General features: G+C 36.0%; 5 protein-coding genes and 2 long non-coding RNA genes across 9 annotated transcripts in view; 3 read left to right on the top strand and 4 right to left on the bottom strand.

The window, feature by feature from the left end:
- The first annotated feature begins 2,746 nt into the window (after positions 1-2,746).
- On the top strand, positions 2,747-5,132 carry LOC140890217 (uncharacterized). The gene is made up of 3 exons (XM_073297976.1): positions 2,747-3,203; positions 3,300-3,757; positions 4,878-5,132. The coding sequence occupies exons 1-3, from the start codon at positions 2,747-2,749 to the stop codon at positions 5,130-5,132; spliced, it is 1,170 nt and encodes a 389-aa protein (XP_073154077.1).
- An 11,753-nt stretch (positions 5,133-16,885) lies between these two features.
- Positions 16,886-24,577, top strand: LOC140891117 (uncharacterized). 2 transcript variants are annotated; one of them, XM_073299428.1, is made up of 8 exons: positions 16,886-17,036; positions 19,119-20,837; positions 20,938-21,057; positions 21,150-21,204; positions 21,702-21,850; positions 22,200-22,286; positions 23,024-23,152; positions 24,213-24,577. In XM_073299428.1, exons 1-8 carry the CDS (start codon positions 16,965-16,967, stop codon positions 24,324-24,326), a joined length of 2,445 nt encoding a protein of 814 aa, XP_073155529.1. In that variant the 5' UTR covers positions 16,886-16,964; the 3' UTR covers positions 24,327-24,577. The 2 variants fall into 2 exon arrangements, with proteins under 2 accessions (XP_073155529.1, XP_073155530.1); XM_073299429.1 differs by having other exon boundaries at positions 16,994-17,089.
- Positions 24,578-24,710: 133 nt separating this feature from the next.
- On the bottom strand, positions 24,711-27,882 carry LOC140891118 (uncharacterized). 2 transcript variants are annotated; one of them, XR_012152437.1, is made up of 10 exons: positions 27,761-27,882; positions 27,531-27,648; positions 26,401-26,668; positions 26,220-26,322; positions 26,034-26,158; positions 25,855-25,936; positions 25,664-25,781; positions 25,411-25,568; positions 25,212-25,332; positions 24,711-25,099 (listed from the first exon to the last, which is right to left on the bottom strand). It is a non-coding gene; the product is annotated as an uncharacterized lncRNA (long non-coding RNA). The 2 variants fall into 2 exon arrangements; XR_012152436.1 differs by having other exon boundaries at positions 26,034-26,322.
- Positions 27,883-54,797: 26,915 nt separating this feature from the next.
- Positions 54,798-56,227, bottom strand: LOC140886376 (uncharacterized). Its single transcript, XR_012151534.1, has 3 exons — positions 56,154-56,227; positions 55,638-55,751; positions 54,798-54,996 (listed from the first exon to the last, which is right to left on the bottom strand). It is a non-coding gene; the product is annotated as an uncharacterized lncRNA (long non-coding RNA).
- A 5,418-nt stretch (positions 56,228-61,645) lies between these two features.
- On the top strand, positions 61,646-62,200 carry LOC140890218 (uncharacterized). The gene has a single exon (XM_073297977.1). It carries the CDS (start codon positions 61,646-61,648, stop codon positions 62,198-62,200), a length of 555 nt encoding a protein of 184 aa, XP_073154078.1.
- Positions 62,201-67,298: 5,098 nt separating this feature from the next.
- Positions 67,299-68,367, bottom strand: LOC140890219 (uncharacterized). Its single transcript, XM_073297978.1, has 2 exons — positions 68,073-68,367; positions 67,299-67,642 (listed from the first exon to the last, which is right to left on the bottom strand). The coding sequence occupies exons 1-2, from the start codon at positions 68,365-68,367 to the stop codon at positions 67,299-67,301; spliced, it is 639 nt and encodes a 212-aa protein (XP_073154079.1).
- Positions 68,368-71,908: 3,541 nt separating this feature from the next.
- The window catches only part of LOC140890220 (uncharacterized), a 1,953-nt gene continuing 1,772 nt past the window's right edge, over positions 71,909-72,089 (bottom strand). Inside the window, exon 2 of the mRNA XM_073297979.1 lies at positions 71,909-72,089. This exon is cut by the window's right edge and continues 817 nt beyond it. Coding sequence (XP_073154080.1) covers positions 71,909-72,089 — 181 coding nt within the window.

Raw genomic sequence — 72,089 nt, forward strand, 5'->3', positions numbered from 1 at the left:
ATTTTGGTTTTAATATATTTAATTTGGACAATTTGTGTGAATTTTATGATTTTATTAATATTTCGGGAAAAATTATTGGAAATAATAGCATTAATGGTGGAAATATTATTGCCACGATTTTGCGAACCGATATATTGCCACGGTTGATATATTGAGACGGTTTAATTCAACCGTGGCAATATATTGCCATGGTTCGCAAAACCATGGCCAACATTGCCACGGTGTAATAAAAGCCGTGAGAATAATTTGTCACGGTATATATATAAACCGTGACAATAATTTGTAACGGTATATTTTAAACCGTGGCAATATTTTCCACGGAAAAATTAACCGTGACAAACGTTTGCCACAAAGCCTTTCTAGACGGTTTCCGAAAACCGTGGCAAAACCGTGGCAAATTCAATTTTGCCACGATTTTATTCACGATATAACCGTGGCAAATGCCGTTTTTTTTTTTTTTTGTAGTGTAAGTGATGTGTTTGAGTAGGGCTAATAGCATTTTGACCCCCTGTGAAACATCAAAAGAGCATAAAACCCCCTATAAAACATTAATAAGCTAAAAACACCTTGTGTTCTTAATTCAATGGCTCACGTGCCCCATGTTAACTTTTTAGAGTTTATAATAATATTTAATTTGTGAAGACTTTTTTGCCCTTAATTAAAATATAACCAAATAAACTATTATTTCTCACTCATCGTTCTAGACACCTTTGATCGTGAAGCTTGACCAAAAAATGAAAGAAAACCTAATCCCCAATCAATGTGACTGCAATCGCTATATTTTGGCGTTATTACTTCCAAATCGGTACATTTTCGTGTTCTATTTCTCTTACACTGCATGGATCTTTCCATTAATTTCGATGTATGGTATGGAGGTGAGTTTCGGGTTAATCGAAAGAACATGTATCCAAAAATAATTTATGTTGGAGGGGTTAAGAACGAGTTTAAAAAAGTAAACTTCGATGAGTTTAATTTTATGGATTTACATGCTCTGTACAAGTTGTGTGGTGGAAATAGGCTGAATGTTAAGTTTTTTTTTATAGAATTCCTGGTGTAGTGATCGAACACGGTTTGGTACGTATTTATGGAGATTTGGAAGTGACAAATATGTATTCATTGTATAAGGATTCAGACTTAGTAACCATATGGATTGAAGAAACAATGGCAGAACCTGAAATGGTGTTAGATCCATTGGGAAATATTGTACCAGCTGAGGAATTTGTTAAATCTGGTCCCGTGGGTTATATTGAATATAAAAATGATGTTCACAACAAAGAAGCTTCACATGCTCATTTAGAGTTTGAGAATCCAGAGTTGGAGAATGATTATGTACCCCAAGATCCTAAAACTCCAGCTTCTGCCAAAATTCCAACCTCTAAACAAGTACCTGAGAATGAAAGTGACCAAAATAATTTTGAACATCATGTTTCTGAACCAATACATGAGCATCAAACTGATACAAACACTTTTTGAAATATTTGATTGTTCTGGTCCTGTCTTTTCTGAAGTTGATCATTCTTACCAACATTTGAATCAAGACATTCCCTCATTTGATGATATTTTTGACAGTAATCATCATACTCTTCCTTTCCAAAATCCAAACCCTCGTGACCCTGATCCTACTAATGTTTTTAGTGGTTCAGATGATGGCATTTTAGATTCTAGTGAATTTGATGATTCATCAGATGAAAATTATTCAGTTGCATCATCTAAAGGAGGTTTGAAGGATGTTCAATCCAGCAATGATGAAGATATTTTTGTTGAGAGTTTGAATACTGGGGGTGATGAAATTTCAAAGAAGATCAAATTGAGAAATGAGAAAAGGAGAAAGAGTAAAGTAGGTGAAAAGAGAAAAAAAAGTAAAACCGAAGCTGACTTTGAATGGTGCAGTGAGGCAAAGGATGAAGATGATGATCTAAGTATGAAGGGATCTGATGAAGAGGGGCCTAGGCATCCCACTTTCAAAGATGGACAAGATATGAAGAATTTTTCACTTGTTGTAGGCATGAAATTCAAGAGTGCAAAAGAATTTAGGAAGGTTTTGAGAGATCATAGTGTTAGACATGGTTATGAATTAGTGTTGAAGAAAAATGAAAGGACTAGGATAACAGGTGAGTGCAAAAATAGTTGTAATTGGAGGATTCATGCATCTTTGGTCATGGATGGACCAACATTTCAAATCAAGACTATGTCAGGTGAACACAATTGTGCTAGAAGTAATGAGAACAAGCTTGAAAATTATAGATATTTGGGTAAAAGAATTGAGAAGATTATTAGAGATAATTGTGCCATAAAGATTGACCAGCTGAAAAACTTGATAAAGACGAAATGTGGAGTTGATGTGAGCAAATGGAAAGTGATAAGAGCTAAAAAGGCTGCTGTCCAGAAGATTCGAGGGGTCGAAAGTTTACAGTACCGTCATCTATGGGATTATTGTGAGACAGTGAGAAACTATAACCCAGGAAGTTCTATTTTTCTCAAGAAGAAAGAGGATTTTGAGCCCCCAACGTTTGATAAGCTTTATTTTAGCTTGAATGCAATGAAATATTCATTTTTAGCAGGTTGTAGGCCAATTATTGGTCTACATGGTTGTTTTTTGAAAACAACACACGGTGGACAGCTATTGGCAGCTGTGGGTAGGGATGAGAATGATAATATGGTGCTCATAGCCTTCGCAGTAGTACAAGTTTAGAACATAGAGAATTGGACATGGTTTTTTCATATTCTTTTGGAAGATATTGGAGGAATGGGAGAAGATAAATGGATTTTCATCTCAGATAGACAGAAGGGACTAATAGAAGCATTGAAAGAACTTGTACCTGATTGTGAGCATAGATATTGCTTGAGGCATATGTATCAAAACTTCAAAAAAAAATTCAAAAGCTTAGAGTTAAAAGACTTATTTTGGAAGGCTGCTACAACAGGAAACAAAAATCAGTTTGAGGAGCATTTGAAGAAAATTGCACAAGTGGATCCTAAGTTGAATGAAAGCCAAGAGACAGCATGTGAATGGCTGAAGAAAATTCCTCCAGTTCATTGGGCTAGAAGCCATTTCTCTTCACAATGTTTGTCTGACTATGTGGTCAATAATTTGTCAGAATCATTCAATAGTTATATCATAGATGCAAGGGACAAGCCTATCATAACAATGCTGGAGTGTTTGAGAAACAAGTTGATGAAGAGAATTCAAGAGAAGAAGGCTGGTATGAAAAAATACATTGGTCAAATATGTCCTAACATATTGAAAAAGATTAACAAGAATCAAAAGTTTTTCAGAAACTTTTTTGCCATATATTCAGGTGAACATGAGTATCAAATTCAGTGTTTGTCAGTCCATGGAGTTTTAACACAACATGTGGTTGATTTGGTGAAAAAGACTTGTACATGTGGGATGTTTCAGTTATGTGGCTATCTGTGTTCACATGCATGCACTGCTATTGGTCATAATAGGCTGAAGTTAGAAGATTTTGTACACAACTGTTATAGCAAGGATGCATATTTAAAGGTGTACTCGCACATGATACATGCTGTTCCAGGAGAAAGTGATTATTGCAAAACACCTTATCAACAACTGAATGCACCAATTTACAAGAGCAAAAAGGGCAGACCGCAAAGAATGAGAAGGAGACAAGCTGATGAGGAAACTAGTGTTTCTACAAGAAGGGGTCTAACTCATACATGTTCAAGGTGTTTGGAACAATCTCATAACAAGGCAACTTGTAAAAATCCAATACATCCAAGATTCAAATATTTTAAGGTAGGTTCATATATATATTTCAATCGCATTTTTATAAAATTGAATTATTTTGATAGTAACTTTATTGCAGGGTACTAATGAAGAAGCTGTTGGACAATGTGGGAATCTTGAACAAATGCACAAGTTGTGCATGCTATGTCCCAATACAGAGCAACAACTGCTAGGCCTCCAAACAAAGCACCCAAAAAAATTTCAAAAAAAGCTCCTAGGACAGAGGTGAGCCTAAATATTTTAAGGAGCTTCATATATACATTTCAATCACATATTTATAATCGGATTATTTTGATAATAACTTCAATATAGGGGATTAATCAAGAAGCACACACACAAGGTGGTGGGCCACAAAACAAAGCAACAACTGATGCTACTGTCAGGGTGAGACTTATAATCTATTATAAACCGTTGGGGTTTTTGGTATTATTATAATTATTATAAATAAATACATCAACTATAGAATGATTAGAATTTAGACCCCTGGCTTGTATTATTATATTGGATGAACCTATATTCATTGAACAAACACTCTATTTTCTGTCCACTTTCTATTTCTGCCAGCCTACTTATAAATTTTCCCATTTATTTTCCTAATTATTATTATATATTTCTCAAGTCATTAATCCTCGGTTGTTAATTATTCATTTCTGTTTTCAACATATAACATTTATTTTCACTTAGTATATCTGTTCAAGAACATGAGACATCAGTAATATATATATATATATATATATATATACTTGAGAGACATCCAACTAACTAATTATTGAATAACTATGATTGTTTGATTAAATAAGCTATTAATGAGTGGACTTGGGTATATATAATTATAAAAAAAATTAATATTGATTTTTTTTTGAATTGTGGAGTAAGGAATTGGTGGTGGTGGTTGAGATTAACTTGAAAGAAGCAAGTATTATTGAAGAAATGATTGATGCAGCTGTTTGCTAGCTAGCTAGTTGGGAATATGGAGCTACCTTAAAATATGGAGCTGGAAATATGTGTGCTTTTAAAACCATTGTGCATAAGTAGAATTAAACTTAAATATTGGTATGCACTTTGGGTGCGATATTCTGTTATATATTTAGTTTTATGTCATGACATTAAAATGTTTGAATGGTGGTAGGACCTTGACAATGCTTCAAGAAAGGTTCAAATGAGCCATTTGAATAGAGCAACAACAAATGCATGTGAAAGCATAACTGCAAGTTCTAGTACAAGAGTGACTGGGGATGCAGCTGCCAAAGCTACAACCAGTGCAACTGAAAAGATCACTTCTTCAAGTCAAGGGACACGTTCAAGTGCATGTGTTGCAAAGACCACTTCTTCCAGTGCAGCTGCAAATACCACTTCTTTGACGTTGGAAAGATGGGGGTTGTAGGCTACAAGTGACTCCAATTTTGTATTTTGTGTCTGACCTCGATGTATTTTGTCAAGGACCTTTGATGTTTGTTAGGTCATTTAAACAAATTCTAGCCTAATTTTAATTTTGAAATATGAAACTCAAGATTCTAAAATTGTATAAAACACAGTATCTAGTATGTTTGTTTGAATGATTCCAACATCAGTTTAAGTGTTTCTTATTGTTGAATCATTTCATTAAGAGTATTTATTGTCTTGTGTTTAAAATTCAAATGAGTAAAATTTTTGAATCACTTAGGGCCCGTTTGGTTTCAAAAGCTAGGCCAAAAAAGCATTTTTTTAAGTACTTTTCATTTAATAAAGTGTTTGGTTGACCAAAAAAGTGCTTAAATAAGCACTTTTTAAAGTCAAAATTAGAGCTTTTTCAAAAGCAAAAAAATTATAGCTTAAAAAGTACTTTTTTTAAAAAATGTCTACCAAATCCAAACGGGGCCTTAGTCTAATACTAAAATCAAAGCATTCATATCCCAAAATGAGAGAAGTTGCAATTCATATTTCAACATTGAGTTACAACATAAGGAAACACACACTAACTCAAACTACATCAAAATGAAGCATATTCTTTTGCTTTTACAGTTTTACTTCAACAAGAGAACAAGAAGCACTAGGAAAAGAAAAACACAAGCAACCCACGAAACATGAACGTAACCAGCTTCAATTGCACCATTATTACTTCCTCGCACAGTGGACATAACCTCTTCTTCATGGGGTTTATCTCGACTGTTAACACCACCATGAAAGCTATAACTCGGACCTCTAAAATCACCATGAGATTCATCTTCTTCTCCATTTGGAAGCAAACTATAATCTTCCGGGTGACACCAACGAAAGAACCCACAGTGGTTCGTCGAGCAACAATAGTACAACAAGCCCTTAGTTTTCTTCTTCTCGGACAACACAACCCTAATGTCAGCCCTAATGTTGCTAGAACAAACTGGAGGAGTTGGATACCTTACATCTAAACGATCGGAAATGGCCGATTTTCTGCCCCTTTGAGAAGACTCCATTAAAGTACTTCAAAGAACCAAGCAATTGAAAATGGAAGAAATAAGAAAATATCCATGTTTTAATCTAAAAGTAAAGGGCATTTACGGTAACTCAGATTTATAACTCTTGAAAAGACCAAAAATACTCACATTCATGGCGCGTGAAGTTTATTTCCTCGACTTAGGGGGTAGTGAGCCATTGATTTAAGAACACAAGTTTGTTACCCCGATAAAATATTTCCACCCGAGCCCGTTTATAATGGGTTTACCTAGCATAGCCCAAGGTGGTAGGGTCCAGTCCAGTCCAAAGCTATGTTGGGCTTTGTCATGACCTGGGCTGGTCATAATGAGCCGAGCTAGGTTATGCTTCAATGGGCCGACCGGGGCTGGGCCCAGTATGCTGTACGCATCTTTTTTATAATTCGAGTGAGACTCTGATACATGTGGGATAAGTATGGATCTTCTCAAATATTCACAAGATAGAGATAAACTTAAGAAGAGTCCAATGGATGAAGAGTCCTAGTCCAGGATGTGTTATAATTCTACTAGGTAACTTATTCTATTTTCTCCTATAAATACAGGTACTGCTATGGTTTTATTCATTATTCATTACTCACTTTTACATTCACGTACTCATATCTCTCATTCTCGCATTAATCATACCCTCTGCCTTCAAGACACTGACTTAGGCATCGGAGGGGTCACGCCGAAAACACTTTCGGCGCCCCTTGACCTAGCTGTTGCTTGTGCAGTTCTGCCATACCCGACCCGACCTGCTCTATAAAGGAATTGGAGGATCCATTCTACCAGACCGAACCCGAGGTAAAATTCCGACATCATCAATTGGCGCCGTCTGTGGGAATTTGAAGAAAAAGAGTTTTGATGGCTGATCAGAATGGAAATCATCCTAATTTAGAGTTGTTAATAGCTCAGGCTGTTCAGAGCGCTTTGGCAGAGAGGGATGAGGCAAATATTCCGCACCCCGATCATAATGCCCACCTCGAGGAGATCAAAAAATTGAAGGAAGAAATGGAGCAGCTCAGGAAGAAGCAGGCCGGGTACCTAGCTACCACAATCAGAAACATTCCTTTTACTCAGGAGATATTGGACGCTGACCTTCCCAAACAATTTAAATTGCCCCACGTCGGTGAGTACGATGGTAAAGGCGATCCAGAGGAACATTTAGCACGCTTCGAGAATGCAGCTCTGCTGCATAAATATTCGGATCCGATCAAGTGTAGGGCTTTCCTTACTACTCTCATAGGACCAGCCCAGCAATGGTTCAATACGTTACGCGCTGGGGAGATCAAGGAATTCAAGGATTTTAGCAAATCCTTTTTGCATCACTTTGCTAGTAGCAAAAAGCATCCTACCACTACTTTCAGTCTCTTTGCAATCAAACAACGGGAACATGAAAATTTGAGGGCATACATTCGAAGGTTTAGTGCCTTGGCTCTCGAGGTACCCATGGCTACCCCAGACCTGCTCATCAGCGCATTCATGCAAGGGCTGTATACAAAAGATTTTCTTAAATCTTTAATAAAAAGGCCGCCGGAGACGTATGAGGAATTACTTGCCCGAGCTGAGAAATATGTCAACATGGAAGAGATTCAGGTCTCGCGAGCAGCTGTGAAGAGGGAGCAACCAAAAAGTCCAAAGGGCAATAGGGTTCCGAGCAATGGGACAGGAATGGGACAACCATTCCGACCTGCTCTGTTGGGAGAATTCAGCTCTTTCACTCCCTTGCGCATGAGTAAAGTCCGAGCCCTCCAAATTTGTGATGATCGGAAGCTCACACAAAGGCCTCCATGGACTGAGAAGGGACCTCGGAACAGGGAGTCAGATAAATATTGTCACTTTCATAATGAGTATGGGCATATTACTGAGAACTGTCGTCAATTAGATCAAGAGATTGAAAGAATAATACAACAACATGCTGAATTAAAAAATATATTGACCCGTCAAGAGGGATATCGCCCGAACAAGAGACAACAAGAAAGACCGAGGCAAAGAGCCAGGACTGCTCCTCCCCATGAAGATTTCAATCACCCGAATCAGGGCCAGCCCGACGATGACCGAGCTCATCAAAGACCAGCTCCGCCGGCTAGAGGAATTATAAACATGATTTCTGGAGGCCCTACTGACGGAGATTCCAATCGAGCTAGGAAAACTAGCAGTAGAAAATTAATAAATATGGAGATTGGGAATCAAATCTTCCATACTGGCCCGACCCTCGCCTTTGGTCCAGAAGATTTGAAAGGGGTTTCCAGCAACCATAACGATGCGCTGGTAATAAGGGCCACAGTCGCAAACTATGACGTAGCTCGGATATTCGTGGATTCAGGCAGTTCAGTCAATGTTTTATTCCAAGAAGCAATAAATCAAATGGATTTGGGACAGTACAAGATGGAGCCTGTGGTAACATCACTCTTTGGTTTCACGGGTCATGCCATCCGACCTGTGGGATTAGTCCATCTACCCTTAACTCTTGGAAAAAACAACACTCGCAAAACCCGAATTGTATGTTTCATTATAGTGGACGCCCCATCCGCTTATAATGCTATACTAGGCAGACCTGCCATGACCACTTTCATGGCTGTGGCATCAGCTCTGCATCAGAAAATGAAATTTTCAGTGGGTAATGAGGTTGGGGAGGTGCAAGGTGATCAAGTTATTTCGCGCAAGTGTTATGTGGAGGAGGTCAGAATAGAGCAAAAAGTAGCCAGGACTGATAACGTCGACCGACCTGGAATTTCTGGCATGGAAAAAATCAACTTGATAGAAGACACATCTGTCGCCACTGAAGAAGAAACTGAAGAAGTAATAATCTCCCCTCCTTTCGGGGTAGTAAAAATTGCTCGAACCCTGGAAACAGAGTTGAAGCGAACACTGCTTGAATGCTTGCAAAAAAATAAAGACGTCTTTGCATGGTCAGTTTCAGACCTGGTAGGGGTCCATCGGGAAATATCAGAACACAAGCTCAATGTGATAAAAGGTTATCGCCCTATTATTCAAAAGAAACGACACTTCGGTCCTGAAAAGGATGCAGTAATAAAGGAGCAGGTGGACGAGTTACTCAAGGCGGGGCACATTGAAGAAATCCACTTCCCGACCTGGTTGTCCAACATAGTCCTAGTTCCAAAGTCTACGGGAAAATGGCGCATGTGTGTAGATTTTCGAGATTTGAATAAAGCATGCCCTAAAGATTGTTACCCCCTACCTAGAATCGATCAGCTGGTTGATTCGACTGCAGGGCATGAATTACTCAATTTTTTGGATGCTTATCAGGGATATCACCAAATTCCCTTGGCAAAAGAGGACAAAGACAAAGTGAGTTTTGTCACATCAACTGGAACTTATTGCTATGTGGTCATGCCGTTTGGACTCAAAAATGCCGGGACAACATATCAGAGACTAATGGACAAAGTGTTCGAGCAACAAATTGGGAAAAACATTGAGGTATACGTTGATGATATACTGATCAAAACCCGAACTGCAGACCAGTTCATCACCGACCTGGCTCAAACATTCCAGACATTGAGAAATTATCAATTGAAGCTAAACCCTAGCAAGTGTACTTTTGGAGTCCGGGCTGGTAAATTCCTAGGTTATATGGTTACGAGAAGGGGAATTGAGGCAAATCCTGAAAAAGTCCAAGCTATCATTTCTATGAGCTCGCCCAGAAATGTACAGGAAGTACAAAGGCTAACAGGAAGAATTACCGCATTAGCCCGGTTTATAAGCAGATCAGCAGATAAAAGTTTATCCTTCTTCAAGGCATTGCGAAAGACCAAAAATTTCGAATGGAATGAGGAAAGTGAGAAGGCCTTCCAGGATTTGAAGACCTATTTAAAACAATTGTCCGTGTTGAATAAGCCTATTCCAGGGGAAGAGTTGTTCCTATATCTGACAGTCACACCCCGAGCAGCCAGTTCAGTCCTGGTCAAGAAGGACGGGGCAAATCATCAGCCTGTTTATTTTGTGAGTCATGTCTTGAAGGGAGCCGAGCTCAATTATTTAACCCAAGAAAAACTTGCCTTAGCTCTGGTAATCACCGCAAGAAAATTATGGCCTTACTTCCTGTCACATCCCATCACCGTGCTCACCAATAGCGTCCTGGGAAAAATTGCAACTAATCCAGATGCATCAGGTAGACTGGTCAGATGGATCACAGAATTGAGTGAGTACGATCTCAAGTTTGAACCTCGAACAGCTATAAAAGCTCAAGCCCTGGCTGACTTCTTGGCAGAGACAGTCCAGCTAGAACAAGAAGAGCTATGGAAGATTTTTGTAGATGGGTCATCATGTCAGTCAGGGAGCGGAGCTGGAATCGTGATCATCTCACCTTGGGGTGAAGAAACTAATATATCAATCAGATTGGACTTCAGAGCCTCTAACAATGAAGCAGAATATGAGGCATTGCTACTCGGACTTAAGGCAGCACGGAATTTGGGTATCTCCCGGGCTACTCTATATTCCGATTCCCAACTAGCTATTCAGCAGAGCAACGGAAAGTTTGAGATCAAAGATGATAAAATGAGGAAATATGCTAAGGCATTAGACACAACTAAGGAAGGATTCACCGAGCTGAATTTAGAGCTAATCTCCCGAGCTGAGAACATCAAGGCCGACCATTTGGCTCGCCTAGCTAGTGCATTGAATGATCGGCCTGATCCCATTGTTGCAGGTCGGGAACTTGTGTCTCAGTTGGAGACTCTTGATGATATGCTAACTCAAGTACCAGAAGGGGATTGGAGATATGACATACACACATATCTGACTAAGAAGGAATTACCAAATGATAACAAAAAGGCCAAGGAAGTAAAAAGAAGGGCTCTTCGCTTCGTCATGATCGATCAAATTTTGTTCAAGAGATCTTTCTCTCAGCCCTTGTTAAAGTGTTTAGGCCCTGACGAGGCAAATTACGTATTACGAGAAATTCATGAGGGATCTTGCGGAAGTCACCTGGGCAGTCTTGCCCTAGCTCGCAAAGCTCTTCTTGCTGGTTTCTTTTGGCCTACTATGCGAAAAGACTCCTCAGATCTGGTTCATTCGTGCTATAATTGCCAAAGACACGCTAACCTACAGTGGAGACCTGCAGAATACATGAAGGCAGTGGTGGCTGCTTGCCCTTTTGACCAATGGGGGATGGACATAGTAGGGCCATTCCCTGTTAGCACAGGACAAAGGAAATTCTTGTTGGTCGCAGTCGATTACTTTTCCAAATGGGTGGAGGCCGAACCCCTTGCGAAGATTACGGAGAACGAAGTGCTCAATTTTTTATGGAAAAATATAGTATGTCGCTTTGAGATCCCTCGCAGGCTAGTATCAGACAATGGGCGACAGTTCTGTGGATCTAAAGTCCGAGCATGGTGTCAAGAAATGAAGATTGAACAGGTTTTCACCTCTGTCGCGTATCCACAGGGGAATGGACAGGTCGAAGTTACCAATAGAACGATAGTCCAAGCTCTCAAGACACGACTGGATGCGGCTAAGGGCAAGTAGGCAGATGAGCTCCCTTCAGTATTGTGGTCCTACCGAACTACAACTCGGTCTGGTACAGGTGAAACCCCTTTCAGCATGGTATACGGGACTGAAGCTGTGCTCCCAGCAGAGATAGGGCAAGAGAGTGCAAGAATCATGGCGTATGGGGAAAATAATCAAGAATTACGAGCAATGGATCTAGATTTACTCGAAGAAAACAGGTCCCGAGCTGCAATTAGGCTAGCAGCCTATCGCAAACGAATGATCCAAGCATACAACAAAAAAGTATACCCCAAGGTTTTCCAAGAAGGAGACCTAGTTATGCGAAAAATACAACATCAAGGGGAACGAGGAAAGTTAGAAGCTAAGTATGAAGGCCCATTCAAAGTGATAGGAAAAGCCGGAGTAGCCGCATATTAGTTGGAAGATGCTCAAGGTAAAAAGGGAAAAAGGCCATGGAACGCGCAGCACTTGAAAAAATATTATCCCTAACAGCTCAGTTCGGGCCTCATCATGTTATCTATTTTTCGCTAAACTGGCACTTAACCAGTTATTTATATTTTTGAAGTTTTCTTGTTTACATTAGGATCATTCCTGTCTAGTGTCAATTTTATTTTGGAAATATGGCGCTGAAAAGTTTTGGTCTGTTTTTATAAAACAATTTTTTGAAACATACTTTGCAAAGCCTAGGCAGGTCTGGCACTCGAAATCCACATCAGTGGTCTCAAAGCCCAGGCAGGTCTGGCACTCAAAATCCACATCAGTGGTCTCAAAGCCCAGGCAGGTCTGGCACTCAAAATCCACATCAGTGGTCTCAAAGCCCAGGCAGGTCTGGCACTCAAAATCCACATCAGTGGTCTCAAAGCCCAGGCAGGTCTGGCACTCAAAATCCACATCAGTGGTCTCAAAGCCCAGGCAGGTCTGGCACTCAAAATCCACATCAGTGGTCTCAAAGCCCAGGCAGGTCTGGCACTCAAAATCCACATCAGTGGTCTCAAAGCCCAGGCAGGTCTGGCACTTAAAATCCACATCAGTGGTCTCAAAGCCCAGGAAGGTCTGGCACTTAAAACCCATATCAGTATTAGAGCCTAATAGCTGAGCAGGTCCAGCACATCAACTACTTCGGTAGTAAGCAGGTCTAGCATCAAAACAATTTCCATTAACGGTACTTAGAACTTAAAAGTTTAAATAGGGATCGATCTCAAGGGCTGAATTAAGGTTGAACAAATTCATTATCGCCCTGCCGTAATTAAGTCAGTTCGGGCATATATAGGCCGGGACTTCATAAACTTGCGTAAGTTTGCTCAGTTATTAAGTCCGTTCGGGCATATATAGGTCGGGACCTTATAAACTTGCATGATAAGTTTGGTTTCAGTTATTAAAACAGTCCGGGCACACGCAGATCGGGGCCTTAAAACAGTCGGACTTGGTAAAATTTCTCGCATTTTGTAAAGAAACCCGAACTAAAAAGAGAATAAGAAATAAACGTTCATTCATAGCAACAATGTATCAGCCCGACCTGGGCAATAACAAAAATTGATGACCACGCAGGGTATCATTCATATCATGTTTTTAGACAATTCAGAGCAAGAAGAAGAAATAATCAAGGGGTGGGGGCATCCTGTGGCCTCGAGCTCTGGCCGGGACTTGTTGTTCTCTCCGGCTCGGCCTCCTCGGAATCCTCATCAGGCATGTCATCTAGGGCCTTGGAACAGTCTAGGAAAAGGGCGGGGTGCTCGGTCTCTGAATACCCGTTAGCCTTGAACTGGGCTAAGCACCCCTTAAAACCCTCGTCAAAAAAAGTAGCTGCCTTCTCAGCTACGGCGTTAGCAAAATCAGCGGAATTCAAGCATTCTCTTTTCCCGACCTCCTTCACAGCCTCAAGTTCCCGAGTCAGGGCCCGTACTTGGTTCTTTAATTCAATCTTGTCCACTTCCAGCTCGGCAGTCTTTTTATGAGCAGCCTCCAGAGCATCCCGTATGGATTCAATCTCCACCCTCATCTCGGTCACCTTTTCATCATGATCAGCCTTCATTTCCCGGGTTTTTCGTGTGAGCTCAGAAATCCGAGCAACGAAGGCCTCCTGGTTCAGGTTGTGTTCCTCCCGGTCTTTTAAAGCTCGGCTGGTAATCTCCCCTCCCCAAGCTAGAGCCTGTGAAAACATGAAGGTTAAAACCCAGCTCGGTACATGACAGCTCCGTATACAAGGTAAGATCAAAAAATGCAATATACCTGCAGGGATGCAAGGGCGAAGTTCTGTTCAGCCTCCAAGGTAGGCACTCCTTGAAGGATTTTTAAATCAGAACGAGAAATCAGGTTCTGCATAATGCCGAGGCACCCTTGGGGGTCGGGCTTTGAGAAAAATGACATCTCTGGGACCCCGGGCTGATCTGGCATTCCTTGAGGTTCAGCGTCAGGTAAGGACCCGAACTCGATTATGGGTTCTTTGCCACGGGCTCTGGACGAGGAAACAATGGACGGCTGCTCAAGCTCGGGAAGATTGGCGCTGGGCTTTTCCTTGGTTTTGGAAGCTTTCTTTTTTGACTGTTCAGGGGGAGGAGGTTCGGGATGAGTTATGGCCTCACTGTCCTCTGTTTTCTTCCTCTTCAAGTTCTTCAGTGCAGCTCTGAAGTTGGCAGGCATAGCGGCAGATTTGATCCTGTCGTCTGAAAATAAAAAATGTATACATAGATAAAAATACGGTAAATCAAAGGCATAAGGGGAATCAGTCTAAGATAAGGATAGCACGGGTACAGGGGTACTACCTATATCCCCTTGGATCTCTACTCCCTTCCCACTGAAGCCATAATGATAGAGCAGATCCTCTTCATTCAGGCTCTCAATATCAAAAGTTTGCGCAGACATGGTATTGATAAAATTGGTAAAGTTGTGAGTAGGTAAAGCTGGCAGTTCAGGACTGGTAAAGTTCATAGCCCAGTTAGACCGGCATTCCCATGGCTGGTTGGGGTTGACAAAAAAGTATCTGTTTGTCCAGCCTTTGTGGGAGCTAGGCTTACCCTTCAAAAAGGGGTATTCGGGTCGCATGGAAATATAGAAGCGGCCCGGGGCGGTTTTCTTAATTTGCAAGAAGTAAGTGAAATTTCCTATGTCCAAGGGAATTCGGAAGAAACAGAAAAGTACACCTAATGATAGAATTGAACTAAAAGAGTTTGGGGATAATTGACTCGGGCACACACAAAAGTATTGACATAAGTAGGAAATGCAGTTCGGGACTGGAAATCTTAAACCCATCTTGATTTGATCTAGGCTGAAGCTCAAGAAATTAGGAGGGGGTCTGTGAGCCCGGTCTTTACGGCCCGGGATTATAAGATCATAGGTATCGGGCATTCCCGATTTCTTCCTAATGAGGGGACCCAGGTCTGGACTTAGATGGGAGGCCAGGACTTCATACCATTGTTTCCCTTTGGCAGATAATCGGGCCTCATCCGACCTGAGTTTGTGCAATCGCTTTAATTTTTCTATACGAGTCTCCGACAGATCCAGGTCTGAGCTTGGATTATCCGAGTCGGAGGACTCGGGGTTGTTAAGGGGAGAGCTGGGTGCGTCAACAAATTCTACTATTTTTCTAATAGAGGTCTCATCTGGGGAAGACATGTTAACTAACCTAGTGAAAGGAAGACTTACAGGTGGAACAGTTGAAGCTCGGTAAGTAAATAAGCAGGTCGGGAGCAAGTAGTCCGGGTCGGGGGAGCTCTTGAAATTTTGGCAGCGTGACAGTACAAAAGTGAAAAGTAAAAAACAAAATTTTTACTGACCTATTTATAGAGGAGGTGAGATGATCTAAGCCGTCGATTAGCTTCTTGATCTACGGTTCGGGACGGGACAGGTCAGAGCCACTAAGGCTTCGGGAGATGAACCATCCTAAGACATCTGAGTCGTCCATTAAAAGCACATCACGCGGATCTTGATCTGGACCGTTCAAAGAAACACATCTCGTGGATTCAATTCTGGGCTGTCTGCACAAAGCCTGTATAGAACGGGGTCAGGACTGAGTAATTGGTCTAAACTCATTCTTCTTTTAGACCAGTTAGGGAGGTACTATTGTTACCCCGATAAAATATTTCCACCCGAGCCCGTTTATAATGGGTTTACCTAGCATAGCCCAAGGTGGTAGGGTCCAGTCCAGTCCAAAGCTATGTTGGGCTTTGTCATGACCTGGGCTGGTCATAATGAGCCGAGCTAGGTTATGCTTCAATGGGCCGACCGGGGCTGGGCCCAGTATGCTGTACGCATCTTTTTTATAATTCGAGTGAGACTCTGATACATGTGGGATAAGTATGGATCTTCTCAAATATTCACAAGATAGAGATAAACTTAAGAAGAGCCCAATGGATGAAAAGTCCTAGTCCAGGATGTGTTATAATTCTACTAGGTAACTTATTCTATTTTCTCCTATAAATACAGGTACTGCTATGGTTTTATTCATTATTTATTACTCACTTTTACATTCACGTACTCATATATCTCATTCTCGCATTAATCATACCCTCTGCCTTCAAGACACTGACTTAGGCATCGGAGGGGTCACGCCGAAAACACTTTCGGCGCCCCTTGACCTAGCTGTTGCTTGTGCAGTTCTGCCATACCCGACCCGACCTGCTCTATAAAGGAATTGGAGGATCCATTCTACCAGACCGAACCCGAGGTAAAATTCCGACATCATCAAAGTTGTTTTTAGCTTATTAATGTTTTATAGGGGGTTTTATGCTCTTTTGATGTTTCATAGGGAGTCAAAATGCTATTAGCCCTGTTTGAGTATATATAAAAATTATTATAATAAAGATAAAATGTATTTTCGTACTATAGTTTTAATTTTAATAAAAAACTGTCTAATTAAGTGCAGGAACAACAAATATTCAAGGGGAAAATTGCTTTTTTTGTCCAATATGTTTGTCACTTTGCGATTTCAGTCCTTTATATTTTCAGATTTCAGTTATAGTCCGCTATATTTATTTTTTTGGCAATTTTAGTCCTTTTTTCGATGTGGCGCTGACGTGGCACCAATTCAGTGCTGATGTGGAGTTGACGTGTATAGTGCCACGAAAGCATTTTCGAATAAAAAAGATCAAAATTACCAAAAATCGAAACATACATGACTAAAACTGAAATATGAAAATATTAATAAACTGAGACATCTATTACATATTCCCAAAGTATATATATATTTTCAATATTTCAAGCGCTTGGCACTAAAAAAATCCTCTAAAAAAGAATACCCCAATATAGATATTAGATACCACGGTATAGGGAGCAGGCAACTCTTTTCTGTGTGATTAGGGTTTTATGGTCAGCTAATTTCGATGGCGAAAGCTCCTGCTATTGTGGTTCCGTGGATTCCCGAAGATGATCTCTTGTTGAAGAATGCAGTTGAGGTAAATGTAATTTATGGTGGTTTTCGTCCCCGTCCCTCTCATCGATGTCTCTGGTTCGTATCATCCTTTTTTTTTTTTTTTTTTTTTTTTAGTTTTTTTTTGGAAAAAAAAAAGTTTTTTGCAAGGAAAATCATAATCTCAGGTAATTTTTCTTGAATCAATTGAATCTAGTAGCTGTTGATACAACATTATGTTGCGAAAGCATAAGATTTTGGCGTGAAGTTGTCAATATTTGATATTTGTGGCTTTACAGCTTGATTTGTTGCTTTTTGTTTCTCGCGATTCATCTGCATATTTGTTGTCTAATTATTGAATCTTGAGAGTGCTTCTTTGCGATATTGTATTTCCTCCTCTCCCCCTCCCTAGCATCTTCGATGGCCAGGAATAGAATCACAGTGCTAGATAATGTTTACAAAAATGCAAAGATTCTCTCTTTTTTGTAGCACATATCGAAAGTAAGATAGGGATGATAAAATCTAAAATTTTATGTTATGTTCAGTCTTTTTAGTTGAGGACTAAACCTTGAGGTGAGCAGGGAGTATCTCTTTCATGTCAGCCAGTTTTGTCACTTGAAAATTTAAGAAAAACATATCAATCGTAGATGATGTTTGCTTATTGTTGTGATTTGGCCTGGGGAAATTAAAGTCATCAGTTTTAAAGATCTGCTTTTGATGAATTGTTTAAGAAAAAAGGAGAGCGACAGAAACTCCAAGCAACCTTCTGAAGCTAAATAGGGTTTGAATTGTCTATCTCAAGTATGACATCAGGAGTGCAATTACCTTATGGGAATGTAAATATCCTCTTGTGTATAATACGCGGTATACACCTCTATCATGATCTTGTTGACATTTTTCAGCAAAAAGTGTCATTTAGTAGCAGAACAGGCTTAGATTCATTTGCAAGCCTCAGGTTAGAATTCAGACCTTTCCAGCTCTGTCTGGTACTTGCCCTTCATAAATTAACACAAATTCTCTTAACTCTTACTCTCAATACTCTGCGGAAATCTCCCCTTTGACAGTTCAATCATATTGGTATCTTTTATGCTTTTATTGAAATCATCAGAAAATTAGATGGAAAGAGAGTATGAAGACTCATAAACATATTGTTGTGAATGCAAGTGTGTCGTAGATGATCTGAGAGTTGGTTTAGGAATGCTTGAATATGTATAGTTTGGTCTAATGACAACCATTGGTTAGAATTTGGTTTTTATTAACTCTTACACTCTTGATTCTAAATCTAATACTTCTCTTTGTCTTGGCCAGACTTCTGGCTTGCCGAGCCAGTTGGTGATTTCATGGGAGCCCAAATTTCTTGAGCTCATGTTTGATCCTATAAATTATTCACAACATTTGTGTTCCTCAAAGCTCTGGCATTCTTTTGTGTCCAGTCAATGGTCTATGACCTCCTTTGTTATGCATTTTCTAACATTGAAAACAACCAGAAAAAAATGAAAAGGAATGGAAAGATGAAAAATAAATTGCCTAGAATGCTATTACTATTTACTTTATGGCTGACTTGAATGTCCATGCTTGAATTTCTATTTTTCTGGTCCAACGATGATAATTTTTGCACCATTATTTTCCTGATTCCCTGCAGGCTTTTTATTCTGACATCGTGCTAAATCCAATACGTTTCATTCTCTTAGTTACACTTCCAACCTTGCCAGCCCTGCATGGTGCTTGCCAATAATCCCAATTGTTTGGAGCTCACGTCGACTAGTAGGAACTAAGAAAAATCCTATAAACTAGTCACAATAATCTCCCAACTACTTGATGAACTCCAGTTGTCAAAACTCTGGCATTTGCTCTTGTCCAACCCATTGTCTATGACCTCATAGTTCATATTTGTCTATCATATTGATGTTTCACTGTTTCTTATACTTTTCTGATTTATCAATGACAATAAAACGAAATGAATGGGTAGATAGAGATACTGAAAAATAAATTACTGTGAATGTCAGTGCTTAAGCCTATAATTTTCTGCCCTACTGATAATAAACTGTTGCAGCACGCTCTTGGCCAATTACTATTAGACCTTTGTTCTAGCAATGCAGTAATTCTGATACTTTCTGTCTCTTGTCAGGGTGGTGCATCCTTGGAAGCACTCGCTAAAGGTGCAGTCCAATTTTCTCGCAGATTTACTTTACGAGAACTGCGTGACAGATGGCATTCTCTTCTCTATGATCCAGATATTTCAGGTCAATCTTCTGTTCACATGTTTGGGCTTGAGATATCTGGCTTCAATCCTTCATCGAAGTTTATTAGATCAGAGAACAACTTGAAAGGAAATAAAGAGATCTCGCAGAAGAGGAAATTGGAGAATATCCGAAGGAAGTATTATGCCATGCGAAAAAAATTTCGTAGCGAATTTTTCAGTAACTCTGATTTAGGTTTATTCGAACCTGATCCTCTTGAATTCAGTGGGCATGGTGCTGAATTTCAGAAGCGGGTGACACTTGATGGTAATTCTATGGGTGAAAATTGTATTCTTGGAGATAGTATTTCAGATGATTTGCGGCTACAGGAAGAAGACCTGGATATTCTACGGCATGCCTTTCCAGAATCGGTAAGAGATATTGCTGCGGCTTCGGATACAACTAATGTATCTCAAACTCTATGTCCACATTCCATTGAAGAAAATTGCACGAACAGAATGCTCGGACGTTATGGATTTGATGACAATGTTTCTCCATCATTACCAGGTACCGGAAACAATATATTGAATGCAAATATCGAAAATAGAAATGGCTCTCTTAGTCTCAAACATTGTTCAAGAAATGAAAATACTCGAAATGTTTCGATTGAATTTGAGGGCTTACCATTTAAAACCACCAAATCAGATGACTATTCTTTTCAAGAAATTGCATTTGCATCTGAACAACCTCACTTACGTCACTTGAGAGTACAAGACATATCGGCTCCTCCTGTGCCTGGCATGTGCCTGCAAGATGTGGATCAGGTTTCTGATGATATGCTTCATGATAGTGCAGATGGTCTGGAAAATAGATCCGCTACGAACACAGTTGAATTTGCAGACCCTGATTCACTTTTGAACCTTTCAAATGAGAGTGAGATTCTCCTGATGGATGTGGAGGAAATGAATTCCGAGTATCAACATTGTTCTAATACTATAACACCAGTTATTCAAGATTCTCATATCGACAATCAGGACAATGATGTTGCAGTAGTTAATATTGAGGCTGTAATTGTTTCAGAATCTACTTTTAGGATTTCTCCAACTGCAAGTCCAATGGTATTGGAAGCCACTGCATCCTCTTCTCATGGAGAAGAACAAGTAACTCCGCACCCAGTGGTTAATGTTCCCTCGAAGTCTTCTGATATCACTGAACTCAGTGATGGCCAGATCTTCTGCACATTGAACTCTGAGGATACGGAAATTCCATGCAATGATGATATATTCTTGCTAATCCATCCTTCCACATCATTTGGTTCTTCTGTAACACAACCAGACCTCAGGGGTTCCATAGGTGCATCTGCCGCTGCTCACGGGAAGGATTACGAACAAGTTTTTAATTTTCCGACTAAATCAAATGATTGCATGAATGCTTTGGGAGGACCTCAGAAGGTTGGGATACACGGGTCGCTAGAATCACATTCCACTAACCAACTTGTTGGCTTCTCCGCGAAAACTCAAATGGCTGATTCTAGAACCAACACCTTACTTCCTGGGTTTGCCTACAAGGCCAATGGAGATCCCAGTAAAGGTGGATTGACGCACACAATTTCAAATACACCTAGCAATAGGTTGACTGAGAAAGAAGTTTCTGGAGTAGCTGTGAGGGTACTTTGCTTTCCCTTAGCTTTTAAGTATGTATCTTGCTTCCTGGAGGATGTGATTGCTTTAGCATCTATATCTTACTTAGTGTATTCATTGCGAACAGGTGAGAGACAGCCCATCAACGGTGGCATTTCCTGAATCAGTTGATAATTCCTCGGGGTCAGATCAGGAAGAATCACTGGTTGATGCTGAAGTGCCTTACTTTTCTGACATAGAAGCTATGGTATAGCATCTTGACATTGTTGGTTTTAAATTAAGTGTTGGCCCAGCAAAACTATTTTTCCTTGAGTTTGATCTTGTACCCTATGCTTACAGATACTTGAGATGGACTTAGATCCATATGAGCCAGACTCCGGTGTTACTAAGCAAGGTAATATATGCTGTGCTCAGTCAGTTGTAATGCATTCAAACTGTCTTATATGAGCCCAGACACCATCATTATCATATTGCAAATATCAACCTCCAATACCGAAGACTTTCACTTCATAATTTGAGTGTGAACTCATACCTTTATCGTTTTAACATGTTCATTTTCTTCATGTAATGTTAGGTTATTTTCATCCCAAATCAAAAGTATTCTCTGTATGACATTCATAAATAGCATATAACTTTTTATATTAATTTCCTTGCACCGTCTTTTGTTAAAAGTAGACTCATGTTTTATCGCATTTATGCATTTACAGAGTAATATGGGTCAAACCACATTTTGTACTGTATTTTCAGCATCGTGAGTCATGCTTGTCTATAAATGAAGTTTTCCGTGAATGGTTGCATGCATTAATTCAATCGAAGAGTTTCATTTTTAGGGCCATTATGGTGCTTGGTAACGACTGACTCATTTTGTTATCTTGTTATCTTAAATCCCAGCTACAAGTTATATGTGTGATGATACTAAGAGGACAATCGTTAGGTTGGAACAAGGTGCTCGTTCCTCTTTGCAAAGAGTAATGATGTCTCAAGGAGCTCTTGCTGTCTTATATGGCCGTCATCTGAGGCATTTTATCAGGAAGCCTGAGGTTCTTTATCCTGACCTGTAGGAAATAAGACAAAGAAATGATTTTCTTATTTGATTTCTTTGTTTTCGTTCACTTGTTTTCCTGGGAGGCACTTGATTTCCATTGCTTCATTGTTTAATTATGGTCCATATATAAACTAGTGTTGTTTTATGGATCATGATTTCATTGGTGCTTGGGTAATGTCTAGTTAAACCCTTTTTTTTGTCCTATGAGCTGACCTTAATTTAATACAGGGCACTGTATTTTTTCCATCATTTTGTGTCCTTTAATGCCATCATATTGATTAGTTTGGTTAATTGTTAATTTAGGCATTTTTTAATTTTTCTGGATGAATGCTTAATGAATATAGGTTGTGCTTGGAAGATCGACAGAGGATGCTGATGTTGATATCGACCTGAGGAAAGAAGGGCGAGCTAATAAAATATCTAGGCGGCAGGTGTGCTAATGTTTTCTTTTTTTAACCTCTTTAGGACTATGCAACCGATGATGAATCTGAGAACATTCCTTGTGAATTATACTTAGGGACGCTTAAGGCTTCCATGGTTCTGGTTCTGGAACTGCGTTGTTCATAACCAGTTTTGGTTCCAAGTTTAAACCTTGGAACCAATTTGAACCGGATGCTTGGTTTGGTATTACTGGTCTGGTTCAGGGGTGAACCAGACCGGTTTCGGACCTACAGTCTTTGTTCTACCTTTGTAATTTATTGCATGATTTTTTTTTAAAAAAAATGTACTTTTAATAACTACATCGACTATGAGAGTATTATATAAAAAATTGCTAACAATGTCGGAAAAAATAAATATATATTTATTGAAGTTTCAACTTAGAATAACATCGTAATTAAATCTCAAATTTCATTGTAATTAATAAAAACTGTTTTAGAATATTCTTCTTTTACTTCATAGTTTTTGCTTGCAAATTCATCAATTGCTCCTGCCGTCCTATTCCTTTTTTCACCGTGAAACCAATCTTGTACTGGTATAAGAATGGAAAGTCAACTCTAAACATGGATTGGTTCTATAATCTCCAATTACTCGGCCATATGTTCCAAATGCATGTTTTTTCCTGAAGATGTTGGAGATTGATAAAAATCCAGTATGAACAATGATGATTCATTTGGCGCATATTTTAGATAACAAAATCTTTTATGTCAATTCTATTTGTTTTTCTTAGGCGATTATTAAGATGGAAGCTGATGGATCTTTCTTTCTGAAAAACCTTGGCAAGAGTTCAGTGTCTGTTAATGGCATGACAATAGAAACTGGACAACTTCTGAGCCTTAGTTCCAGTTGTTTAATTGAGGTATTATTCTTGCATACTAGAGATTGTATCAATTTGTTTTCGTTCTCAATATGGGATTTCACCATGAGATCAACTTCATTAGTCATTACCCCACTCATAACCTATTTCAGGAGTATTTGAAAATTTTCAGTGGTCATTTATGTCTGGTGCATATGATTCATGAAGAAACTCACTCATTTTCTTTGTCCTCTTTGCTGCATCTAAATACAAAAGCTAGAGTGAAAAAAGGAATCTATGGGTTCTCTTGGCGTCGTCACTGTTTTTCTCAATTGTTGTATAAATTAATGTTAGCCTCCATGTTAAATTTGTGTATGCGTCATACTAGGAAAAACAAACTATACGTCGCCTGTATGTTGTTTTTATACTCGATCAAACTGTCATGTAAGTTGGAATTTACCAGTTGCCTTCCACTGAATTAACCTGATTGTTTTAGAGTTTAAATCATCATATGAACTGGGTATATGGCCTAATTCCACAGCCTATCCCTACAAAAGCAGCTATCCTCTCATCCCCTGCTGTGGACGCAGTAAATGTGAATTTAGTGACTTAGTTTTTCACCAACTGATAGAACCTTCTTTGTGAGCCATCTAGTGGTATATTTTTCTCAATGAACTTAGCAAAATATCTCTTCACCAAAGATATAATCTTCTACTCTTCTTTGAGAAACATCAATTTCAATTTTTCAAATTTCTTAATATATAATCATACCTTGTTAATGCAGTCATTCACTGGATTTGAAATGTGTGGACCTTTTCTAGTTTATGCGCAGGAGATATGCATATCATCTCAAAACGTAGCATACATAAAAAAATCAGTTGACAAATCTTCATTTTAAATTCATTTGACAGCACTTCATTTTTTGCATTGTATTATACAATGCTAACCAATGTCATTAGCTCAACTATACGAGATATATAACCATCAACCAACGGTCCAACAGTAACCAATGTCATCAGTTTGAGTGTATGAAATATATGGCACCAAAATATATGATGGGGTGGTGACAATTATTTTATGAGTTGTGGATTGTGCTTGACTTTTTGAAATATGTGCTGCGCAGATTAAGGGAATGAGTTTCGTGTTTGAGATCAACAAAAGATATGTGAAGCAGTATTTGGTAAAATTTGGCCAGAAAAACAAGTCCATCAAATTCGAACAGTTCGCTAGAAGATGAGTCACGGGCATACCAGAAAGGTCTCTCGTTTCTTTCCGTATATATTTATTAGTAGAGCTTGTGTTCGAATGTATGTATGTGCTTCAGCTTTATGTAAATATAGTGGGTTTTAGTTGTGTCTGATTTCTCATCTAAGTACCCACGTATTTACTCTTACTAGGAAAAGGGTACGTGCGTTGCACGTGAAATATATATGATAGTAATGCGACGAAAATAAACAAGTTTTATTGGAAAAAAAAATTCATAGAATACACACTAATGTCAGAAATATATTTCTAAATAATCATTCATTTATATATAATAATAATAACAGTTTTATTTGGAGAAGATTTTTCAAATATTAATACTACTCATGCCATAAAATATAAGTAATCAATAATTTCCCTTTTTCATGCTATTCACTTCAACTCCAGCATCCTTCCTTTGATTCAACATCCGTCTTCTTCTTTGAGTAAATGCAGCAATGTTTTCGTCATCTTTAATTTCAATTGTTTCATCTGTCATTAGTTTTGATTCCTTCACATCATCTTGTTTATCTCTAATTTTCAATGATTCTCTCTTTTTTTTCCTTTTGTGATTCCGGCAACTGGTTAGCACCTCTTGGGTTTCAGATATTTTTGTGTTGATTTCTGGCTGTGGCTTTTGAAGGCTTCCACTACAATAAACAGTGTATTTTTTTGTTTGTAAATTCTTTGATCCATCTTGAAAAGGAACACATGTTGTCCCTTGATTGTGTTGTCAAGAGCAATGAGAAATTTTGTTTCATTTGATTCCTGTTAATACATAATTTCAATGAATAGATTAGTAAATAAATTCAATTGGCAGTTCAGTAAGCAATAAATTTAGAACTTTAAAATTTACAGTTACGGTTACAATCATGTATACCTTATCAAGTAATTCCATGTATTCCTTAACAGAACATCCAATAAAATTTGAAGCCACATCTTCAAATAATGTAAGTCTTGCTGATGTGTCATTATCTTGCACCGTCATTGTTAAATGATACCTATAGAGATTGTCATGGTATCAAAGTATTGACAGATAATTTTCAACATCAATATAACATATGAGTGTATGGTTTTACCTTTGAATGACTTGAACAGTTTGGTTTATGCAATTTGCACAACTAATTTCATTTGTTGTTTTAGTGACTGCTTTTAGACAATTGGCACATGCTTCATACCATGGTTTTGACTTATTTTCAATCTCACATATAATTGCCTTAAAGCAGTAATACATGTCCTGTTTAAGATAATAAAACTGTCAGCATTTGCGGACTGTTTTCTTATGGAAATCCCTTTTGAAAACTATATATCAAGCTTTAATATTGTTTGTACCTGTTTCAAAAAAGCATCCTTATCAACCAAATACTTTAGTTTGGTTTCCTCGCATTCTTTGATTCTGTGTTCTGCCTATAGTACATTTAAATCTTGTTTTCCTACAATAATTTCCAACCTATGCCAAAAAAAATTCATTAGTAGCAGAAAATAACTTTTTGTAAAAAAAAGAACAAGGATTTATTTTGTACCATAAGTTTATTCTTTCTACTTCGTTGCATTTTGGGTTCTGTAGCATTCCAGTTGTAAATGTTGATTGCAACTTATGAAATCCTGTATAATTAATTAAAGGATGTATAATTAATTAAAGGATGTCTAAATTATTCGTGAACATAACAAAAGTAAATGTTAAATATTTTAATGACGATACCATTATATATACTCATTTTAAGATTACAGAAGGCCACGATTGAGTTCTGAGTACGATTTTCTTCCAGAAGTTGTCATTCATTTAGTGCCAGATCATCCCATAAGTTTATTGTGATAATTTGGAGCCTGCAAGAAAAAATACTTATAAATAATTGTTGAATAAGGTGATTATGGTCAATGAACTTACATTGAGTTCATCAAAATTATTTTCCTTCTGTAACAAAAAGTGATCTTGTCTTGTTTTGTATAACGGATGAGTTGTCGAACTTTTATCAAAATTCCAATAACATCTGCACAAAACGGGATAGACTTTAAACAAAGTAATCATTTTCTCATAAATTTAAAACAACAGCTATAATGACATTTACCATGTGCATGATCAGTGGCTGAATTTGCTTTTATATAAGCAAATTCTTTGAAGTCAAAGTTTAAGCTGTCACATATCAACTGTGGTTGTGCCTCGTTTACGATTGTTCCTCTATGCAACCGCAATTCAATTCTTTTATTCACATTCAGATACTTTGTTTGTATGGGTTGGACAATTGGGTTCTCGATGATATAAGTCTTGCCGACCTTCATCTGATCTTCAAATATTTGTATAATGTTTTCAAACATTATACCATGAATCATTGTACCCTTGAAACAGAAAACACACAAATTCAATAGTTTGAGTTATTAGAAAATAGGCAGAATATTATATTTTTCAGAACACTTTTGCGTAAACTTTTGCATAAATATAATAACACTTTTTCATATAAAGAATATTTATAAAGATGTTGGTTGTGCTACAGAGGTGTCACGTTCATTTAAACAATTTAGTGGAAATTTTTAAATGTTGTCTGCCTCTCTCGATTTAAAAGGAAAAAAAGTTTATATTTGAATTATTCAAATCATCAGAATTTATAAAATGTGATTGACCAAATCGATAGGTATAAAGAAACAATTGTTTTTACCGAAAAAAAAAATTGGAACAATTAAATTAAAATTAAACTTTTCAACTTACTTCATCATCCATGAATATCATCTTTCGAATGGTTGTTGAACTTTGCATTGTGGAAGTTTGATTTCCTTGTCTAAGAACCAGTACTTTAATTCTTACATTTTTCTGGTTGGTTTGAAGTGAATTGATAGAAAAAATAACAAAATTATCCATTTCCGTTATTAAAAGAAAACCACCAGACCTTTTTTTTTCTTCAGAGAGAAACTGGGAATAAATTTGGTTTATCTGTTATATTTAAAAAGGAGATAAATTATCTATCTTCTATCTGTTATATATAATGGTTGTTTTTCGATTTTATCTTATTTTGAAGAAATTAACATTAATTAGTTTGGTATTTCTGATTAGTTATCACCGTTTCACAATTGCTCAGTTTCACTTTATTTCTCACCGATTCAAAATTGCTTGGTTTCTCATCGTTTCAGAATTAATTAAATTTAAATTTAAAGGAAATAAAATAAACCACTAAATAAAATCTGAAAGTGAACAAAACGAAAACACCTGTGGTGGCTCTAATGGAGTATGAGAAAAGACACCGAATGGCCACAACTCTTCTTGTTGATGCTTTTCTTCTTCTATTTCTTTTTGAAGCGGTTAAAGTCAAACCATCCATATTTTGCTACAATCAAAATATGAATAAAATCAATAAAGACGGTGAAATCCAGATCTTAATTACCCGGACGCATATATCTATTTTATATTACATAATGCAAAGAAGATGATGCAAGTACCACGTGATTGCCGGAGCAGGGAACCAAATGTAGAGAGAGGCGTTGATTGCTACAGCGTCCACTTGAAAGGATGGTGTTCTAGAAATTTTTAAGGTTTAAACTAAAGAATGGGCCGATCTAATTTGATTTATGAGTGAGAAGTGAGAAATCTCATTTGGGCCAATTAGATTGAGCTAAGTAAAGTTAGAAATTAGATTCGAAATTTATCAACATATATATATATACATATATATATATATATTTATTTATCTCTTACTATTTTATTTTATTTATTAAGTGTGAGGAGTTATTCAAAATAATGAATATTAATACAATTTTGGAATATAAATTAGTAAATTTTAGAATATAAAAAATAAATAATTCAATGTGTTGGGATCGGTTCAGAGGGTAGAGGGGGGGTGAATACACTCTGAAACTTATTTTCTTTCTTTTCAAAATGATCAAGTGAAGTTTAGTTCACTTAATCTGTTTTCTCAACTTCTAAAACGGTTTGAACAACTTAAATAGTGCGGAAATAGTTCAGAGGTTTTAGTGATGCAAAAGCAAGTTATAACACGATGTATGAGCAATATATAAGATAAATATAAAGTAAAGACTAAGGCACGATTTATGGAAGTTCGAAGGCTTAATCCTTCTACGTCTCCCCTTCTTCCACTTAGGAAGGAATTCACTAGAAGACTTTGGTTATTACAACGTCTTGCAATACACCCACTTCAGACTTAGGACTTATCCAATGCCTAATCCGAAACTCCTAGATTTACACAGATAAGATTCTCAGTTCTTATCAGACTGGTGGAAGCTTTCAGAGTAGCTTCAATTCTCTTCAATAATGAATACAGTCCGGTTGAGCTTCTCAAACTGCAGAGCGGTCGAGATGCTTGGAAACCCTAGGATGATCCTTGAAGATCAGATATATAAACTGTAGGCGAGGGTTTATTTGAGCAGCAAGTGAATGATCTTGTAAGTGTGCTCAAGTATTGCTACAGTATATCAGATGAGGACTTCTGATAGTATTCAAGTGATTGAGTTGATTGAGATTTTTCGTGTTGCTTGTTTTCTTGTCACTTCTTGAGCAATCTTCCCTTTATATAGGTCAATCATCAACGTCTTTATTTTGAACGTTCTGATGCTGCATTGAATGCACATTTAATGCTTCATAAATGCATTGATGATTCTGCATGAAGTTCGTACACTTCTTTAAATGCAGACAACTTCCAGGGTCCAAAACTGATATAAACGGTCGAATGCTTTATCTGTAGCCATTCTGCGTTTTTGCCATTTTAGTGCAACCTGTTGTCTCGATGCAAGAGTCAACAGATCTTCTGATACGCCGGTTCTGCTTTTGATAAAAGATCTTGCAATGAACGTCTTGTCTCAAGTATTTGTCTTGAGATATCTTGATAAGCAGTTGACTTTCTACCGGTAGATAGATTTATCCTCTGCTGGTTTGAATAACCAGTCGATAGTCTTGTGACTGCAACCGGTCGAGAGACAAAGGCGGTTGACAAGCTTCCGGTAGATAACTTGAAGGGTTTAGACGGTTGCGGTAGGAGTTGTAGTAGATTCCTGAAATACAAAAGATTGGCAGCACATTCCTATACAATGAGTTGTTGTTTGTTATCACCAAAATGTCGGATTCAACAATTTCCCCCTTTTTGGTGATGACAAAACTTAAGTGCTCCGAAAACAATATGAAAGCATTAAAATGAACTTCATTGAGAGAATGAATTTCATTAATTACAATAAGCATTCTTATTACACCTACTGAAGAAAAACAAAATGAGATACAACTGCGATAAGTAAAGAAGAGACAAGTTGTTCATCTTTTGAACCAACTGGCTCCTCCTGACCTATCGCCTTCTCTTCTTCTTCTGTCGGCTTCTTCCTTTCTTCTGGATTCTTCTTCACGTCTTCTTGCCTCTGCTGCTCTTCGTTGCTCTTCTTCTCCCTTTTTGGCATCACCTTGGTTGAGTCGAAGGATGATCTCAGTGAGTTGAGTGCCAAGGCAGGCTTGCATAGTATCAATTTTTGCATCTAGTTGAGCAATTAGAGTAGCTTGCATAGTGTCCATCCGATCATTCAACTGCCTATGAAGGCGGTTTTTGGATCTGACAACTTGTTCGGAGACGGTAGAGAGCGTTTTGATTTGAGTGCGATGATGGGCAGTGATCTCTTTGGACAGATGAGCAAGGTCTCTAGACACGGTCTCAAAATGCCGAATCATCGTCGTGCGTGAATTGTCAACTCATGAGGATGTGTTTGTGATGGCTTGTGAAAAGGATCGAACTGTTTGCAGGAGCTCATGAAGCCTATTCATCAATGTGTGATCCAGAGCTGCTGCCATGGCTTCAATATATGAGTCATCAGTCTGAAGCATTTGACTCTGTGTGTCATTCCTTGGTGAAGCCGGGCCAGACTCAGGATGATGTAATGCTGGTGATCTGGCTGGTGAGCTAGCTGATGGACCTTCCAATAGTGGTACAGTTGGAGATGTAGGGGTCTCGACTGCAGCCAAGATGGTTGGTGGAGTAGCAGGATCAGCACTCGGTTCATCCATTAGGAGATCTTCCACAAACTTTTCAGTAGATGGAGACGGTTGAAGTGCTGGGTCAGCATCAGTCACTGGCTGTTCTGGAGGTGCAAGTGATACAATAGTGCTTGGTATCTCTGTTGGGGGCACTACTGCTTCACTGCTGCAAGGAGCCTCTGTCACAGGGGTGACAGGAATTTCTTGTTCAATCACTTCTAAAAAATCTTGGAGACGACTGGGAGAGGTGTGAGCGGTCGCCGCTGGAGATGAGTGAGCAGTCACAGCTGCTTCCGGTTGAATTACTGCTTGGACTGCGGTTGAGGCGGGGTCGACCGATGAAGATGCTGCCACACTCGATCTTAGAGCGGATGATTGAAACAGGTCAGCAGTGATGAGACCGGTCAGAATCCCATCTGAAAGAGTACTAGCAGAGACGTCTTCTTCACCCTGATCTTGGGTAAGAAAAGTCTTCATCATCACCTGTGCTTCCAGTCCATAAGCCTGTATACAAGCTGCTGAAGCTGTCGTCTTTACGTTGTTAAGAGCTTGGAAGTGCTGAAGTAGTTGAGTGATTTGACGTAGACTATTCTGTAGTCCAGTCAAAATCACAAAGTCATCGGTGGCGGTAGGACTCTTGGATTTGAAGTTCTTGACACACTCATTAATCAACAGAGATAACAGGCTTCCTCGAAGCTTCAAGTCGATGAGCTGTCTTCTTCCCAGAGCCTCCACGATGTCTTCAGTGTCAGCAAAAAGAAGCATCTTCTGCTCAATAACGTTCAGAGCTTTCCACTTAGGAAATATTTGAGCAAGCGTCAGGTGAGTACGGAAATGATGCCATCTGTCAAAGCGCTGTAGGTGACGCTTGACAGTGCGGAGAACGTGAGAGATGATCAAGTTGAGCTCTACAGTAGCTGCTGGTTGAGCCTTAGGTGATTAGATCATCACACCTTTCCCTTTGTCCTTGGGATCAGCGAGAGTGACCTTTGGAGTTGATGAGGCACCTTCCCTGATTATCACACCCTTGGTAGGACGTGGAGCAGTAGTAGCAGTAGTGGTAGTAGTCTCGACCGTTGGCAGAATTGGTGTTGGAACGGTAGGAGCAAGTCCAGAAAGGGACTTTAACTTCTTGTGCTGCCTCTTCTTCTCGCCTGCAGGCGTGGATGGCACAGCTGCTTTGGAGACAGAAGGAGATGACTTGCTGAAGGCTTGAATCAGTGGAACGTGCTCACATGATTCTTCTTCAGAGTCAGACTTTATGATAAGTTGACGCTTGGCAGATTTCTTGGTATGGGCTGGTTTGGCCGCTACTGGGACTGTTGAAAGCGGTTGAGTGACAGCAACAACACTTGCGGTTGAAGGCAGAGTGTCGACCGCAACCTCTTTCTTGTTCAGAAACTTGAAGATTGTAGACTTGTTGAGCCATTTGGTGGGATGCAGAGGCTCAGTCTTGGAGAAGTCTACTCCAAGGACGCTCAAGATGTGGCAAATTTGCAGAGCAAATCCCTCGGATTGCCCTTTTCCCCTGATCATTTCACATATAGTAGTGAACAATATGTCTGACCAGTTGATGTTGATTTTGGAGGCGATACAAGCCATGTATTGGAATTTCTCCATCGTCACCTTGTCGTACGATCCAGCCTTGGCAAGAAGATTCTTGGCCACGATGTTGGCCAATAGCCTGAATGGAGCTTTAAGAGATGTCTTCTGAGCCGACAGTTTGATCGGAGCATCAGTGGTTGAGAATTCCTTCAACCAGTATGAGTAGTTACCATCGGGAAGATCCGCGCATTTTGTCAAACCCCTGGAGGGCAGATCAAATGTGCTGGCGAAGAACTTTTGATTGAAGGAGTAGGACTCTGTCCGGATCAAGCATTTGACAGTCCCATGCTCGATTTGAGCGGTTGCAAAGAAATCCTTCAAGACAGGAAGATCGCAGATGGCGCTGCTTCCCAAAAACTTCTTCAGTCCAGAGGCTTCAAGCATGGTGAAGACCTCAGTGATTCCTGCATTGTTTGCCTCAATAACGGAATCAAAGTTGATTGCAAGGCAAGTCTTCTGGATCGACATGATGGCTGTAGATAAGAACTCGAGCAGAGAGTAAGCAAAAGCTTGAAAGTAATACGATAGAACTTTTAATGCAATATGAAAGCTTTAGCAACGGTGAAAGGTTGATATACGAGTGTAAAGAAGTATATATAGGAACCTATGGGCCATATGGTAATGTCATGAAAAGTATTTTTGAAATTCAAAAAGTTTTGAAGAGTATAATCACCGCGCCCAATTAATGTCATTTGGTTCAAAGCACAAAGCTGTTAGTACGGAGCCTGTCAGAGACTAGCTAAAGGCGGATGATATGCCAACATTTATGGCAATGTAACAGCTAAGCTATTAAAGTCATACTAGAAATCATTCCCCCTAAAAGCATGCATACTAACTTAGATCTACTAAGCCAAGAATATTTCGAAAATATGAAAACTTAGCGTCCGGTAGAGGCTTGGTGAATATGTCTGCTGCTTGCTGATCGGTAGAGATGTATTCCAGCCTGATTTCCTTCTTTAAGACATGATCTCGGATAAAGTGATGTCTGACATCAATGTGCTTTGTCCTAGAGTGCATCACTGGATTGTGAGTGATGGCTATGGCACTTGTATTGTCACAGTAGATTGGAGCTTCACTCGACCGGATTCCATAATCATTAAGCTGCTGTTGAATCCAGAGTATTTGAGCACAACAGCTGCCAGCAGCAAGGTATTCTGCTTCGGCGGTCGAGGTAGCAATTGATGTCTGCTTCTTACTAGACCACGAAATTAGTCTATCTCCAAGGAATTGACATGTGCCACTTGTACTTTTGCGATCAATTCTACAACCTGCATAATCTGCATCTGAATAGCCAATAAGATTAAGATTTGAATCTTTGGGATACCAAAGACCCACATTAGTATTTCTTTTAATATATTTAATTATTCGTTTGGCGGCAATGAAATGAGATTGCTTAGGTGCTGCTTGAAATCTAGCACATAAACAAACTGAATACATGATATCCGGTCGACTGACAGTCAAATAAAGCAATGAGCCAATAAGGCCTCGATACATTGTTACCTCGACCGGGATTCCCCCTTCATCTTTATCAAGCTTGATTGATGTACTCATGGGGGTAGATACAGTTGAACACTGTTCAATTCCAAACTTCTTTACCAATTCCTTGGCATACTTGGATTGATTGATAAATATTCCAGTTTCAAGTTGCTTCACTTGCAATCCAAGAAAGAAATTTAGCTCGCCCATCATGCTCATTTCAAATTTCTCCTGCATCATCTTAGAGAACTTTGAGCACAACTTGGGGTTAGTTGACCCAAATATAATGTCATCAACATAAATTTGTACTAGTAACACATGATCACCTTTTACAAATTTAAACAAGGTCTTATCGATCGTTCCAATTTGGAAATCATGTTCCAGTAAAAATTTTAGTAATGTATCATACCATGCACGCGGTGCTTGTTTTAATCCATAGAGGGCTTTGTCAAGTTTATAGATATATTGAGGATGAGTAGGATTGACAAAACCTGGTGGTTGTTCAACGTACACCTCTTCTTGAAGTAGACCATTGAGGAATGCATACTTGACATCCATTTGATAAACTTTAAAGTCCTTGAAAGCTGCATAGGCAAGAAAGATGCGGATTGCTTCTAGTCTTGCAACTGGCGCAAAGGATTCCTCAAAGTCTATGCCTTCTTCTTGTCTGAATCCTTGTGCAACAAGCCGAGCTTTGTTACGCACAACAGTGCCATGTTCATCGAGCTTGTTACGAAACACCCATCTAGTTCCAATCACATTTTGATTTTTCGGTCGAGGAACTAGATGCCAAACATTGTTGCGGGTGAATTGATTCAACTCTTCTTGCATAGCTTCAATCCAGCTGGCATCTGATAGAGCTTCATCTATCTTCTTGGGCTCTACCTGAGATATGAAAGCTGCATGCAAGAATTCATTAATCATTTGACCACGTGTTTTTCGAGGAGCAGAAGGGTCACCTATGACCAACCCAGGTGGATGATATTTGTTCCACCTAAAATAATTCCCTAAAGGGTTGTCATCAATTGGTTGACGAACGTCCTCGTTTACTGGATCATCATTGGCAGGAGGATCGTTATCAACCGGTGGATCCTCTTCTGGCCTTGTTTGATCACACACGGTAGAGGGAACTGGATCATCCTTCTTTGGAGGATATGGATCACTGTCACTCTCTTCCTGTAGATTTGTGTTTTCCAGTCTATGACTCAGATCATTTATGCTCCCTTGAGTTTGTTCTGTATAAAGAGTAGATTCATCAAAAACAACATGAATGGTTTTCTCGACCGTTAGTGATCTTTGATTGAACACTCGATAAGCTCTGCTAACGGCTGAGTAACCAATAAAAGTTCATTCGTCTACTTTGGCATCGAAGGCTGTCAAATGATTTTTGCCATTGTTGTGGATAAAGCATTTGCACCCAAAAATTTTGAAGTATGAAATATCAGGTTTTGTGCCATTCCAGATCTCATATGGAGTTTTGTTAAATCGTTTATTAATCATAGATCTGTTTTGAGTATAGCAAGCTGTGTTAACTGCTTCTGCCCAAAGCCTTTGAGAAACATTTGAATCAGCAATCATAGTTCTGGCTGCTTCTTTTAAAGTACGGTTCCTTCTTTCAGCCACCCCATTTTGCTGTGGGGATCTAGCAGCTGACAACTCATGCTTGATTCCCTGATCATCTAGATAAGTCATAAGAGTGGTGTTTAAAAATTCAGTCCCTCTATCACTCTTGATTCTATCTATCACAGTAGATTGTTCATTTTGCAAGCGTTTAAAAAGCTTAATCAGGTGAGGTGCAGTTTGATCTTTTGAAGAGAGAAAGATGACCCAAGTAAATCGAGAAAAGTCATCTATAACAACAAGAGCATATCTCATTCCCCCTATGCTTCTTACTGGTATAGGACCAAATAGATCCATGTAAAGTAAATCTAAGCATTTGGAAGAAGACATACACCCTTTATTTTTAAAGGTTGCTCTCACCTGCTTTCCTAGTTGACAAGCAGGACAAACTTTGTCTTTTATAAAATCTCCTTCAGGCAGACCAGAAACCAAATCATGCTTCCTCAAGTTAGAAATTGACTTAAAATTTAGATGATTTAACCGCTTATGCCACAACCAATGTTTATCATGATGAGCAGTAAGACAAGTAGGTGAAGAAATATGTGAGCAAGACCAGTTTACCTTGTAGGTGTTTAGGTCTCTTACACCGGTCATAAGAGTCTCACCTTTGTCATTTTTGATGATGCAAGTGTGTTTGTGAAACTCGACCGAATGATCATTGTCACATAGTTGACTAATACTTATCAAATTATAGCACAGTTTGTCAACAAGCAACACATCTTTAATAATGATGTTACCATGGATAATCTTACCCTTACCCACGGTTTTACCTTTGGAGTTGTCTCCAAAGCTGATCTTTGGTCCTTTGCACAGCACAACTTCTGTTAGAAGTTCTGGATTCCCTGTCATGTGCCGTGAGCAACCACTATCTAAGTACCAGGTAGTGTCCTTGATAGAAGTGGTCTTCTCGCCCGTTTGGACTTTTAGTACCTGCAAAAAGTGAAGAACTTTTGGTACCCATATCTAGTAGGGTCCAGGTCGGATTAGCCCTTTCGGGACCCACACCTGGAACACCCTTACAGGTTTGCCCGTGTGTGTGTCCAGAAATCTGTGCGGTCGATAAGCAGTAAATGTGTGTGCTTGTGAGGTTGCTGTGTGCTGCTTGCCTTTTTGATCTTTATCAGTTAGCATGTACCTCTTTTGAACTGGCCTGCAATTAAAGTACTAGTAAGGCTTCTCCTTTGACCATCTTCTCTTAGAGTAGTTAGACTCATTCCATGGCCTTTTGAAATTAGATTGGTTTCCCTTTCTTCTTTCATTAGGTTTTGGTTTAATCCAAGTTCCTCTTTGATTAGAGATCTGGGGATCCACATATCCCAGCCCTCTATGCTTAGAGCTTCGTTCGTTAGATACTTTCTGATTTTTGTCAAAGCTGCACTCATCATGTTAATATATCGTGCTGGACCTGACAAATCTTATTTTGTTAAGATTGTCTTTGTCCAGGCTTGACTGAATACAAGATTCCATAGACTGTTCATTTGTTCCAAACCCTAGACCGGTTTTGTCATGTGCCGGTCTTTGGATTTCTTGAATCTTGTCAATGGTTACAGAAGATTTATTCCAAGCCTTAATTGTTTCAAGTAGTTTTTTGTTCTCAGTCAAGGTTGCTTGGAACACTCTTTTCAAGGTGTCATTCTCAGTAGCCAGCAGACTTAGCTTGACCTTAAGACCATCAAGCTCTTTTCGCTGCATGCAGCTTGATTCGCTTGACTTATCTTTTAGGTCAGCTCTTTCTGCCTTTACCTCCTCGAATTCCTTGGATAATGCTTTGTATTCATTAGCCATTTTGTGTAAAGCAGTAACTAGATCACTGTGAGTAAATTCAGGTGAACCAAAGTCAAATACCTCCTCAGCTTCTTCTTCGATGTCAGCCATAAGGCATTCCGCCTTTTCATCATCGCTGTCATCTGAAGAGCTTCCGGTATTGGGGTTGTCAGAGTCAGACTCAGCCCACTTGCTTTTGCTTTCGTCTGCTACTAGAACCCTTTGGTCTCTTCCTTTTCTAAACGTCCTCTTGTCCTCCTTGCCCCTTCTTCTTTCGAAGAATTGCTTCTGATCATTGCTCTTAGGCTTGGTGCAATCTGCAATGAATTGGCCTGGCTTGCCACAGTTAAAACAAGTAGGACCATCGTCTGTATGGTCCGATTTATGATAATCTTTAAATTTAGAATTGTTTTTACGCATAAATCTACCAAATTTCTTGACAAAGAGTGTCATGGCTTCGTTGCTGATTTGCTCAGCTGATCTCTTTGGAGCTTCCTCGACCGGTGGACGCATCACCGTTGAGGTTAATGCCTTGGTTGGTTGAGAGGTAGATGGTTCATCTTCTGTCCTCATGTTGAGCTCGAACTCGTAGGCTTTGAGATCTGCAAAGAGATCATGCAGTTCAACCTTGCTTAAGTCTTTTGACTCCCTCATGGCCACTGTCTTGATCTCCCATTCTTTGGGCAAAGCTCTCATAACCTTCACAGCAATTTCACGGTTAGTATAAATTTTTCCTAAAGCAATAAGATCACAAATGATACTACTGAACCGTTCATCAAATTCAGCCATGGTTTCTCCTGGCTTCATTTTGGCATTGTCATATTTTTGAATGGCCATGGTGAGCTTGTTTTCCTTGGTCTGGTCATTTCCTTCACACAGCTGAGTGAGCTTCTCCCAAATATTCTTTGCTGTGGAGCATGACTTGATTTTGCTGAACATGTTCTTGTCCAGTGTTTTGTATAGGATGTCTCGGGCCACATTGTCAAGATTGGCCTTCTTTTTGTCCTCAGTAGTCCACTCAGCTCTTGGTTTCTCAATCATTTGTCCTGCACCATCGGTTAGAGCTGGGTTGACCTTCATGATTTTGATAGGACCGTCTGTTATGACATATAGAATGTCATCGTCCTGTGCTGCAAGATGTGCCTGCATGCGAATTTTTCAGTCATCATAATCTTCTTTAGAAAACATAGGAATTTTGTTGAAAGAAGTCATGATTTTAAAACTTTAGATCAGCAGTTGAGAAAGGAACCCGCTCTGATACCACTTGTTGGGATCGGTTCAGAGGGTAGAGGGGGGGGTGAATACACTCTGAAACTTATTTTCTTTCTTTTCAAAATGATCAAGTGAAGTTTAGTTCACTTAATCTGTTTTCTCAACTTCTAAAACGGTTTGAACAACTTAAATAGTGCGGAAATAGTTCAGAGATTTTAGTGATGCAAAAGCAAGTTATAACACGATGTATGAGCAATATATAAGATAAATATGCAGTAAAGACTAAGGCACGATTTATGGAAGTTCGAAGGCTTAATCCTTCTACGTCTCCCCTTCTTCCACTTAGGAAGGAATTCACTAGAAGACTTTGGTTATTACAACGTCTTGCAATACACCCACTTCAGACTTAGGACTTATCCAATGCCTAATCCGAAACTCCTAGATTTACACAGATAAGATTCTCAGTTCTTATCAGACTGGTGGAAGCTTTCAGAGTAGCTTCAAGTCTCTTCAATAATGAATACAGTCCGGTTGAGCTTCTCAAACTGCAGAGCGGTCGAGATGCTTGGAAATCCTAGGATGATCCTTGAAGATCATATATGTAAACTGTAGGCGAGGGTTTATTTGAGCAGCAAGTGAATGATCTTGTAAGTGTGCTCATGTAACACCCGGTATTTTTTTAAATACGTAAATCCGCATGCATAATTAGGGTATTTAATTATTTAAATTTATGATTTATGGGTTAAATAATTATTTGAATTATTTGTGCATGATTTAATTTATTTTTAAGCATTTAACCCATAATTAGTGATTTTTATGATTTTTAGTATTTTAATTATTTTATCGCGTAGACGGGACCGTGGACGGACGAGATGACAACTTTCTATCCAATTTATTTCATGAGCCTTTTTAGAGCCCAAAAATATTATTTTGAGTTTTAGTTCCTCAAAATTTTTAGTATTTAATTTTATATAATTTTAGGAGTCCGTTTTTATTCAAAATAAGCCAAAATAATGACTTTTTAATATTTTTAAAATTCCCTTGATTTGTAATTTCGGGATTTAGCTATTTATTATGTTAGGAAATATCTTTATAAGTTAGGAAATCTTTTATTTATAATTATATTTATTTAAAAGTTCATTTTTAGCCAAAATGAGTCATTTTAATGACTTTTATTAATTTATAAAAATTCCCTAAATTCATATTTCGGGATTTATGATTTATGTTCAGATTTGTAAATTTATTAGGGAGCTTTTAAAATATATTTTTCCTAATTATCTAGTTTATTAAAAACAAATCAAATCCTAGTCTACCCAAGAATCCCCTATCACACGTTTATTTCCCATTCTCTCAACCTAGCCGCCTCCCTCCCCTATCCATTCTCCTCCTTCAACGCAAACACCAGGGAAGCCATAGCCGTGGGTTGTTCAAGCTTCAAGCGTGATCGTTCTTCGTCTCGTCGTCCCGGATTCGCCGCTAACGCATTCGTCTTTTCTTAATCACGTTTAAGGCATGTTTTCTTCCACTTTTTAAGACCATATCAGTGGGTATATGTGTGAGTGTGTATGCATCAGATTATGTACTGTCCTGTTCGATTTTTGTAAGAAACTTTGGATTTTGAATGAACTATTCACGTTTTTCTGCATGTGTTGGCTTGTTCATGATGAATACTCATGTTTTTAAGGAAGGGGCCGATCCAGGGCTGCTGGCCACATCTAGGGTGATGTCTTAGGGTCCCTAGGATTGAATGGCTTGCCTGGTTCGAGCCATGCATGGCCAGGAGAGGAGCTGGTTCAGAACAGGTCCTAGGGTGCACAGGTTGAGCGATGTTGGGAGATTGGGTCGTTCTCGGTCCATAAGGCGTGTTTTAGACTGATTCCAGTTGGGTTAGAACCACAAGACATAGGGGAAGGTAATCCAAGTTGTGCTCCGGCCAGGGGTGGCCGGAGCTGGGCGGCCGAACGGTCGGAACTCTGCTGTCGCGCGCAGGAGGCGAGCAGAATAAGGGCTAGTTTGTTTTGGTTCGTTCTCCTTCGTTAGGGCTCGGATTGGGCTGGTTTTTAGCTTGTTGGAAACGTCTTGAAGAGGGATAGGGGTAGGTGGTGGTGCTCCGGCCAGGGGACGGCCGGAGCATGGCGGCAGCAGCCCCAGAAAGCTGCTGCTCGCGGCCGAGGAGAAGGATAAGAGAGGGGTTCGGGTTCTAGGGTTTCTAGCTGGTCCGGGTCGGGCTGTGGGTTCCGGGTCGGGTCAGTGGGTCATGAGTTATGTTAGTTGGGTTCGGGTCCGGGTTAAGTGCGTCGGGCTCGGGTATTTTTATTTTTAAGTTTTAAGTTTAATTAAGTATTTAATGGGCCTAATTAAATCCCAAAATTTAATTGGGCTCCATTTAATTATTTTGAGACAAATTTATTTATTTTGGGCTTAATTAATTTAATTAAGTGAGTCCAATAATTTTTATGGCTTTAGGGCCCGTGAAAATTATTGGATCAGTCTTTGGGCTTTTGGGCCCATTGGGCCAGAATTTGTTATTTATGGGCTTTAATTATTTAATTGGGCTTAGATCAATTTTATTGGGCTTAAGTATGTTAATGGGCCAGATTTAAGTAAATGTGCTTGAGTGTTAGGGCCAGCAGTCCAGGACCATCCATGAGAAATTTGCATGTGTCCTGAATATATATTTAATTATTTTTATGCATTGAAGTTATTTTAATATTTATATGGTAGTAAGAAATTAAATTAAATATATATGAAGGACATACATTTTTATTTAAGTACATGCATTCATGAAATAATATTTTATGCATGATTTAATGTTAAGGTTGAGCAAGAAAATATTTTATGTTGGAAGTTGAAGTAGTGTGACAATTTAAGGGGGATTCGTCCCCATATGATTGAAGGGCAGTTTACTGCCAATTTAAGAGGTGATTCGTCACCGGCCACGTACGTTGATTTCCACGCTGATCAGTATTTAATGTATGATTTAAGGTTACACTACGGATACAACCATGCGATGTTAGAAAATAATTGCTCAACAATGTTTATGTATTATGTTATTTAAGTTAAGTTATGTTATGTTATGAAACTTTCAAGCATGCTCATTCATGTATATGTGTGTATTAGTATTTAATTGTTTTAAATTATTTTAAACCCTTGTTATGTTAGCATGTTGGGCCTCTAGGCTCACTACACTGGTATGGTGCAGGTGAGTTCGTTGAGGATGAGGTTGTTCCCACCGGAGGCGAGGATGTATGAGCGGGCATGCAGTGACCCCGTGACCGTGATAGATGTCTGAGTCACGTGCATGTTTTATTTATGTCAGCATGTTACATTTTATATTATTCTTTCAGTGGTGGTGAATTTTGAATATTTTATGGAATATTGTCAGTGCATGCAAATCTTAATCATTTTATTTATGCAGTATTTTTAATTAAATGTTTGACTCAGATATTTATTTTATTTTAAAGAATGCAATTTTTATTTAAGTATTTAATTATTTATTTATTTAGTTATTTTTAAATCTTTTTATTCTGTGCATATATGTATGGGCATATATGTACATATTTTATTTAGTAAGTAAAAAAAAAAAAAAAAATTTCCGCATATTTATTTATTAATTATAGAGTTAGGGTCGTTTCAGTTGGTATCAGAGCACGGTCCTTGGAGGGGTCATAACTGCTATGCGAGCTCAGAAATCCACGCTACCGGTCTGTAAGTTTTAAGTGTTTATAGCATGATTTAATTTTTAGAATTTAAGTTAGCATTAATTTTTAAACAACTTAGTTATGCATGGCGATTTACGTAAAGAAATATGTGGTGGTGCAGAATGCCTCCGAGACCAGTTAACAGACGTGGGGGACCTCCACCTCCACCTCCACCTCCACCTCCGCAGAACCCTATTGCAGCATTGGAGCAGGCCAATGCAAATATGATGGCAGGGATTACTGCTCTGTTAGAGCAGCAGGCTACTCGTCCCAGGTTGTCCCACGAGGAGGACGTTGCTGAGAGGTTCCAGAAGAAGGGACCCAAGGAGTTTGTAGGTACCACCGATCCTTTGGTGGCGGAGGGATGGATTCGCTCTCTAGAGTCCATCTTTGCTTATATGGGGATCACGGACACCAACCGGGTGAACTGTTCTACGTACATGCTGAGGGGTGATGCAGCGCTCTGGTGGGAGGGTGCAGCCAGAGGAGTCGACCTTCCTACACTGACCTGGGCAGAGTTTAGGCGTATCTTCTACGCCAAGTACTTTACTGAGGATGTGCGCAGTCGCATGATCCGTGAGTTTATGAGTCTCCGTTAGGGGGACAAGGCCGTGGTTGAGTATGTGAGGCAGTTCGAGAGGGGCTGTCACTTTGTGCCCTTGATTGCTGATAGTCCGCAGGAGAAGTTGAGACAGTTTGTGGAGGGCCTGAAGGCTGATATCAGGCATGATGTTCGTATGGCAGACGTCCTTACTTATGAGTCTGCAGTCAGTAGAGCCTTGCGTTCCGAGGAGGGTCGGAGAGAGATCCAGAGGGAGAAGCAGGGGAAGAGGAAGTTTCAGGCTGGGTACCAGCGACCATCTTCGCAGCCTCCTGCGAAGAAGCAGTATACAGGGCCGGCTAAGGGCCCGAATCAGCAGCAGAGGCCGCAGCAGCAGAGGGGCGGGGCCCCTAATGCCATAGCTTATCCTACTTGCCCGAAGTGTCAGAAGATGCATTCGGGACCTTGTCTTTTGGGAGCGGGAGTGTGCTACCATTGTAGGGAGCCAGGGCATCAGATTGCTAACTGCCCGAGGAAGAAGAACACTGCTGGGAGAGTGTTTGTGATGCAGGCTGAGGAGGTAGATCCAGACACCTCCTTGATCACCGGTATATCTTATCCCTAGCATTTTAATAATTTTCTTTTGGTTAAAAATTTAGTCTTTAATTTGGAATTCTTGTTATTTGGGTTATTTAACTGCATGTTAGAATAGGAAGCATGTTTTACTTGTGATTAGAATTAAGAATTTGTAGTGACTCATTGGGGAAAATTTAGTAGTGGTGTGAAACTGTTGGGAATTTTCTGCGTGCAGGGAGAATTCTAGTTGGAGGCAACTCCACGTTTGCGTTGCTAGATTCAGGGGCTACGCATTCGTTTATCTCCCTGGAGTTTATCAGGCGGGTAGGCATCATACCTGAGAGTAGTGACAGTGGGTATGATGTTACTATGCCGTCAGGGCAGATTATTTCTACCTCGAAGGTTATTCGAGGACTGGAGTTGGAGCTGCAGGGACACTCCATTCGAGCAGATGTAGTAGTTTTGCCTTTGAGTGGATTCGATTTGATTTTGGGCATGGACTGGTTGACAGTCAATGGAGCTTCGATTGATTTTCGTCGGAGATCAGTGTCAGTGAGACCTACAGTAGGCGACCCGTTCACTTTTCATGCATCTCAGAGCAGTGATATTCCTCAGGTGATATCTCATATTCAGGCGAGGAAGTTGTTGAGATGGGGTTGCCAGGGGTTTCTAGCGAGTATTTTCACGACTTCAGAGCCATCTAGCAGATCATTATCAGAGATAGAGGTGGTTCGTGACTTTTCGGATGTCTTTCCGGAGGATGTTGCCGGAATTCCACCAGTGAGAGAGGTGGAGTTCGGCATCGACTTAGTGCCAGACACCGTGCCTATCTCTAAGGCACCGTACAGGCTTGCTCCTACCGAGATGAAAGACTTGAAGGAGCAGATTCAGGAGTTGTTAGAGAAAGGCTTTGTTCGTCCTAGCTTTTCTCCGTGGGGAGCTCCGGTGTTATTTGTGAAGAAGAAGGATGGAAGTATGAGACTGTGCATCGATTATCGAGAGCTCAACAGGGTCACAGTGAAGAACAAGTATCCACTGCCGAGGATAGGATTTATTTGACCAGTTGCAGGGAGCTTCGGTGTTCTCCAAGATCGACCTGCGATCTGGTTATCATCAGTTGCGTGTTAGAGATGCAGATGTGTCCAAGACTGCTTTCAGGACACGATATGGGCATTACGAGTTCTTAGTGATGCCATTTGGGATGACCAATGTTCCAGCGGTTTTTATGGATCTCATGAACCGAGTTTTTCAGCCGTATTTAGATCAGTTCATCATAGTCTTTATTGATGATATCTTGATCTATTCTAGGAGCATCGAGGAGCATAGACAGCATCTTCAGACAGCCTTGCAGACTTTGAGGGAGCATCGGTTGTATGCCAAGTTCAGCAAGTGCGAGTTTTGGCTTGAGCAGGTGGCATTTCTTGGCCACATTATTTCAAGAGATGGGATTGCAATTGATCAGTCTAAGGTTGAGGCAGTGCAGAATTGGGGTATTCCGAAGAATGCTTCAGAGATTCGCAGTTTCTTGGGTTTGGCAGGATATTACAGGAAGTTTATCAAGGGTTTTTCCTCTATTGCAGTACCCTTGACTTCCTTGACCAAGAAGAATGCGAAGTTTATCTGGAGTTCAGCCTGTCAGAGGAGCTTCGATCAGCTGAAGGAAGCACTCACTACAGCACCAGTGTTAGCGATGACAGTACCACACGAGGAGTTAGTGGTGTACACCGACGCGTCTAAACTAAGTTTAGGCGCAGTGTTTATGCAGTGTGGTAAGGTTATTGCGTATGCGTCGAGACAGCTGAAGATTCATGAGCAGAATTATCCGACGCATGACTTGGAGTTAGCAGTAGTGGTATTCTCTTTGAAAATCTGGAGGCACTATCTGTATGGCGAGAAGTGCAAGATTCTCACAGACCACAAGAGTCTCAAGTACTTCTTCACACAGAAGGAGTTGAACATGAGACAACGCAGATGGTTGGAGTTGGTGAAGGACTATGACTGTGACATTAGCTACCATCCGGGTAAAGCTAATGTGGTGGCCGATGCTTTGAGTCGGAAGTCGTCAGTGGTATCATGTTTGACCGTACAGTTACCACTACAGAGCGAGATTCAGAGATTTGGCTTGGAGTGTTATCCGAGCGGTAGTGCACCGAGCTTGTCAGTGTTGACGGTGCAGCCAGTTCTGCGAGATCGGATTAGGGAGGGACAGTCCACTGATGAGGAGTTGCAGCGATGGAGACAGAGAGATGAGGCTAGAGGTAATCTCTTGTATACAGTGGAGGATGGTATCGTTCAGTACCGTGGGAGGATGTGGGCACCGAACATCGATCAGTTGAGAGCTGAGATTTTAGCAGAGGCTCACACATCTCCGTACTCCATTCACCCCGGAAGTACGAAGATGTACAAAGACTTGCAGCTATTGTATTGGTGGCCCGGGATGAAGAGTGACATCGGGAGAGTGGTGTCAGAGTGCTTGACTTGTCAGCAAGTCAAGGCAGAGCATCAGCGTCCAGCAGGACTTCTTAGACCTCTTCCTATTCCGGAATGGAAATGGGAGAATATTACGATGGACTTTGTGGTTGGCTTACCGAGGAGTGCCAGAGGGTGCACAGCGATTTGGGTGATTGTGGATAAACTCACCAAGTCAGCTCATTTCTTGCCGGTGAGGACTACTTATACTTTGACACAGTATGCAGAGCTTTACATCAGGGAGATTGTTAGACTGCATGGCATACCAGTGTCTATTGTGTCAGACAGAGATCCGAGATTCACATCTGCGTTTTGAAAGAGTCTGCACATAGCTTTGGGGACGAGGCTTTTGTTCAGTACAACATTTCATCCCCAGACAGATGGTCAGTCTGAGAGGGTGATCCAGGTTCTCGAGGATCTTCTGAGAGCTTGTGTCATTGATTTTCGGGGCTCTTGGGAGACTAGACTGCCATTAGTGGAGTTTACCTATAACAACAGCTTTCAGTCGTCTATAGGTATGGCTCCTTATGCAGCATTGTATGGGAGGAGATGCAGATCTCCTGTGCATTGGGATGAGGTTGGTGAGCGGATTTTACTGGGTCCTGAGATTGTGCAGCAGACAGCTGACATTGTGACTCAGATTCGAGATAGGATGCGGACTGCTCAGAGTCGGCAGAAGAGTTATGCAGATGCCAGACGACGAGATTTGGAGTTCGCTGTAGGTGATCACGTGTTCCTGAAGGTGTCACCTATGAAGGGAGTAGTGCGCTTTGGCCGGAGAGGCAAACTTAATCCGAAGTATATAGGGCCATTCGAGATCTTGGAGAGAGTTGGCACGTTGGCCTACCGTTTAGCTCTACCTCCAGGGCTAGCGGCAGTGCACAACGTTTTCCATGTATCCATGCTTCGGAGATATGTCTCCAACCCGTCGCATGTGTTGGATTTCGAGCCCTTGCAGTTGCCACCAGATCTAGTGTATGAGGAGAGGCCAGTGCGGATCTTGGCTAGGGAGGAGCGGAGGCTTAGGACGCGGGTCATACCGATGGTCAGAGTCCAGTGGCTGAATCACTCGGAGGAGGAAGATACTTGGGAGACCGAGGCAGACATGAGGACTCGCTACCCGGAGTTGTTCGGGTAAGTACTTTAATTTCGAGGACGAAATTCAATTTAAGGGGGGGAGAATTGTAACACCCGGTATTTTTTTAAATACGTAAATCCGCATGCATAATTAGGGTATTTAATTATTTAAATTTATGATTTATGGGTTAAATAATTATTTGAATTATTTGTGCATGATTTAATTTATTTTTAAGCATTTAACCCATAATTAGTGATTTTTATGATTTTTAGTATTTTAATTATTTTATCGCGTAGACGGGACCGTGGACGGACGAGATGACAACTTTCTATCCAATTTATTTCATGAGCCTTTTTAGAGCCCAAAAATATTATTTTGAGTTTTAGTTCCTCAAAATTTTTAGTATTTAATTTTATATAATTTTAGGAGTCCGTTTTTATTCAAAATAAGCCAAAATAATGACTTTTTAATATTTTTAAAATTCCCTTGATTTGTAATTTCGGGATTTAGCTATTTATTATGTTAGGAAATATCTTTATAAGTTAGGAAATCTTTTATTTATAATTATATTTATTTAAAAGTTTATTTTTAGCCAAAATGAGTCATTTTAATGACTTTTATTAATTTATAAAAATTACCTAAATTCATATTTCGGGATTTATGATTTATGTTCAGATTTGTAAATTTATTAGGGAGCTTTTAAAATATATTTTTCCTAATTATCTAGTTTATTAAAAACAAATCAAATCCTAGTCTACCCAAGAATCCCCTATCACACGTTTATTTCCCATTCTCTCAACCTAGCCGCCTCCCTCCCCTCTCCATTCTCCTCCTTCAACGCAAACACCAGGGAAGCCATAGCCGTGGGTTGTTCAAGCTTCAAGCGTGATCGTTCTTCGTCTCGTCGTCCCGGATTCGCCGCTAACGCATTCGTCTTTTCTTAATCACGTTTAAGGCATGTTTTCTTCCACTTTTTAAGACCATATCAGTGGGTATATGTGTGAGTGTGTATGCATCAGATTATGTACTGTCCTGTTCGATTTTTGTAAGAAACATTGGATTTTGAATGACTATTCACGTTTTTCTGCATGTGTTGGCTTGTTCATGATGCATACTCATGTTTTTAAGGAAGGGGCCGATCCAGGGCTGCTGGCCACGTCTAGGGTGATGTCTTAGGGTCCTTAGGATTGAATGGCTTGCCTGGTTCGAGCCATGCATGGCCAGGAGAGGAGCTGGTTCAGAACAGGTCCTAGGGTGCGCAGGTTGAGCGATGTTGGGAGATTGGGTCGTTCTCGGTCCATAAGGCGTGTTTTAGACTGATTCCAGTTGGGTTAGAACCACAAGACATAGGGGAAGGTAATCCAAGTTGTGCTCCGGCCAGGGGTGGCCGGAGCTGGGCGGCCGAACGGTCGGAACTCTGCTGTCGCGTGCAGGAGGCGAGCAGAATAAGGGCTAGTTTGTTTTGGTTCGTTCTCCTTCGTTAGGGCTCGGATTGGGCTGGTTTTTAGCTTGTTGGAAACGTCTTGAAGAGGGCTAGGGGTAGGTGGTGGTGCTCCGGCCAGGGGACGGCCGGAGCACGGCGGCAGCAGCCCGGAAAGCTGCTGCTCGCGGCCAAGGAGAAGGATAAGAGAGGGGTTCGGGTTCTAGGGTTTCTAGCTGGTCCGGGTCGGGCTGTGGGTTCCGGGTCGGGTCAGTGGGTCATGGGTTATGTTAGTTGGGTCCGGGTCCGGGTTAAGTGCGTCGGGCTCGGGTATTTTTATTTTTAAGTTTTAAGTTTAATTAAGTATTTAATGGGCCTAATTAAATCCCAAAATTTAATTGGGCTCCATTTAATTATTTTGAGTCAAATTTATTTATTTTGGGCTTAATTAATTTAATTAAGTGAGTCCAATAATTTTTATGGCTTTAGGGCCCGTGAAAATTATTGGGTCAGTCTTTGGGCTTTTGGGCCCATTGGGCCAGAATTTGTTATTTATGGGCTTTAATTATTTAATTGGGCTTAGATCAATTTTATTAGGCTTAAGTATGTTAATGGGCCAGATTTAAGTAAATGTGCTTGAGTGTTAGGGCCAGCAGTCCAGGACCATCCATGAGAAATTTGCATGTGTCCTGAATATATATTTAATTATTTTTATGCATTGAAGTTATTTTAATATTTATATGGTAGTAAGAAATTAAATTAAATATATATGAAGGACACACATTTTTATTTAAGTACATGCATTCATGAAATAATATTTTATGCATGATTTAATGTTAAGGTTGAGCAAGAAAATATTTTATGTTGGAAGTTGAAGTAGTGTGAAAATTTAAGGGGGATTCGTCCCCATATGATTGAAGGGCAGTTTACTGCCAATTAAACTGCCAATTTAAGAGGTGATTCGTCACCGGCCACGTACGTTGGTTTCCACGCTGATCAGTATTTAATGTATGATTTAAGGTTACACTACGGATACAACCATGCGATGTTAGAAAATAATTGCTCAACAATGTTTATGTATTATGTTATTTAAGTTAAGTTATGTTATGTTATGAAACTTTCAAGCATGCTCATTCATGTATATGTGTGTATTAGTATTTAATTATTTTAAATTATTTTAAACCCTTGTTATGTTAGCATGTTGGGCCTCTAGGCTCACTACACTGGTATGGTGCAGGTGAGTTCGTTGAGGATGAGGTTGTTCCCACCGGAGGCGAGGATGTATGAGCGGGCATGCAGTGATCCCGTGACCGTGATAGATATCTGAGTCACGTGCATGTTTTATTTATGTCAGCATGTTACATTTTATATTATTCTTTCAGTGGTGGTGAATTTTGAATATTTTATGGAATATTGTCAGTGCATGCAAATCTTAATCATTTTATTTATGCAGTATTTTTAATTAAATGTTTGACTCAGATATTTATTTTATTTTAAAGAATGCAATTTTTATTTAATTATTTAATTATTTATTTATTTAGTTATTTTTAAATCTTTTTATTCTGTGCATATATGTATGGGCATATATGTACATATTTTATTTAGTAAGTAAAAAAAAAAAAAAAAAATTCCGCATATTTATTTATTAATTATAGAGTTAGGGTCGTTTCAGCTCAAGTATTGCTTCAGTATATCAGATGAGGACTTCTGATAGTATTCAAGTGATTGAGTTGATTGAGATTTTTCGTGTTGCTTGTCTTCTTGTCACTTCTTGAGCAATCTTCCCTTTATATAGGTCAATCATCAACGTCTTTATTTTGAACGTTCTGATGCTGCATTGAATGCACATTTAATGCTTCATAAATGCATTGATGATTCTGCATGAAGTTCGTACACTTCTTTAAATGCAGACAACTTCCAGGGTCCAAAACTGGTATAAACGGTCGAATGCTTTATCTGTAGCCATTCTGCGTTTTTGCCATTTTAGTGCAACCTGTTGTCTCGATGCAAGAGTCAACAGATCTTCTGATACGCCGGTTCTGCTTTTGATGAAAGATCTTGCAATGAACGTCTTGTCTCAAGTATTTGTCTTGAGATATCTTGATAAGCAGTTGACTTTCTACCGGTAGATAGATTTATCCTCTGCTGGTTTGAATAACCAGTCGATAGTCTTGTGACTGCAACCGGTCGAGAGACAAAGACGGTTGACAAGCTTTCGGTAGATAACTTGAAGGGTTTAGACGGTTGCGGTAGGAGTTGTAGTAGATTCCTGAAATACAAAAGATTGGCAACACATTCCTATACAATGAGTTGTTTGTTATCACCAAAATGTCGGATTCAACACAATGGTTTATACGTAATTCTGGAAGATTTATAATGTAATTTATTTCATTTAAAAAAAGATCATATAATACTTCTACTTCTCAATTTCCGAGTTGCAACAACAAAAATAATATATATATTTTTAAATAAAATCTAAATCTTCTTTAAGAAATGCTAACCTTTATATTGGATTGTTGCATTCTATTATTCCAAATAAAATTAATGACATTAATTATTTATCCGATACAACTTGCTTATTAAATATTTGAAATAATAATTTTTAAAAAAATTAAAATGATAATATATTTTATTCTAAAGATTTGATGTACAGTAGAGATATGTCATTTCTAAAATTTATGTGATGAGCAATATCCTAGTGTTTATGCGGTCCTGCTTTTTTGCTTTATAATAAACCATCATCAATAATGAGCGTAATATTATGATTACGTAAAGGTAATATTTGATTTAAAATTTTAATTAATAAGTGTGTGTAAAAAAAAGAAACAAAGTTGGATAAAACAATTTTAAATAAACTACATTATTTTTCGATAATTTTTTATGACACTTACAACTTATCATATATGATAATTGTTTTTATTCACTTATCAATACTCGTCTGAAACGAATACACGTATAACATACAAACGAAGTTTTTGGTCTTGGAATTGATAACATATTTATTATTAAAAAAATAAGAGGGGTCATTCCATGAATATATGACACTACTTATAAATGCAATAGATATTTATCAGGACATCCAGTATAAATATGAGTAAAATTTGTGGTAAAACTTTTTTTATAAACCAACGGATCAAAAAATAATTTATCAAATGTATTCTTATAAAAAATTTTATACCAATCTTTTTAACCTCTTCGGTTTTCGCATCTACATTCTAAACAAAAAAAAGTTGCATAAACGTCATAATTTTATAGATATTAAATAATTTGATAAATAATAGCTCAATCTCACCCATATACACACACACACATATATATATATATATATATATATATATATATATATCTATATCTATCTATATAGTAAATATATGAGTTAAATTGTGAATTTACTCAAATGTCCTCTCATTAATATTTGTTATTTCCAATAATTTTTAATATATTTTATGTTATTTTGTGACTTTACTTAAATTTCTTCTCATTAATATTTGTTATTTCCAATAATTTTTAGTGTGTTTTATTTCATTTTATATAGCTCATTAATATTTGTTATTTTCAATAATTTTTAATGTGTTTTATGCCCTTTTATATATTATTCAATAATAATTAATTATGTCTATTAACGTGCTTTTTTACCATTATTATTTAGTTAATTAATTAAGAAAATAATTCTTAATATAAATTATATAATTAATTTTATCCTTATTTATTTCATTTAATAATTAATATTGTTGTCGTTTCCAATAATTTTTAATGTGTTTTATGTCATTTTATATATTAGTCAAACTCAAATGTCCTCTCATTAATATTTGTTATTTCCAATAATTTTTAATGTATTTTATGTTATTTTGTGACTTACTCAAATTTCTTCTCATTAATATTTGTTATTTCCAATAATTTTTAGTGTGTTTTATTTCATTTTATATAGCTCATTAATATTTGTTATTTTCAATAATTTTTAATGTGTTTTATGTCCTTTTATATATTATTCAATAATAATTAATTAAGTCTATTCACGTGTTTTTTACCATTATTATTTAGTTAATTAATTAAGCAAATAATTCTTAATATAAATTATATAATTAATTTTATCCTTATTTATTTCATTTAATAATTAATATTGTTGTTATTTCCAATAATTTTTAATGTGTTTTATGTCATTTTATATATTAGTCATTCATAATTAATTAAGCCTATTCATTTATTTAAGATATATTAACAATTATATTATCTATTATTATCTATATTAATTATGTCTATTCACGTGCTTTTTTACCATTATTATTTAGTTAATTAATTAAGAAAATAATTCTTAATATAAATTATATAATTAATTTTATCCTTATTTATTTCATTTAATAATTAATATTGTTGTCGTTTTCAATAATTTTTAATGTGTTTTATGTCATTTTATATATTAGTCAAACTCAAATGTCCTCTCATTAATATTTGTTATTTCCAATAATTTTTAATATATTTTATGTTATTTTGTGACTTACTCAAATTTCTTCTCATTAATATTTGTTATTTCCAATAATTTTTAGTGTGTTTTATTTCATTTTATATAGCTCATTAATATTTGTTATTTTCAATAATTTTTAATGTGTTTTATGTCCTTTTATATATTATTCAATAATAATTAATTAAGTCTATTCACGTGTTTTTTACCATTATTATTTAGTTAATTAATTAAGCAAATAATTCTTAATATAAATTATATAATTAATTTTATCCTAATTTATTTCTTTTAATAATTAATATTGTTGTTATTTCCAATAATTTTTAATGTGTTTTATGTCATTTTATATATTAGTCATTCATAATTAATTAAGCCTATTCATTTATTTAAGATATATTAACAATTATATTATCTATTATTACTACTATAAATATATGAGTTTCATAATTAATTAAGCCTATTCATTTATTTAAGATATATTAACAATTATATTATCTATTATTACTACTATAAATATATGAGTTGAATTGTAAATTAATTTATTTTCATATGTTTTATGCCCTTTTATATATTATTCAATAATAATTAATTAAGTCTATTCACATGATTTTTTACCATTATTATTTAGTTAATTAATTAAGCAAATAATTCTTAATATAAATTATATAATTAATTTTATCCTTATTTATTTCATTTAATAATTAATACTGTTGTCATTTTTAATAATTTTTAATGTGTTTTATGTCATTTTATATATTAGTCAAACTCAAATGTCCTCTCATTAATATTTGTTATTTCCAATAATTTTTAATGTATTTTATTTTATTTTGTGACTTTACTCAAATTTCTTCTCATTAATATTTGTTATTTCCAATAATTTTTAGTGTGTTCTATTTCATTTTATATAGCTCATTAATATTTGTTATTTCCAATAATTTTTAATGTGTTTTATGTCCTTTTATATATTATTCAATAATAATTAATTAAGTCTATTCAAGTGTTTTTTACCATTATTATTTAGTTAATTAATTAAGCAAATAATTCTTAATATAAATTATATAATTAATTTTATCCTTATTTTTTTAATTTAATAATTAATATTGTTGTTATTTCCAATAATTTTTAATGTGTTTTATGTCATTTTATATATTAGTTATTCATAATTAATTAAGCCTATTCATTTATTTAAGATATATTAACAATTATATTATCTATTATTACTACTATAAATATATGAGTTTCATAATTAATTAAGCCTATTCATTTATTTAAGATATATTAACAATTATATTATCTATTATTACTACTATAAATATATGATTTGAATTGTGAATTAATTTATTTTTATTTAAAAAATTAAATTAAAAACACTTAAAAAAAGTCCATAAGTGTCCTTTAAAATATGTATATATCTATTCTATATATATATATATACTACTATAAATATATGAGTTGAATTGTGAATTTACTCAAATGTCCTCTCATTAATATTTGTTATTTCCAATAATTTTTAATATATTTTATGTTATTTTGTGACTTTACTCAAATTTTTTCTCATTAATATTTGTTATTTATTTTTTCTCATTAATATTTGTTATTTTCAATAATTTTTAGTGTGTTTTATTTCATTTTATATAGCTCAATAATATTTGTTATTTCCAATAATTTTTAATGTGTTTTATGTCCTTTTATATATTAGTCAATAATAATTAATTAAGTCTATTCACGTGTTTTTTTACCATTATTATTTAGTTAATTAATTAAGCAAATAATTCTTAATATAAATTATATAATTAATTTTATCCTTATTTATTTCATTTAATAATTAATATTGTTGTCATTTCTAATAACTTTTAATGTGTTTTATGTCATTTTATATATTAGTCATTCATAAATAATTAAGCCTATTCATTTATTTAAGATATATTAACAATTATATTATCTATTATTACTACTATAAATATAATATTTGTTATTTTCAATAATTTTTAGTGTGTTTTATTTCATTTTATATAGCTCATTAATATTTGTTATTTCCAATAATTTTTAATATATTTTATGTCATTTTATATATTAGTTAATAATTATTAATTAAGTCTATTCACGTGTTTTTTTACCATTATTATTTAGTTAATTAATTAAGCAAATAATTCTTAATATAAATTTTATAATTAATTTTATCCTTATTTATTTCATTTAATAATTAATATTGTTGTCAGTTCCAATAATTTTTAATGTGTTTTATGTCATTTTATATATTAGTCATTCATAATTAATTAAGCCTATTCATTTATTTAAGATATATTAACAATTATATTATCTATTATTACTACTATAAATATATGAGTTTCATAATTAATTAAGCCTATTCATTTATTTAAGATATATTAACAATGTCATTTTCATCATTCATATATGGTTCATCATGCATCCCAAATGCTTCATGTAACATTCCTTGCATCACCAATTCATGCTTAGTATTCTCAGAAACCTCTTTCTCCTTAGACAAAGGCTGGAACACGTTTATGTCATCACGAGATTGTACAATTGGTTTTTCCCCATGAAAATCCCAAATATGATAATCTTGTAGCATACCATTTATGGTCAGATGCTCATATATTGTCGCACGATCATGATTCGACGAGTTAATGCATTTGCAACAAGGACACGGTTTCTTGACTTCATCAGTTGTGTCTGCAAATGCATAACGTAAAAAATGTAAGACTCCCACTCGATACTCAAGACTAGCACGGGGGCAGTTCATCCACGCCTTTTGCATTATCAGATCCTGCTCAATTATTTTGAAAAATATAAGTACTTATATAATAACGAAGAACTCATCAAGCACTAAAATAAAAATATCATAAAAAATATTTCGAATAAGTGAAAACGTACAAATAAAGAGAAGAATTTTCAAATTTTAATTTAAAATAATATCAATAATTAAACCCAGTCAAACTCGTATTCACAATCAAAAATCAAATATCCAAATTCTAATTTGTTACACAAAGAACCTAAACCTTGAAGATTATTTTAAATTAGCAAATCATGTCCATACTACAAATATTTGATTAAAACAAGACATACAGATAAGTGCATAAGCTTGAATTCCACAAAATCACAATGTCTAAAAGCTTTTGAAATCGCAATTTTATATAAATTTACAATATCAAGATACATATCAAAAGAACATTCTATAGTATAGTGAACAAAGAATAAACAATACGTTCCATTATTTTCTTTTTGGAAGAAAACAAACGAAGAGAAAGTACTCAAGACAATAATTTTTTAGCTGAATTCACTACAATAAAATCTTATCATCATACCAAATCACATAAATTTTCATATATCCATCACTTATATTTCTAACATCAATACCCATGGAATATATGAAAATCAAAAGAACAACAAACAGAAATATAAACTAACCTTGATGTGGGTAATAGAAGGGCATTCAAACTTGGTAGAAATCTGATGATTTAACGGACGATAGGGCTGTTGCTATTTTTGTTCTTCCATAGCGTGTTTAGGTCCTTTTTACCGCTGCCAGTGTCAACAGAAAATAAAATAATGTAAAATCTGTTTTCTAAAAATCATGTGAATGAGTAAAAAACACCATGATATCTACTGGTACACTTATTGACATATTATCAAACAAGTTAAAAGCATAAACTGTAGCCCATGAAACTTTTACGTCCAGTACTATCAGGCACTACATCGTCTATCATAAAGACATTAAACACAACATCTGAATCATTATTGTCGTTCCGAAATTGATTTTGAACATTATATACATACTACGCAAAGAAAAAAAACTACAAAAGCAGCAACCTATACATAATCTGAACACCTATTTTAGTTTGTGCTTAGATTAGAGATAAACAAAATAACAACTCTGCAAGAGTGAAGGAAAGAACAAAACAGAGCACTGTAAGAAGAACTTACCAGAATGGGTGGTTAGGGAAATCTGATTCTATTTAGGGAGGGGAAAGAATACCAAAAAATAAGGTGAAACGAAGTTGAGATTTTTCAAAAAAAGAAACAAAAAAATGGTAGATGATCTTGATTTTGATTTTTGCGAATATTTCCAAGCCTTTTTGTTGTGCAGGCGGTTGGAGGTGGAATGGTGGCGACAAGTGGTTTGCTTCTGGAGGGAAGGGAGAGGAGAAAGAGCCAAAGAGGTTTAACCGTTCAAGCCCAAACACAAAGGGCCTAGATGCTAATTGTTTTATTTTTTGAGTATAGTAAAATACCTATATATATATACGCTATATATACATATATTATATGTATGTATGTATATATTATTATTATTATTATTATTAATAATAATAATTTATATAAGTTTTTTTTATTTAAATGTATAGCGAATCCACCTATGGATTTTTAGGTGGGTCAAGTCTAACAATGAGGCGTGTTCGATTGTGTCTGGGTCCTAATTTTCTTTGACGAGATGGATTCCGAGTATAGCCAAATATGTTCCGTTGTAACTCCTAAGTAGGCTTTGACTTTCAACTATAAATTAAAGCTAAGAAAACCATCAAAATTAATAAAAGCATTTAATAGGAGTGTTATTTAAACACTTTTTTAAATTAAAAATGAATAAATAGAACTGGTTTACAATAAGGTACATACAAATTGATACAAAAAATATTTAATATCAGTGTTTTGTAAAAGTGCTATTTGAAGTTAACCTATAGAAGTGTTTTATGGCATCGGTTCACATGAAACAATGGTCAAAGTGTCCAATATGAGTGCTTTTATGACCGTTTCTAAAAATTAAGGCAATACAAATTAAACGATAGTAGAAATCGATTCTATTGCCTGAACTTTTACGAACGGTTTAGAGAACGATTTGTATAAACCGCACCTAAAAGTATTTTATAAGAGTGGTATAAAAAGCGATCTAACAAAATAATGCAATAGAAACTGTATATAGCAACAACTGAATAAATCGTTGCTAAAAGTACTCATTAGAAGCGGGCTCAAAATTGTACCTAAAGGTTAGCACAATAGGAGCGAATGATAACAACGGTTTACAAATAATTATTGCTATAACTATTCGGTAAGACCAGTATCAGAAGTGCTCCTAAATATTATATCAATAGAAACGGTTGATAGCAGCGGTTTGTGTAAACCGATGCTACACACACTCTGTAGTAGCGGTTTCAAAAACGCTCTTAAAAGATCGGACAACACAAACGGTTCGCTCAAAATCGATCCTACTATGCAACTTTCAAGAGCGGTGTTGGAGCAGCTCTTAAAAAACCGCTTCTAAAAGAGGTATTTTTTGTAGTGTTACTACTATAAATATATGATTTGAATTGTGAATTAATTTATTTTCATTTAAAAAATTAAATTAAAAACACTTAAAAAAATGTCCATAAGTGCCCTTTAAAATATGTATATATATATGTTTTTTTTGTGTTTTTACGTTGTTGTCCTCTTCAGCTACAACTATAAGCTAGAAATAAAAGTTTTGAACCCCTGACAACTCAAACTGGACAATAAATAAGTTGAGGTTCTTGTTCTTCGGCAAAGTTACACAGTACATATCCACCAATCATTGAATGAAGTCAATTCGAGAAATGAAACTTGTTTCTTACTTGATGTTTTATACTATTTTTTATCAATTTATTTTATACTCGCGATTTACGATGATTTTCATCATGGTGGTATGTTATTCTGAATCTGAATTAATTAACTCGTTATACGCTAAATGTCACCATTGGTTGACTCTCCCATTATTGATTCATTAATTTATTTTCCTAAAAATAATAAATCATATTTTCAATAATTATTAGAAACAAATAAAGATTATATCGTATATAATTCCCTTGTCAAAACCATCAAATCGAATTATGCAAATATTAAATCGAGTTTTGAGCTAACATTCCAACGTGGTAAGCCCGTTACAGAACTACCAGAGAAACTAACAATATCGTGACTAAATTTGGCTTTCAAAAGATGTAGTGAGATTACATTCACCTGAGTAAAAATAAAGATAATCGTATTGTTATTATTCATTTAGACTACTTGGAAAAAATATTTAACTTGGATAAAAAAAACGAAATGAATTACACAAATACTTTTTTTCAATAACCACAAACCAATCAATCGAATATTGATTAATACGTAATAAATTGAATTGACACTATTAAAAATAGTCATTTTTCTTAGAAACTGAAATATACCAATTCTTTATGGAAATTCTTACACCAATTGGACCATTTGTATCTATATGCATCAATTAAGATCCCTATTCATGGATATCTTGGTTTGAAAAATCAAGATAAGATTATCAAACCACCTCTTAACGTTTTCATTTATTTAAGATGTAATAAATGTGCTGAAAAAAGTCACGTCATTGTTTGATTTCACAAAGAAATAAAGTATAATTGGAAACAAAAAAATGTTTTATTGGATATGACGTCAGTGTAACTATACTATTTGTGTATTTAAGTAACTTATATGATCAAGATCCAATATCGTGTACATCGATATTTTTACATCGATTATATCGTTTGATTTTACTATTATATCACAGATTTTGTTTTCAATTTATATAAGATTTGACAAATGAAAATTTTGTGTTGAATTTTTTGTGATGTAAAAAATTTATATACAGATATTAGCGTACATGTAATATCACGTTTTTTAATATTATTTGTATTCTTCAGACATTATTCGATATTTATATATATTTCGTCTATAAAATTCCTCGTTCATGATTTGTCACGTGCAACGCACGTGCATCTCTCTAGTGTATATATATATATATATATATATATATATATATATATATATATATATATATATATATATATATATACTAGGCATAAGCACGTGCATTGCACGTGGTAAAGCAATGAAACCGATATTTCATATTAATAATTATATATATGTTAAAAGAAATAAATCGGTCAACTCTATGTTGAATTCAGCTGAAAAGGACAAGAGCTGAATTTAGGCAAAAAAGACGATAAATAATAGAATAAAAATGATATGAGTCTTTATTTATAAACGAGACACGTGTTAACGTTTCTACTGTATGATTGTTCAAGCAGCAGCGGGTTTCTTGTTGTAAGACGCAGTCATTCTGTTAATATTTTTTTTTGCCCCAAACTTTGTGAATTCGCTTAATTGAATTTATCGTTATTCCTTTTGTCAAAACTTATAGGCTATAGCACACCAAACATAAAATCGAATATTAATTTAAAGAGATAATAATATTTATAAATTATAATAAATGTGTTAACCTCTCACTATACTGATACAAATGACTTAAAAATAAAGTTCTAAAAAGCGTGAATTGTGATGAAACATCACGAAAGTTTCAAGCATTAGAAAATTAAGCGAGCTTCATACGAAATTAAGGATGGATTTTTTTAGTTTTATTATAAATCTAATTATATCAAGTAATTAATAGATTAAATAATGTATAAACTTAAAATTGAGAATAAATGCATAAATTTTCAAGTTATAAAAACATGAATATCAAAATTACTATTTGTGTGGAGAAAAAATATTAGTAAAAAATAGTGTGTAAAAAAAACATAGACGTTTAAATAATACATCATTTAACTTCTTTTTTTATCTAACTATCCATATACTGTTTTGTAAGATTTATTGAAAAAGAGTGTATAAAAAACAAGAATATTTAATTAAATTCATGATTACAACTCAAATAGACTCAAACATTTATAGTTTATCTCAAGTATTGGACTCATCATGTAAAGAAACGTTTAATTAAATTCAGAATATTTCTTTTGCTACTATTTGTCATAAGCAATTATTATATCTTTTGTAAAGTGTGAAGAAGTTATTATACGTGGAAATAATCTTTTCCAAAATTTTCAATATTGATTATAATAGTGTGTTGCTTGCTAGGAGCTTCAGTAGTCAAAGGTAAGATTAATTGTTGAAGTAGATTTGTATAACGTCTATGTCTATCAATTTAGATATTGGAAACCAAAACAGATGAATATGATATAATTGATATTTTTATTTAAAAATATAATTTAAGCATATAATTTATGGTTAATGACTACAAGTAGAATAAAAAAATTAGAAAATTAGAAGATCTGAAAAAAACATATAATTTTATTTAAACATATAATTTGTAGCTAATTACCACGAGTAGAATAAAGAGATTACTTGTTATGCGGTTTAAAAGATTTAAGTTGCACTATTAGCACCAGTTATAGCATTTGGTAAAGATACAAGTTTTCGGTCTTATGATTATCTTGTAATATTAACAAAAAAAATTATTGTGTGATAAATGATTAAATATATTTTGTAGAGAAAATTAAATCAAATAAAAAAAGCAAATAATAAATATCAAATAAGAAAAAAAAAGAAAATAATAAATAGTATATGTAAAAATATTAAAGTGTACAATAGAAAAATAATGTATAAAAAATAAAAATATTTAAGATAATTCACAATTGTTACTCATATGTTTATAATAGTAATAAAATAGATATTAGATAGATTATAAAAATTAAAATAAATAGATATTAGATAGATTGGAAAAATTAAAGTACACTATACAACCTTTTATTTTAAGTATTCATATACTATCTTATAAGGCACCGTTTAGTTTGAGTGATAGGATAATTAGTATGTATAGTATGTAGGATGGTAAGAAAAAGTTTATAGATAAATATTATATTGTGATAACATATATGTGGTTTGGTGTAAGTGGTTAATATAGATATATAAATTGTATTGTGTTTAGTATAATGTATTGGAAGTGAATGAATTTCCTGAATTACCCCCTGCCTACCAATATTAAAATAGGTTAAATTTGTATTTTCTTGTATAATATTTTTTTTTAGTCTTTTTAATATTTTTTAATTTTACTTGGAGAATATGATGAAATTATTTGTTCTTTGGTAATTTTTAGTTTGCCATCAATTTTATTTTCATTTTATTATATTTGAGTGTACTGTTGGTGAAATCATATAAGTTACATGGTTTCGATTCTCTAGAAAAACATAAAAAAACTAATCTATATTAATTTTTAATTAAATTTTCTAAGTAAACCAAGCTAACAAAAATAAATGGATACCAATAAATTTTAACATGCATGAAATAGTCATATAAATTCCACGTTTAGCCTAGCATTTTCAGAGATGAATTGAAAAGGGCAAATGAGTAATTGGACGCTACCGTCCAAAATCTATGATGTAACTTAGGAGTAAATAAAATAATATTCAAATAATAGTTAGAAATCCGTTTGGTATTTGTCAACTAGTGGGTGCATAGTGAGAGCAGCTTCTTCGTTTAAACAGTGGTGGAATTCTTTCATTGTCAATCGCTCTGTTTCTGAAATTGAAAATGCAACTATAGTGTTATGGGGTATTTGGAAAGCTCGGAATGATGTAGTGTGGAATGGGAAACTAACTTCAGCAACTATAGTGTTCCAGACAGTAATGGATCAGCACAATCAATGGCTCAACGCTAATAAGAGAAATGTAAACATTGCAAGTTCTTATATACAGCAGAATACTACAGTTTGGTGCCCACCACCAACAAATTTCTTCAAATGCAATGTAGACGCAGCGGTTTTTAGAGACCCTCATCGCATGGGATTCGGGTGTATTATTCGTGATTCACTGGGTGTTTTCTTCTCGGCAGTGTGTGGTACTTTTCCTGGCTCGTTCTCTTCGACCACAGCCGAAGCTTTAGCTATTCGCGAGGCTCTCAAATGGATTAAGGATCTCAATCTTACAAATGTTATTGTGGAATCTGATGCGCTCATTGTCGTCGATGCGTTAAGGACGTGGTTTTCGGATGTTTCTAGTTTGGGTTTAATTTTAGAAGATTGTAGTTTACTTGCGTCGGAACTACATTCTTGTTCTTTCTCTTTTGTACGTAGATCAGCGAATCAATCGGCTCATAGCTTAGCTAGGTCGACGGGTTCTTTGTCTGATTTTGATAGGCGGGTGCTATCCCAGCCTTTTGTTTTTCCTTCTGTAATTGTTTGATGTTATTGAACTTGTTTCTGTTTCGAAAAAAAAAAAAAAAGTAACAAGGACGGTTCGAAAAATAGTTAGAAATCCCTTCATGCATTAAAATAGTAGGCACAAGAACCCTCATTAAAATTTAATATAATGCACCGAACCAATCACAAAGTGGGATGAATAAAATAAAATAAAAATCATCTCTAACATCGAACAGTGTCTAAGGCACCGTTTGGTTTGAAGTATGATATAAATAATATATAGATAAGTAATATAATGTAATAAAAATAAATAAAAAATGATAGTTAAAATAGTATTGGATTTAATTGATAGATTATGGTTTATTTGATTTGATTGATTAAATTGTATATAAAAATGTTAAATGACTATTTTGTCCTTTTAACAATAAATAAAATAAAAATTATATTATTTATAAGGGATAATATAGTAATTTGAGTTCAATGATTTGATTGATGTGAGATAAGTAATTAATGATTTGATTGATGTAAAATAAATAGTTAATATATGAATAAATAATATGATGAAAAGAACGTGAGATGAGATGAGATGAGTTATACGTATATTAGTAATATGGTGAACAGAACGGTGCCTAAGAGTATTATTAGTATTACATGTACTTGTTTATATGTGAATTATAATATCGAATAAAATAAATTAGAAAGTATGGTAAAAAAATGTAAGAGAATATTAATAGTTTTTTTTTTATATTTGAAAGATTGTATGATATACTTTTTAAATAAATGAGTGCATGATAAATAAATTAGTTAAATGAAGAGTCACATAAATAAATTATTTAAAGAAAAAAAACATTAATTATTTAATAATGAGAAAAAGGTAGTCAAGTAAATTAACAAATGAACTTACATAAATAAATTATTGAAAGAGAAAAACACATTAATTATTTAATAATAAAAAAATATAGTCAAATAAATTCACAAATGAACTTACATCTTTATATATTGATAATGATAAATAGTAGATGAAAAAATATGAAAGTGTATAATAGAAAATTAGTGTGTAAAAAATAAAAATATTTAAGTTAATTCACAATTGTTACTCATATGGTAGTAATAGTAGTAAAATAGATATTAGATAGATTAGAAAAATTAAAATAAATAGATATTAGATAGATTAGAAAAATTAAATTAGTGCACTATACAATTTTTTTTATTTTAAATATTCATATACTATCGTTTAAGAGTATTATTAGTAATCCATGTTCTTGTTCATTTGTGAATTATAGAATCGAATAAAATAAATTATAAAGTATGTTAAAAAGATTTAATAGTCACATAAATAAATTGTTGAAAGAGAAAATTACATTAATTATTTAATAATGAGAAAATAATAGTCAAGTAAATTCACAAATCAACTCACATATTTATATGACGTTATTATAATGAGATGTCAGAGGCTCTTTTTATATAAGAACATGATATTATATATTAAATATATACAAAATAGAAATATGTGCTTAAATCTATCTATCTATCTATCTATCTATTATATAAATATGTGAGTTTATTGTCGTGTGTCTTCCCTTAATTTTTGAACTACGTTATGACTTGATCCCTATATTGGGTACGTAGGCAACTTAGATATATTCTGAGTACTATTTTTATTACTTACATATATAAATATGTGAGTTCATTTGTAAATTTATTTGACTACCCTTTATTATTATAACTATAATGATAATATATTACATATATATATTCTATCTATTATGTATCTATTTTTATTACTTACATATATAAATATATGAGTCCATTTGTAAATTTATTTGACTACCATTTTCTCATTATTAAATAATTAATGTGTTTTTCTCTTTCAACCAAATTAAAACGAATACGTGAAGACCATTAAAAATATATATAATGAGAAGCAACTCACGGATTGGAGAAAATATAGGGACTCGGAAGATGAAAAGAGACAGCAACAAAACAACCAGGAGAGACAGAGAGAAACACATACCACTCGAGAAACGTAACCAACAAACATTATTACCCTGGTAAAGGCTAGAAGAAAGGAGAAGGAAAGAAATGGAAGGAATTAATAGACAATAATAAATTACATGCTATTAAGAAGAATTTGACAGAGTAATTTGAAGGGTAAATAAATAATACGTGCTATTAAGAAGAATTTGACAGAGTAATTTGAAGGGTAAATAATTAATTTCACAATTCAAACTGACTTATTTATAATATAGATAGATATATATGTATAGGGAGTTGATTTTTACACTCCATTTTTTGTTATTTGCACTCCATTTGTGAGTAAATTTGAAACATATTTTACACATAAAGTGGAGTTCAAATAACAAAAAAAAACATATTTTACACATAAAGTGGAGTTCAAATAACAAAAAATGGAGTGTAAATATCAACTCTCATTTGTATATATATATTCATTTGCTAATTCCCAATCCCAGTGCATCCAAAATGTTGTTTGTTTCCTATGTTTTAAATCTTAATGTGGCCGAATAGCATATTTTTCCTATATATTCAACACCACATAATCAATATTTTTACTCCTCTAATTAGTCATACAGATTGAAGAGATCATATTTCTTTTCGATCAGGTTTAGCGACTTAACAATATAGGAAATGAGTGGAGTTGGCACAAGAAAGTTGGGTTTTGGCGTCGAGCATGGAAACTGTGAGGATTTGAAAGATCAATTCTGGAGTTGGTGACCGGTGCTTGCTTCAACATGCCAAATGAGTTTCCTATCCTACAGTAATATGCATCATTTGAATATATTCAAATCTAGACTTTTGAGGATTATTGCACCAAACAGGAAGAAAAGGGAAAGGTTATTTAATTAATAAGCAATGAAGTTATCGAGTTTATTTTAAGTGCTTAGGAATACGAGAGAGGAAATGCAAAGTTGAGTAATGGAGAAGAGGCGTTCATGCAGTCCAAACCAATTACTTTCAGCTAAGGAATCTTTGATTACAATAATGATGATGACAGTTGATAAAACGAGGGCTGCGATGGAGTTTGTTTTTGTAGTTGAAGATAGAACACACTTGCTAGTAAAAAGCAGTTTAATTGAAGGTTAACTCGTGACCGAGGTGATAACTTGTAAATGAAACGCAATCTCAAGTTTCAACAGCAATAAAAATCTAGAGTGGTATCTTGCACGAGTTGAAGAAATGTAGAAACCAATTACGTACTCACATCTAATTCTCACTTAAACAAATTTAACAATGCACAAACCTAAGTGAAGACAAGAAAAAAGGAAAATGAAATATACCAGCCTAACCTCTGAGAAATAAACAAGAAAGCATTATTCCCACTATTCAAGTAACAATAAGTTCACTGTACAATCCATTGGAAAAATAGAGCAGCAGTTTTCAAGTATTTCATTGTGCCAACAAATTTGGTATTAGAGACATTTGTTCCTTGCAATGTACAGAGCGGGTGATTTATGGGGCATGAATGAAAGCGACTACCAATATCCACCTACGAAGATGGTGAAGAATAGAGTGCAGATCAAGAGACAATACACTAAGAAGAAGGAAAAAATTTTAAAAAAGATGCTGCTGCTTCATGGTATTTGAATCAGGGGGTTAGTAAGCATAGAATATTATACAAACGAAAAGAAAAGGATATATAGGAAGTCTTGCAACAATAATTTGATGGAAAGGATTAAAATGTGGCTATCTTCAAGCACTATGGAGCGATTTCGATAATCTATCAATGTTAGAAATTGACAGAAATATCAGGTATTTACGATAAATCATGTAACATGCATGCCGCCTTTGGCAATCATTTCACTAAAAAGAAATGCAAAGATCATATTAGATACCCTTTTTGTCAGAAAAAGAAATATATGCACCTTTGCAACACACCAAAAAGCACTCAAAATATAAGATCGCATAAGTTTTATAAGAGTTAAAAATCATACCTTACACGCCTAAGGTATTCCAGTCCATCTTGTGGAGCAGGCTTCTGAATGCTACTGCAATTTTCATTACTATTATTAACAGCTTTTTACTCTTCTTCTGCACCTGAGTATCTTATTTCATAATTTGGGATTTATAATGCCAAGAATCCATAAAATCAATTAGGTACAATTTCATTGCTTGCCCGGACAATGAGCAATAGCGAAAATAAATTGCTGATATTCAAGCCAATGAATAGTAATAAAAATCCATCAACCATATCTCAAATTCTCGCATTGACACAGAGTCTTAAGTAGGAGGAAAGTAGTGACATTTCCTGTATATGAACAGTTTTATTTTGCACAACGAACTTCTTCCATTCAATAATAGGATTAGTATGAATCAACGTTAAATTCAGAGAATACTTTGATTCTAGTTCATTAAAACTTAAATAGTATCAAATATATTAAAATATATTTGACTACAGATTATATAAAATATTTGCAGGATTCATATGTCTAACAACATATTTTACTATTTTATGCAAATAAAACCTGTTTTATGACGCCAATCAAGCTATTATCTGTATCTACATCCTTATTTTCCTATGCAGGTTGAATTCAAATAGTGCACCCATAAGTGCACCAGTAAGAAGATTTGGGACGCTTCCCTTTCTGTTATACCATTTGGCATATCCTCCCCTGCAGCTGAGAAGGGTTTACCTTAAAAGACATGATAGAGGAACCCCTATGGTGCACTTGTCTTGAATAATTGTTCCATCTCCAACTATGTAACTCGTGGCTCGGTGGTTGTGTCCAAGAACCTAGTTCACGTAAGGATCACAAAAATGTTAATTGAAATACCATGTAACCATAAGTTATTTGGCATTATATACATAATAGTAGTCGGTAAAAGCACCTGAGATTTGGCAAATTAAAGGAGCTCAGTGGGTGAGACATTGCCGGATGCACTCTTAATGTACTGGTCAGTAGAAGCAAGTTCATTAGAGTAGGCATGATTAACACACAATAGGGAAATCAATCCGCTCCCATCCACCAGCTTCCTCGTCTGTGAGCAGTAAAAAGATACATATTCATATCTCCGAACTCCAAAAATAATTAACAGAAATAAAATAAGAATAAATGAAATTAAATAATGAATTCTTGTTTGCTTACATTGTATCTCCAAAAAAATCCAGTAATTCAGTCTACAAATTAGAAACTGTTGTCTAGAATCTCTCTGTAAACAACATTTTTTGTTCGAGTGTCATCGGTGTCTCGGATTGCATCTGGCCGAATCAAAACTTTTGTAGTTTCCCTTGAAGTGCCTCTAGATAATGCAACATATAATTGTCCATGGGAAAAAACGGGATGAGGCAAATATACTCCTACAATAGGTATTGTTTGACCTTGAGCTTTGTTAATTGTCATTGCAAAACAAAGTCGAATTGGAAACTGTTTTCTTCGAAACTGAAAAGGGTATCCTTCATTTTCAGCAGGAGACAATGGAATTCGAGGAATGAATACTTGTTTGCCAATGTGTTGACCAATAGTGATCTCTGCATGAATAACATTGTTTTCAAATGATCTGCAAACCATTCTAGTCCCATTACACAAACCATCCGACGGATCTAGATTTCGTAGCAACATAACAGTGCAATTCTTTTGAGGACCAGGCGATGAGGAGGCATTCCATTCGGGATTAATGTATTTAGAAATTCTTGGGGATAAAAATTTTGATAATCATCAATAGCCTCATCAAAGCTTGTAAATTCCCGAGATTCTCCAGGAAACATATGAATAATTTTCTCATTTAGACGATCCACATACTCATTCTTTGATGCAAGAATTGCCCGATTAGTAATATAAGTAGTCGAATCATAATTTTTTTCCAATTCAGGAAAATTTCATTGATCAAGTTTTGCTCTGAGTACTCTTCGCCATTGTTGTCATATTTTATGATCATCTCATCTGGAATCTGAACATTACCTTCTAGATCGGTAACTTCAGTTCCATTACCAATGCGAAGAAAAAATTCGCAAAAAACTGGATCCGTTCTTGCTCTCATGTTCTCAGACAAAGTTAACTGTTTCATTTTGGGAAATAAATAAGATTTCACCAAACTTGCATTGATGGTTTCTTGGACAGTAGCTTTTGAAATTACTGGCAAAACCTGCATAAAATCCCCGCCAAGAACCACCACTTTTCCACCAAAGTACTTATTAATTCCAGTTATGTCTTGTAGAGTTCTATCTACCGCTTCAATGGCTGTCCTTTTTGCCATGGGTGCCTCATCCCATATAATTAAATGAGTTTGTCGCAACAATTCTGCAAGACCACTTTGTTTTGCTATTGTACAATAACTCTCTTCATGTAAATCAATTGGAATTTTAAAATGGGAATGAGCTGTTCGACCACTTGATAATATTGAAGCTGCAACTCCTGAAGTTGCTGTAGCTAGAGCAATTCTTTTGTTTTAAAACTTCCGCAAGCAGTGCTCTGTACAAAAAGGTCTTTCCTGTTCCTCCAGGTCCGTTTACAAAGAACAGGCCATTATTTCCCTGATTTACACATTCAAGAATTGATCGGAATGCTTCATGTTGTTTATCATTCAACTTGAACTGCGCTAAATAATCATCTTCTGAGATTGGTATTGACATTTCTTCATCTATTTCTCTGCAAAATATTCGATTGCATTGGTTTATGTTGAGAGATATTTGTGGGAGATCAAAAGCACCAATGTGTTTTCCCATGCTTTCCAAAATTATGCTGATACTTTGAAGTGTTTTTTAGACTAAAAATTCTCTGTTCAGCGAAAAATCTCTTTGTAAATCCTCAGACATTGCTTCAAAGTATGAATCCCACAACAATCCCACATCAGCTGGTTCACAATAGACTAAAATGGTTGCAAATAATCTTCTCAAAGCATGTGGCATTTGGAAGGTAACCGCTTCATTCAAACAGTCAAAAGTACTTTGGTCGGATTCAAGTAATCCCCTTTTCTGTGCTGATTCTTTGAAAGTAAAACAACGACTTCTATTAACTATTAACAAATAGTCAAAAGAAGTAGGTCCTCTTATGTGGGGACCTTGGGTTGCTAATCTTATTTTAGGGCAACTAATGATTAATTAAATAATTAATCAAACAATTAAAGAATAATAGATCAAGAGCAGAATTTTTTTTTTTTTTTTTAAAAAAAACCCAAGCCTCGCTCGATCGATTAAAGTCATCCGATCGAGCGAGCAAAATATCAAAGTCTCGGGTCTGCAGCACAAATGGCCTCGCTCGATCGGGCAAAAGATACCGATCGAGCGAGCAATAAAAATCGAATTCTCTGCCCATGAAAAACAGGCCTCGCTCGATCGGTAACTTTTACCCGATCGAGCGAGCCATCTTTTGTTCGAATTCTGCTGCTGATCTATTGCTGTCAAAACTTTAGTACAAGGTATATATCATCATCCAAATCAATTCTAAGCATGTTATAAAATCTGAAAACATGCATACATTCATATACCAAGTTCCTATTATCAACTCATACATGTATTACATCAAATGAATAGCTTAAAAGATATAAAACTACAAGCTATTCAACATAGCATAAACAACTTTAAGTCTTAAGTTCTTGCTATGTTTGATGCTATCACTATACCATTCTTTATCTTATAAACCCAAGTCCACACTTGCTACATCTCTCTCCTGAGCTATCAATGTCATCTAAGACCAGCTCATGCCCCATCTGTTGTGATGCACACATACAAAACAAAACAACAGCCGGATAAACTCCGGTGAGAAATCATTCTCAGTATAATCGACATATAAACGCGTTAAATGAATTCATATCAACTCTAAACATATCAACTCAAGAATAGAGTAAAAATAACGCATATATCGACTCAAATTTTAAATTAAGACTTCAATTTATATAGCGCGCTTATCTCAAAAATTGATTCTTATCACTTCATTGCCATCAAGATTCGTAACCGATCTTGACATGGATATCCATCTATCGTAGCCATTCCAGGCTAGAAAATAAGGTTAACCGCAACCTTGGCATAGAATCAATTCAATATACAATCATATCGACTCAAAATCAAAGATCCACTACCTGCGATGGATCGACAACATCAAAAATAAATCAAAACATCTCAAGTATGTGATTTTTGCGGGCCAACTCAAGAATAGTCGTTCTTGAGTTTCAAAGTCCCTAACTCATGATGTCGTCATTATACCTTTCATTCTCGAGTTGACGATGTTCCACATCTGGATAGGAAGTACAACAACTCCTACAAGAATCTGATCATTCAAACCTCAATCCATCTTCAATCAAATTCACTTCAATCTTGATCACTTCTTCTTCGGTTTCAAGTTGAGGTTCTTGAGTCAATAGTCTCCTATTAAACTCTGGAACATAGCATCAAAACATGTATATCAAACCTCATTCTATTCAATCATGTCAGAATTGAATCAAAATCATCAATATAGATTCAATCAACATCATTTCAAACTTCAACTTCTTCTTATTCGGTACAACTCGGAGTCTTGAATCGTTAGCCTTCGAAACTCAACTGAAATCGAGAAATAAAAATGCCATAACATTCATAACATCTAAACAACTATCTCAACTCAGTTATAGGCTATCAAAACGAAGTCAAAACATCAACCGGTGGCGTAGCGATTAAAAATCGGGAACCGACTCGGTATCGAATTCATTTCTAATCAACTCAATCATTTGTATCACTTATATCAGCTGAATTCATCATTCAATTCATAATATCAGCAGCTATAATCACATGTTAACAAGTCAAAAACATGCTGAAACCATGACAAGTTCGTTTCTTAATTCATTTCCAATCCGACTGCGATATCGAACGGCATACGAACTCAAAAACACAACATAGTTTCATAATCTGATCTCTGCCATATTTCGTTCTTCAAAACATGCCGAGAGAACAAAATACTTACATCAAATCAAAGGCTTCGTCGCAAGGATTCCAGAACACTTTTCGAAATCGAAATCGGACGAGCGGATCAAAAGTTACGGCGATTTGAAACTCAAAACAAAAAAGGAATAAGAGGGGTTCGGCTTCCTCTGTTCGAATTTTCTGAATAATTCTGAATACACATAACATATACACGTAGCATGCTGATAATTTGATATGTATTGCATAATTTGCAATTTAGTCCCTCAAGTCTTCAGTAATTGCAATTCAGTCCTCGTCCTTTGTTTTAATTCAATTCCAATCCAAAATAATTTAAGAATATTAGAATTAAAATCGAAACTCTAAATATTACCAAATTAAATATACTCGGATTAAAATTAAATAAATTCGGATTTAATTCTCAAAATCCGTAAATTCTCAAATTAAATATTTTCGGCTCGGAAATTAAATCTATCATTTCCATAACTTCTCAAATCAATATTAGCCCTTAATATGGAATTTAATTCTCAAATTCCATAATTAATAATTTAATATTTTCGGGTCTTAAATCTTACATGGTTTAATAGAAGTCTCAGATAGTACCTTTCTTCTTCTGCGGGATTTGCTGCATTTACACGACCAATAGCTTTTCTTTTCTTCCTCTCGTACCAACATTTACTTTGGTTTTGCCAAATATAATATTCAGGAAACTCAGCGTACAACAATGTTTTTGCCTTTGTGCTTAGCGAGCAAGTATTAAAAAATTCAGTTAACATTGTTTTTGAATTGTGATCTTGTGACAAAACATTATGTAAACTCTGATTCTTTCAAAATGTCACACAGTGTTTATTTGGAAAATGTAGTGCTAAATTGATAACAGCCGGATACATCTCATTCATTTCAAACTCAAAAATTCGCCACAAAGCTTCCTGTGCGGATAACCATCTTGCATCTTGGAAATTTTTTTATTTCATCTATAGTGTCAACCTCATTTCCTGATGCAATGTGTACGGCAACTTTGTCATGACCTTTGTAAATATACTTGTAGAGATAATTAACTGCAGTCAATCCAGAACAAACTTTAACA

Source organism: Henckelia pumila, chromosome 3 (assembly GCF_033568475.1).
Source record: "Henckelia pumila isolate YLH828 chromosome 3, ASM3356847v2, whole genome shotgun sequence".
In the NCBI taxonomy this organism is placed as follows: Eukaryota; Viridiplantae; Streptophyta; class Magnoliopsida; order Lamiales; family Gesneriaceae; genus Henckelia; species Henckelia pumila.

Excerpts from the sequence above, each read along its gene's own strand:
- LOC140890217 (XM_073297976.1), top strand. The coding sequence starts at position 2,747 with ATGGGAGAAGATAAATGGATTTTCATCTCAGATAGACAGAAGGGACTA. Across the intron at positions 3,204-3,299 it reads AATTCAAGAGAAGAAGGCTG|GTGAACATGAGTATCAAATT; the intron begins GTATGAAAAAAT and ends CCATATATTCAG. Across the intron at positions 3,758-4,877 it reads CAAGATTCAAATATTTTAAG|GACCTTGACAATGCTTCAAG; the intron begins GTAGGTTCATAT and ends GAATGGTGGTAG.
- LOC140891117 (XM_073299428.1), top strand. The coding sequence starts at position 16,965 with ATGGCGAAAGCTCCTGCTATTGTGGTTCCGTGGATTCCCGAAGATGAT. Across the intron at positions 21,058-21,149 it reads TTTCTGACATAGAAGCTATG|ATACTTGAGATGGACTTAGA; the intron begins GTATAGCATCTT and ends CTATGCTTACAG. Across the intron at positions 21,851-22,199 it reads ATTTTATCAGGAAGCCTGAG|GTTGTGCTTGGAAGATCGAC; the intron begins GTTCTTTATCCT and ends TAATGAATATAG.
- LOC140890218 (XM_073297977.1), top strand. The coding sequence starts at position 61,646 with ATGGATCAGCACAATCAATGGCTCAACGCTAATAAGAGAAATGTAAAC.
- LOC140890219 (XM_073297978.1), bottom strand. The coding sequence starts at position 68,367 with ATGGCAAAAAGGACAGCCATTGAAGCGGTAGATAGAACTCTACAAGAC. Across the intron at positions 67,643-68,072 it reads TGAAGTTACCGATCTAGAAG|AGATCACTATTGGTCAACAC; the intron begins GTAATGTTCAGA and ends TTATTCATGCAG.